Source organism: Magnolia sinica, chromosome 1, assembly GCF_029962835.1.
Source record: "Magnolia sinica isolate HGM2019 chromosome 1, MsV1, whole genome shotgun sequence".
Lineage (NCBI taxonomy): Eukaryota > Viridiplantae > Streptophyta > Magnoliopsida > Magnoliales > Magnoliaceae > Magnolia > Magnolia sinica.
Genome location: NC_080573.1, coordinates 25,877,452 through 25,949,540, shown reverse-complemented (window position 1 = coordinate 25,949,540; position 72,089 = coordinate 25,877,452). Strand labels below are relative to the sequence as shown.

Here is a 72,089-nt window from a genome sequence, read left to right as displayed (position 1 = left end):
TCAAGCATCACAAGTATTAGAATTTAAGTAAAACATCAACTGATAATTCATGCTTTCAAAGATTCAATAGTCTTTATTGGTACTCAAAGTTCAAGGTGAAATACAACTCAAGTACCTCAAGCTCAAGATTCAAGATATTTTAAGCTCAAGCTTCTTAAGGTTACAAATTCAAGTTTCAAAATACGTTCAAGTTGAAGCTTTAAAATGTATCAAGTTCAAGCTTCATCATTTGTCAAGATAACAAGCTTCGTGATCTTCAAAGAACAACATTCAACCGAAGCAAAAGATGTTTCAATGTTCAAACATCGCTTATAAGGTATAAATGACCCTAGGTTGACCATAGGATAGGTCATTTTGAATACATAATTTAATTAGGTCACTTTATAAGTGCATAGTCTATTTTTCGACTAGTGTTAGACTATGTTCAACTAGTCCTAGCACTGGCTTGACCAGTCCAAGAAATTCCTCGACCAGTTCTAAGTTTGTTTATAATTTTTAGAATTTTTTGTTAAAGCCTCGACCAGTCTTGGAGACTGCTCGACCGGTCGTGTGAATAGTGCTCAACCAGTCCTGCAAGCTCGATTCAAAGTCCAGAAACTAAAATGAATCCCACACGACCAGTCCTGGACAGGACTCGACCGGTCGAGCAGGTCCTACGATCGGTCGTGGAACGGTCTGATCTTATCGTGCTCAAAATTTCAAAATTCTGTTGGTCTTACGACCAGTCGAGCCAACCCCTGGGCCAGTCGAGTGGACGATTTCTTCACTTATAAATAGAGCACGATTTTCAGAGTTCAGTATCCAATTCAAGCAAAATCAATACACCACTCTAAGAGATAAGTTTGTGTTATTCTTTAGCTCTTTAGTGCTCATTTAATATTCTCTTTATTTAGCTTTTTGCATTTGATTTTGTATTCTATATTCCAATCTTATTTGAAGAAGGGATTGAAATCTTTCCCTTTCTTGGAATCAAAATCAAATCAAATCAAGCTAGCCCAAGGTGATTTAATCTAAAATCCATTTAGAACTTAGAACCATTTCAATAGTGAGTGTGAACATTGAACATCTACGATTAAACTTCTACTCTGAATTGGTTCACCAGGCTACAACAAAGGAGAATATCTAGATAAGTATTTTACTATTTTGTAAATCTTATTCTTTTGGTTTCTTTGAGATTATGCCAGAAAAATCTCTTTCTTTTGATTTATCTGAGGCGATCCAGAAAACTCAGAGTGTGGAGTTTTTAAATTGTGTAAGCCCACTTGAAAGACACAATTGTAAGGGTTTTAGATAAACCTTGAAAAACTTATTTCATAGTGAACGTTAATATCCACTGTGTGAGAATATTATGAGTGGAGTAGTTTTGTGGTTGTTGTTTAACAGTTGGTGTACACATAAGTGAACCACTATAATTCTTCGTGTTTGGTGGATGTGTGATTTATTTCTTTATCTTTTATGATTTAAGATTGTGGGATGTATTTGTAGATGTGAATGTTGTAATCTTTACATTTCAGCATTGTGTGGTGAATGTTGTAATAGATTAGTTTCTATTTCCTTCATATCATCTTCAGTTTGAGTTTTTGGTACTCACCCACATTCTAGTAAGGTTGTCCTGTCATAAACCATTGGTTTTTGGTGTCAGGTTCTCCTTAGAACCAAGTTTGTATCAACCTCTCAATACTAGATTTTTGAGGTTGTTATTTTCTTTGGTTATTTGCAATTCATTTGGCTATCATATTGCTTATATTCCGCTTATTAATTTTTACTTGGCATAGTCCTACCCCCCCCTCTAGGACATATAGTTAGGCCTTTTAATTTAGTATATCGATCTCAAATATGCTATGATTGGAGATAAGCATGTCATCAACATACAATACCAAGATAATGAATTTCTCATCACTCAGTATCTTGTAATAAAAACAATGATCGTACTCACTCCTAGTAAACTTCTGACTCACCATGAAAGAATCAAACTTTTTATACCACTGCCTAGGCGACTATTTCAGGTCGTACAACGACATCTTCAACCTATAAACCTTGTTCTTTGCCTCTTCTATTTCATAACCTTCTACTTGCTTTATGTAAATTTGCTCTTCTAATTCCCCATGTAGGAAGGTAGTCTTCATATCCATCTGCTCCAGCTCGAGATTGTATTGGGCAACTAGCGCCAATATGAATCTGATAGATACTTGCTTCACAACTGGCGCGAATATCTCAGTGAAGTCGACACCGTCTCTTTGAGTATATCCCTTCGTTACTAACCTTACTTTGTATCTATCATGTTTCTTCTTGAAGATCTACTTGTAAGATCGTTTTTCGCTCGATGGGAAGCTCTACCAGCTCTCGCGTCTCGTTCTTGTACAAAAAGTCCATCTCATCATCCATCATTACTTTTCACTTTTTGACATTTGACTCATCAAGAGCCTCCTGTAAAGTACTCGGATCCCCCTCATCTATAAAGAAGGAAAATATGACATTTGAGTCATCCATGTATCTCGCCGATACCGTGATCCTGTGGCGAATTCCTTCTCATAGATGGCTGCTCCACCTGCTCATGTACTTGTGTCTGCATCTCTATATCAGTTTATGTCTCATCTCTGTTTACCTGAACGTCGACAATTAACTTTTTTGCTTCCTTGTGATCATCCTTACGAAATAAGGATCTTTCGTCAAATTTAACATATTGACTAAGGATGATTTTGTGTGACCCAGTCATACAACCTGTACCTCTTTACACCACCACCATAACTGACAAAGATGTATTTCTTAGCTATTTGGTCTATCTTATCTTTCTCAACTGATGGTACATGAGAATAAGCATCGCAACCAAATATACACAGTCTTGAGTAGTCTACCTGCTGACCACTCTACACTTCCTCTGGAATTTTATATTTAACGGCCTTAAAAGGGGACCGATTCACCAAGTAACAAGGCATGTTAACGGCCTCAGTCCACAATTTCTTATCCAACCCAGCATTACTGATCATGCATCGAGCCCTCTCTAAGAGAGTCTGATTCATCCACTCAGTCATACCATTCTGCTCAGATGTGCGGTGCACTATATTATGCATCTCGATCCCTTCATCTTTGCAATACCTATTGAATTCCACAGAAGTGAATTCCCCACCGTAATATGTCCTTAACACTTTCACCTTTTGCCATGTCTGTTTTTCCATTATCGCCTTCCACTGCTTGAAGTTGATGAAAATATAGGATTTATTTTTCATAAAATAAACCCAAAGTTTTTTTAAAATAGTCGTCAATGAAAGTGACAAACCATGATAACCCTCCACCAGAAACTATGAGCGTTGACCCTCATACATCAGAATGCACATAATCAAGAATACCCTTACAAACATGTTTACCAAACTTAAAAGATAACCATGACTTTTTACCATATATACAATACTCGCATATACTAAAATCAATACTTGTAAAAATTAGAATTAAACAATAGCCAGAAAGTACCTATATGCCCCACTCACTCGTGTGGCCTAAGCATGCATGCCACATACGCGCAGACATGGAATCCACTACAGACGTTGCAGCTCCACCCAATGAAATAGTCATAATCAACCTGTAAAGGTTTCCGTTCCTCTATGCCTTCATAACTATGAGTGCCCCATTTGAAACTTTAAGGACATGATCGAACTCGATAAATCTGCACCCAAGTGCCTCTTGTGCTCCTAGAGATATCATACTCTTCCTCAAATCAGGAACATGACTCACTTCGGTCAAGATACGCTTCATGCCATCAAACTTCTTGATGTGCACTAATCCAATACCCACTACTTTATAGGCATTATCATTACCCATAAACACTTAGCCAGCATCGCACTCACTGTAACTGGTGAACCAACTCCGATGAGGAGTCATGTGGTTTGAAGCCCCCGTATCCAAAATCCATTCTTCGTCAAAGTACTCAAATTTTGATGTGGTTAACATGTCACTACTATTTGTTTCATCACTGGATTTTGCAGTGTTGGCTTCCCTGGAAGAACTATCAGAATTCTCTTTTCTTAATTTAGGATTCTATCAATCCTTCTTTATGTGCCCAGTCATCCCACAATTCCAGCACTTCAACTTGCCTTTGCCCTTCCATTTGGATTTAGACCTCATCATGAAGATTCATTGTCCCAATCGAGAATTGCACCCCCTTGTAACATCTGCATCTTTAGATGTACCCACGTCACCGTTTTTTTCTCATCACCTTCGATTGAAGGGATGAGATAATGGTCTTGATACTAATGGTATTTCTACCGGTGCACAACGAGTCCTTAAATGACTCATACGAAGCTAGGAGAGAATTTGGCAGAATTCATGCCTAATCCTCATCTTTCATTGCTTCAAGTACAAATGATTCTTAAGAGATTTCTTCACATAAACATTCTCTAGTTTCATCCATGTACTTGCTGCAGTTTTCTCTCCGAGAACATTTAGAGAACCTCATCCATTAAGCACAATTGGATAGAGGTTCTCACTTTCTTATCCATCTTGTTCCATTCATCATTTGTCATAGATTCCGATCGCTTTTCAAGGATAATATCATCTAATTCTTACTGAATTAAGACATCGGTCATCTTGACCTTCCATAATTTAAAATTCTTTTTACCAGAATATTTTTCAACATCGAACTTCGGGTTAAATGTCATTGATATGTTGCTTTCATATTCGATTTACTTCTCAATGTTAGTTTTGATATTACTTATTGGGGAATTGCAAAAGCACACAGAGATGAATCAAGCAAAGTACTACCAATTGCACAACCAAGTCCAAACACAAACAATCCAATTTTTATGTGAAAAATTTTTTGGAAAAAAAGCATGACACAAAGCGATGAATAATGTACTATGAAATCAGAAATTATAAGAGAGAGATTACCGATCTAAACAAGCCTCAAATCTACTCCACAAGCCCAAGTTATGTCCTTAAAACCCTTAGGAACTAATTTAGAAAGCCTAGAATTCATCTTCTTCTCCCCAAACCCCAATTACACACGATATATATAGCCCCATATAGTATAACAATCGAAATATGAAACAAACCCCGCACTTATGCAATTCTGCAGGCGCTCTTGACGGCACATTCGATGAGACTTTTATTGTATCAATGATCTGTCGATGGCATCAAAGAGCTTCGATGTTATTGAGTAAAATACCAAAACATTACAATAACAAAACATAGATTTTCTGAATTTTTTCGATGTCATTGAGTCTCTGTCGATGCCATTGAGTGGTTTGTTGATGGCAATGATAGATCCTGCTATTTACAAATTTAAAAAGTCAACAATAATGACATAGCATTGCTCAGTGTGCATGGCTGTATTAACGTAAAATTCTCTCTATACATCTAAAAAAGAATCTTCAAATACACTGTGCAAATCTATCATGATTACACAACCTATTCTAATTGACTTTAAGGGCCTATTTGGTTTTCCATAATACAAGTAAATTGCTGTAAATCATTGTAAAAAAGTAATTATTACATTCTTTCGCCTGGGAAACCGGTCCAAAAATGTTGACTTAAATTCGTGGGCCCCACCATAATGTATATAATATATCCGTGCTGTCCATCTATTTTATTAAAATATTTTAAGGCTTTATCCGAAAAAATTAGGAAGATATAATGTTCAATGGCCCACATGAAAGGAAACAATAGACTTAATTTATCCACCGTTGAAAGTTGATTCTTTTACTAAGCCCACGTTGAGGTTTATTCACCAACTAACCCGTTCATAGGGTTACATGGATATGGATAAGTGAAAAATATAAATATAAGCATGTTCTAAAATTTCTGAATGCCTCAACAAGTTTTTAATGGTAGGCATTTAATTCTCATAATTTCGTGTGGTATGGTCCGCTTGACCTTTGGATTTGCCTAATTTTTGCACTCATGCCTTAAATTTATTTGGCATAATGAATGGGTGGTATGGATAAGCCACACACATTACAGTGGGCCTCATATTTATTTTACAAATTTCTCAATTTGAGTGCTTAAAAAGTAATCAGTCAAGTCACCATTGGGAAAGATGAAGGTAGATGAAGGTAAATTACATTGGTAAATAATGATTACTCATATACAACGTAATTATACTTGAGCCAGAAAACCAAACAAGCCTAATAGGAATTGGCAACAACAGTAACGAACAACACTGTTGGGAATGGTGTGGCCCACCTGATTTTTTCGATCTGGCTAGTATGGGCACCCATTATCAGAAAGATTGCCCTATCAATGTGTTCCCTATCGAGGGCCAACCACCGATGGGTCCATGCAAAATGGATAAAGCAGTAGGGTCCACGTCTGCCAAAAAAATGCACAGCTATAAAAAAGGAGAGCCAACGGTCCACTTTTAGGCTATCACAAGTTCAAGGAAAAGGCCCATTATGGACGTTCCGGATCTCGCACAAGTATATACCATTTCTGGCAGCTGTTTGTCACGTGGCTACAGTCGCGATAGACCACCTTAGGCACATCGCGACGAACCAAGTATGCATTTTATTATCCTCTGTATAAAACCACACGCTAGAGAGAGAAACTGTCGGCAGCAAATGCCCTAGATTTTTTTCCTTCCCTCCAGGAGGAAGAATCAGAGAGAGAGAGAGGGAGAGAGAGAGAGGCCTGAAAATATCGCGACATTTGAGATATTACGGCGAGATTTTGAGATGATGAAGAGATCGAGCTTCCAGAGCGAAGGATCGACGAAAGACGGAGAAGCGGTGGAGTGGGAGATGCGGCCCGGTGGAATGCTCGTGCAGAAGCGTGATGGGAAGCCCGATATTCCCGTGCCGGACCTCCGCCTACGTATCGCTTACGGAACGCTCCGTTACGACATCTCCATCAATTCTCAGGCGACTTTCGGTAATCCATCCATTTTCATTTTCTTCTTCTTCCTGAAATGCCCCTGGCTTTCGAAAGCTCGGAGGGTGTTTTGGTCATTAGAAAAAAAAAGATCTAGGCCTTTCGTTTTATTAAAATCCGCAGAATGGTCCTTGTTATGCATTCGAGTCAATCAAGACCGTCCAATATATGGGCCTCATCATAGATTGAACATCATCGCTAATGACCGAACCATCTGACTGTTCAGTTTGTGGACGTCAAATGGACGGTTGAAATGGAAATGAACGTCAGGAGTACGGCAATTCAGATTTCGTACCGTCCTCTGCTGGCATTTTTGAATTGACCAAAATACCCTTACGGGGATTATATAATAAGCTCAATAATTGCATGTTAATGCCCTTCTGGCAGCGGCGTTTCACGCAAGTGGGGCTTGACTTCAGCTTCAGTCAAAAGCTTAAAAAGTAAAAAAGCTATTCAGGGTAATTTTGTAATTATTAGTGGGTATTTTGGTCAATTTGGTTATTTCATGCACCTTCTTTCCATGACCCTTCATCAGGTGTTTTTAATCTTTATTGAGAAATGCTCCCGTGCATCCGAGAGTACTATAAATTGTAGTGCTCCCAGTTGGTGTCGGGTCATTTGGACAGTCCAACCGTCGATCTGAACCGTCCATTAGGTCTGGAGATGATCCAGTTCATCAATTTTTGGATTTAATTTTTATAACCGTCCGTTTTCTAAGCCATGGATGGGATGTTAGGATTAATCTAACGAAAGTGGTCCTTTGGGCCCGTTCAAATAGATGGATCAAATGGTTGATTGAACCTATTTTCGTGTAAACGATCCTGACCGTAAATATTAAATGCTATTGACCAGATGGTTAACGATAGATGATGTGATGCTGGTATGGAATACCGCTTAGAAGCTAATGAACGGTCTAGATCAGTGGATTGGATTGTCTTATTATCCCGATGTCCATAGGAGCACTATAACTTAGATACTCTCTCAGAGTACTGGAGCATTTCTCCCTTTTATATATTTCAATTTGCAAATGCAGAGATTTTTATATAGTAGAAAGAACGCTGGCATTGATTTTTGTGGAAAACACCTGTTGTAGGAGGAACGTGCAACACCCGCTCTATGTGGACCCATTGTGATGTTTGTGTGACATCCACTCCGTCCATTAGTTGAGAGGCATCATATTACGACTTTTAATAAATAGTAGGACAGATCCGAAAATCAGGTGGGCCACACCACAGGGAACAGTCAGGATAGAGATGCCCACCAAAGAAACCTTCCTGGTTGATTATATCCCATCCAACCTGTCCATCAGGCGAGACCCGCTTGGATGAAGAGATATCCATGAATTTGACCCGATCCAAAATTCATGTGAGCCACACATCATGAATTTTATATCGTTTCCGTCGGCCCACATTAATTTTGGAGCGATTTGATTTTCGTTATATATGGTGAACACGAGGTGGCTCAATGGATAGACGGAGTGGATGTGATACATACATCATGGTGGGCCCACACAAAGCTCGGGTATTTCACGCGCTTGTGTTGTAGGGACTTCGGGTCCATTCGGATATATGGTGAACATCGTCCACCATACACGTGGCCTACTGTCAAATCTGAACCGTCCAAATAGTCGAACAGGTTGTATGTGGATTATTGCCCAAAAATTACAAAGGGAGTGTAATGCATTGGTGTACACGTGGATGTACAAATGAAATGAAGTGAACGGTCCAAACTCGACAAAATGAAAGTCCCTTAATCGGAGGTCAGAACCGTCCAATCAATCTGAGTTTTAAAGCAGGACGTACCACTACAGTGGGTCTCAATAATTATTCCCGGTTAATATTTAAGGAACATGCCACGTGTACGGCAGGCAGCCTCACCTGTCTCCCAGCGACGGTTGCCGTTGGCTGCACCACATGTCAAATCCCATGGCTGGCGGCCTCAACAGGGAGTTCTGTGATAGTTAACCACCATCTACGAAGCTGTGAGTCTGTGACTGTTCATGCATTTTCGTAATTGTACGGCAATGCAGATGACCGGATCAGATGGAGAATAACCCAGAAATTACAGGGAGAAGATGATAATAGCCATCTGACTCTTCATTGGAATTTGGACCGCTCATTTTTTAATTTTAGCTATTCATTTAATAGACATCAATAGGGCGGTTACAATGGCTTGATCAGTATCATTTTAGACATAAGATTCAACTACAATATGCCCTACAATTTGGACGGTCTGGATAGCGTTACATGAGTTAATGAATTAGGAGAAAGAGTCGGAGCTATTTCAAAATGGTGGTAAACTATCACAGCTCGTGAGAGATAGGAGCCGTTCATCAGCTGGGTCCCTGCTATGCATTACTTGATGGCCTAAAACTCATCCTGGTGTTCAATTTTCTTGACCATCCTTCATTTTCATGCAACGTGGCCCAGCTGATGACCACACAGTTATGATTTTTGGGCCATGGCACATTATCAAGGTGGGGCCCACATGGCGAACGGTCCTGATTTCTCTTGGTCACTTTAGAAAATTCAAAACTGACATCCATTTTCTCTCATTTCTCCAGGTGAAGTGAAAAAGCTTCTATCTGTAGAGGCCGGACTGCAACCTGGCGAACAACGGCTAATTTTCCGCGGTAAAGAGAAAGAGAACGGCGACTATCTCGATATGTCCGGCGTCAAGGACCGGTCGAAAATCGTCCTGACAGAGGACCCATCGAGCCGTGAGAAGAGATTCATTGAGATGCGTCGGAATGCTAAGATTCAGAGCGCCCACCGGGCCATTTCTGACGTTTCCATGGAAGTCGATAAGCTAGCTGATCAGGTCAGTAGGACATGTCATATTTCAAATTGCAACGATTGGTATTTTCCTCTCTTAGATAGTTGAATTATGGTCAATTTCATATTTCAAATTGTAACGACCGTCCATTAAAACAGCCACCTCTTGAATGGCCCCAAACCACCCAATCCATTTGCAACGATTGGTATTTTCCTCTCTTAGATAGTTGGATTATGGTTAATTTCATATTTCAATTTGTAGCGACCGTCCATTAGAAAAGCCACCTCTTGAATGTCCCACTCCCCCATGACCCAAATGGATTGAATGATCCAAACCATTCAAAATGTAGCCTAAAATGTCCATTGATTGATTTTGAATATCATTGTTTATGGATGTGGATTTCTTCCAGGTATCCGCCATTGAGAAATCGATATCGAACGGGACCAAGGTAGCAGAAGTTCAGATCACGACATTGATCGAGATGCTCATGCGACAAGCGATCAAGCTTGACAGTGTGTCCACGGAAGGAGACGCCTCTGCGCAGAAGAATTTACAGGTCTGCCATTTGATTCTCCATTTTCACAGTAACTAGTAGGCATGTGGACAACACTCATTGCATGTGCTATGGTTGATGCAAGGAAGAGAAGTTATTACAGTTGAATGTGAGATTAAATAGATTTGAAACACTATATATGGCAGCATCTGAGCTGTACAGATAGGTGGGGCCCACCATGAAAACTGCCCGCTGAAAAATCAGGCGGATTGATTCAATCGGTCGATCATTGGCATAAGTTCAGCATCGAAGTTCAGCATGTGAACCATTTTTTCCTATTTAATTCATGTACATGCTCATTCAACCAAACCATCTGATCCTGGCATTTATTAGATGGGCCATAGCTCAAAAACCAATCTGATTAAATGCTCCCAACCGTTTATTAATTGAACTTTCTACTGCCAGAAACTTTGTTGTTGACCCACCAAAAATCAGGCAAATTTGAGTAAAAATCGGACGGTTACCAACATCCCAAGGTGGAATATGTTCAAGCTATGGCCCATCCAATTGGTGTCCACTCGATTCAATGGCCCACATTGATTCGCGGGATTATATACTGAGTTAGATTTATAATCAATCCACAATCAGATATTATTTCATGGTGATGGAAATGGGATGAAGCCCACTTTGGGAATCCTTTTAAGGGGTGGGGCCATGTTTTCGGCTGATATATATCAGCCATTAACTGAAGCTTTTGGATGCTGTTTTTGTGCAGTCTAAAAGAGTGCAGAAGTGTGTGGAGACATTGGATGTGCTAAAGGTCTCAAATGCAAGAATAAAGCCGGTGGTCGTCACCACAAAGTGGGAGAAGTTCGAGCCGCGGGCCTCGACCCAATGGGAATTTTTTGATTGATCTTCTCTTCTTATTTCTTCTCTGCTTCCATTCATTTTCTGCTGTACTCGAGAGCCTGTATAAGACTAGAACAACATCTCCTTGTATCCATAGCCCCCTCTATTAATACACTTGCTAAATAAGCGATAGATTCGCTTCTATTGTTCAAGAGTTCAATGATCAATTTCAGTGGATGGTTGCGATCTGTTTGTGATGAAAATGCGGGTATTCTGGCCATGAATTGTATGTGGGGGCCATCCCATATGACCGGATTTTTCGTTTGCTGGGACTGGTGATGGCCTGAAAGCTCACCAAATGATATTAACTACCTGGACCGGATCTCAGCTCATTTGTTGTTAGCCTGGTGGTTCGGTATAACCACTAAAACTTATTCATGTCTAGAGCTGTACACGAGTTGAACCAAGTCGAGATTGGCTTGGCGGCTCGGCTCGATTTGGTCAACAGCTCAGGCCAATTCGAGCCTGTGCAACATTTTCTGTGTTTCTCAAACACAGAAAATGCCTCTTTGATTTCTCACAAAATGCAAAACAGTAACAACTCTTTGTAGGTATTTCATCAAACACTCGGCGAGCAAAATCAAAATAAGAGGACAGATTTATAAAGAGAAGTTTTTTGGTATTTGTATTCATTCTTTCCTCATCACCAGTTGATCCTGTGGAGAATGTACGCACCCTGAAACAATACTTCGTTGAGTCATTTCATTAAACTCTCGGCAAGCTGCATCAATATCAAAATAATTGAGTTACTAAGTCGATTTGAGTTGAGGTTCAATCTGAGTAGAGTCGAGCTCAATCAAGCTCAAGCTCGACCTAAAATTTTTTCAAGCTCCAAAAACCAGCTTAACTCAGACTGAATTCAATTTCAAGCTGAGGGGAATCAAGCTTTTACAAGTCGAGTTGAGTGAGCTGACCCAGCTAACTCGACTCATGTACGCTCTACATGTCTTGGTGGTCATCTATTATTTTCTGAGGGCGGACCCTGACTGGGGGCCCACCATGATGTATATGATTACATCACACCGTCCATCTTTATTGAAAGCTCATTTTAGGGCATGATCTGGAAAATGAAGCGGATTCAAATCTTAGATGGACCATAGTACAGGAAACAGGGTTAATTGACTATTAAAAACTTTTTGTGAGCCACAACAGCGTTGGATCAAGATGATATTTTTATGGTCTCTTCTTATAGGTCTTTAAGACCTTATCAACAGGTTCGATGGCAAATAAACATTCCAGTGGAATCCATGATGTTTTCAATGATGAGGATTCAATATCGACTGTTTCCTGTGGTGTGGTCTATTTAAGATTTGGGTCAGCTTCATTTTTGGGACCATGCCCTAAAATGAGCTGTCAAAACTATTGGATGGTGTGGATTTAGGGGTCGTACATCACTGTGAGCCCCACAGTGAGGGATCCCACGATCCACTGAAGCCCGGCCCTTATTTTCTACACTGTGGGGCACCTGATGATCAAATCAGCCAATTATTAGGAATGGAAAATTGAACGTATGGGGTTCAAAAAACAGAGTGGTCCCTTGTGTTATTGAGCTGGCATCTTTAAATAGGTGCTCTTGCCCCCAGCACGCGTAATAACTGCAGGTTCCTCCAATTAGCATTATTGTACCAGTTTCTCTGTTTTCAAGTCAATCATACGGGTTTCGCGAGTAGCAGTCATGTACGGTTGCAATCTAGATGGGCCAAGCCAAAGCACATTTAGGTCCATTGCATTGGAGATATAAGGACCCTCGTCTAGGACTACCTCAGGCAATGGTCTGGTGGATTGGGCACGGATTGAGTTGTGCCCACAAATGGACACGTTGGGCCCGTCCATCAGGCCAGGCAAGCACGTGTCAAATCAGTTAATTTTGGGCCTAAATGTCATGCCCAGATTAACCATTGGGCCTTGAGGGTCAGTTCAATCCTGGCTTGAAGTTGGTCAGACACGGGCAGGGTTGTCCACAGAATAGCCTTGGGGTCTGTTTATGCCTGGCCGACAGCCCGATGGGTCTTGGGTTCTATGGTGGGTGTGCCAGTCGAATCAGGATCGAGTCTTGCCAGGTCCAGGTCCTAGTGTAGATTATTGAGTTTGGGTACCCCAGGGATCAAGTCTAATTGGTTGGACCATTAGGGGCATTTGGATTGTAAGTTACTCTAGATAAGCTACTTAGCTTATCCCGGTTTCTACTTAATCTGTACATAAAATATGATTGGTAAACAACATACTTATCATCTAAAAAGTACAAAAGCATATTTGGTTTTCAACATCACAAGTAATTATCTCGAAAGTTTGTTTGGTCCCCTCACATGCATCATCCAACATGTGGGGCCAACATTTGATGTGGATAGTTCATTGTGTGGGCCCTACTTTGATGTGGGCCATCCATCATGCAGGGCTCACCTTGATTTGGATCATCCATCATGGGGATCCCACCTTTAATATGAGTTGCCCATCATGTTGTGGATGTTGGAGAATAGATTTCTTAAGGTACGAAAAATTTACTCTCTTCTTTCCATTGGTTACCTTGCTCAAGAGCTTTTGTTAAAGGAGATAAAGGGTGTTATATTCAACCAGAGTTGCTGCTGAGACTTAAATATTGCATATTTAATCCTTCAATTACATTAGCTTTCTTAGCATTTAATTGATCATTCTATTTAATTATATATGTTTTTGTCATGCAAGGTAATTCGGAAGCCTATGATGAATACATGCTTAAAATAATGGATTTAAAACTTAAAAAAAATAATGATGAATTGGAGATTTGGAAGTCATTAACGAAGAATTTACATGTCAAAGATTCAAGGAAATCAAGTGAGGAATAAAGAGAATTGAATGTTTAAAGTAAAGAAAATAAATCCTGAAAATTGGTCAGAAAAATGATATTCTAGAATTCCGAGTCTAAAACAGAGAAGTCCTGAAACAGACTTCAGTCCGACCGAAATCGCGCAAAACAATCCAGTAAGAAAGTGAAATTTTCAGCCTTAATTCGATTCGATCAAAGTCAACTTTTGTCCAACCAAAATTAACTTCGGTTCCACCTAAATTTAATAGATTCTGCATAAAATTTAACAGATTCTGCATAGATTTTTCATACGCGACTTCGATCCGACTGAAGCGTGACAGAAGTGCTTAAATCCAAAGTCGATTTACAAAATTTCCAAGTCGATACAAAAGTTGGAGTTCCATAACTATAAATAGGAGTCCTTATTTCGTTCCAAAGCGTCTTATAGGGTTTCGAAAGGGAGAGAAGGCCAAGATGGAGCGCCGACAACGTTCTTCCACTTCGATTTCTTCACGGGTTCTAGTAGATTATTTTGTTTTTTTCTAGGATGTTAATCTTCTTAGGCTAATCTCTTAACTAATATTAAGGGATGAAACCTGTAGTTTATTTTGATGTTTAGTTTGCTTTGATTCAAGTATATGTTAAACTTCCATTAAGTTTTAGTTTAAATAAAGATATATTTCCAGTTTTCTATGATTTATTGTGACTGAAATTACAATAGATGTTATGAAATCTTTTGATATGATCGTATTGGTTTTGGAATTGTGTGATCTATAAAATTCATTGTTCACCATCGTTTATGGGCATGGTGAATGATTGAATTCCCTACAATCATTGCAATTTGACGAATATTTGGGAACTAAACTAATAAAAAGTTTAGATTTTGTTGTAACCGCTCCATCATCTGATTGGATGGGATATGATTTCGATTCCAATCGAGTTATCATTGAATCAAGTAAATTAATATTGAGATTACTATAGGTGGATTCCTTGATCATTAGTCTTTTATTTTTATTATTTCAAAACATTTTTTAAATCGTTGGATTAAAAATCCAGACCAACCAAGTTAGACTTAGATTAGTTCTAGACCGTGTTCTCCATTCCCCGTGAATTCGACCTCATTATTACCGAGTTATCATTACATCATGACCTTACACTTGGGGTTGTAAACAGTCACCATTAACCAATTATTACAATTCTACAGTTAGTTAGACACCATAGAAATGCTTAAGATTGAAAACTCAAAGATCTTTAATCGTATGATGACTCATGAGTTTACTTTTCAGAGATTTAAAGTAAGGGATCGCAGTTACAGAGAGGGAAGGTGTTAGGCACCCACTCTACCTCATATAGATATATGATCTTTACTTCACAATATTTGACTAATATTTGAAGAATAAGGGCAGTTCTCGTGTGCAAAAAATATAATGCAGTGCAATAGCGGCAGTGATTGATCGATCTGAATTTCCAATGAGCAAGATCTAACTGTATCGGCAAGCCAAAGAGCATGCGTTCGAAATGATCAAGTGTAGATGTATGTGTGGGGTGCTCGATGTTGTATTGATGCTTATGATGAAATGATGGTTAACTAGCTAAATTTTCTGGTGGACTTATTGTGATTATATTGCCATATCTTAGAGCATATGCTCACCAGTCAGATACAAAAAAAAAAAAAATTTGCATGTAACGTATATGCTAAAACGACGGCTAATTGGATAAGATTTCTTGTGAGCAAGATCCGATTATATCAATAAGCCTCAAAGCATACGCCAGTCAAATGTATGAAAACGATGAAAATGCACTATGATGTTGATGTATATGAGGAGCATAGGGTGGTGAGAAGGGAACGAATGATGCGTGATATTAATGATTGTGTTTGATGAAACTGATAGAAGCTTGAATGGTTGTATGAACAGCAGTGTTGCAAGGCTAGATTAAGTGGTTCACGTTTGAACTTGAGTAGCTTAAGAGGCTTAAACTTTGGCTAGGCTAGACTAGAATAGATTAAGATTGGGTTCCCTCTCTTAGTCTCACTCTCCTTGGTAGAAGGATGATTACTTGGATTTCCTCTTGATGCTTCTGGATAGGAGTGGATGCCTTTAAGTTTTCTGGATGCTTGAAATGAGAATGAGAGGAGCTATTTATAGTCTCCCAACCTAATTTTTTGGTAAATCCTGGTGATCTTAAGAACAAAAAGTGGTTAAAGGGTTGGGATTTGAAATTACAATATAGCATCATCTCATGAATTGGATGAAGTGGTAAAAAAGTAATTTTGGGCAAGGAGATGGACATCAGAGTAAATGCACTTCAACCGCACACTTATGGTTCAAAAAAGGAGTGTTTCACATGCTTGAAGGACGTTGCTCCACTTGGACTCCGTGCTTTAGCAGGCAACATCCTCCAAGCATGTAAAGGCTTTGCTACGAAGATTGTAGTTTTTAAGTTCTGCATATTTCTCCGATTAGGCTTGGTTGTAGGCTTAAATAAGTGAGTTGACTATGTTGTGGGGTTAGGTATGTTGACTGGGTGAGTTGACTCAAGTCTCTAGAGTTTTAGGTTTCTATGGTTTAGGGGCTAGCGGGGTTGAATGTGTTGAATGGGTTGAGTTTAGGATTTAGGATTGGGGGGTTTAGGCTTTTAAGGTTAGGGTTTAGGAAAAGGGTTCGGTTGTCCATCTATCAATTAAAACTCAATTAGCTTATCAGCCTTAGGTGGGGTGTCTACACATATGGGCCCCACATTCACTATGGGTTGCCCATCATGTAGGGCTGGGTCGTTCATCATTAGGGTCGGACCTTTGATGTGGATCGTCCATCATGCGCGGCCACCTTGATATGGGCCATCATCACGTGGGCCCCACTAGATCATCTGCCCATTCATTGGGTAATTTTTCTATCTCATGAACTTAGAAGGGGTTAATGGCTATAAAGAACATATTTTCTTAAATAATTTCTTAAGTTGTTGTCTCACCGATAAAATAAAGTAAATAAGTTATTTTAGGAAGTTGAAAAGTAATAAAAAATAAATAGATAAAAATAACTTTTTTTAAAAAAAAAGACCCATTTATTTAAGTTTTTTTTTTTTTTTTTTTACACACGCACATATACCCCCACACAATCACGCCGTAGTAGGATTTCACCACCTATGGGTACACAAACCCTTGACTAGGTATTGAAACTCCTTAAGAGTCTATCACCGGAGCAACAGTAAAGATCCCTTTATTTAAGTTTAATAACAAAATTAACTTATTTAAGAAAAAAAACTTATTATTAACTTACCTAAGTTAAAAAAGCTACTTATTTAATAATTCTCCAAATGGGCCTTAGTCTGATCAAGCCAAGCCTATTGGGCAAACCATAAACAAAAACTTTTTTCTCACATATAGTGGGCTCATTTATAGCCATGGGCATGGACCAGCCTTGCCTAATAGGGTAGGCGCGAGCTAGCCATGAGCCTTGAGCCTGAGCCTGATTGTTAATCAGGCTGAAAGATCATGCCCAAAATTTGCCTATTATTGGGCTTGCTTTGTAAAACCTATCCCTGCCCTGACTCGTATATTTCGACATCAAAACCAGGCCCATATCAACCCATTGACCTCTATTAAAGGCTTGAACCCAACCACAACCAGCATCATGCCAGGCTCAAATTACGATGGGCCAGTTTGACCCGTTGCTAATGCTACGACATGGGTTGTGCTACAAAAATATTCTCCATTGGGCATTAAAAAATCAGATCCTTGACTGATAAATGGATGGCTTAGCCAACTGTCGGAAAAAATAAAAATAAATTCTCTTTCACCATCTATGATGTGGCCCACTTGATGATTGGATCAGCCTAATTTTTTAAGCATTTCACTTTCATAGTGGGGTAACCCTATGGAACAAGTTGGAATCATGTATACACAATGGTGTCCCTTCAAGTTCCATGAATTATAGTACTTGTAGGGGATTCAGCCTCTTCTTCTCCAAACAATAAGTAGGTATTACATGTGCAATGCAAGTGGAGCGGATTGATAGTCAGTAAGAGCATGAGGGTTCATACTGATGACATATGTTTGGCTCAATCAAACCATTCAAATTATGGGAATTACATTGTATGGGTTCCCAGTTGTTTTATAATCTCTAATTAGTAAGCATTCACTTATTGAATTTGAATTATTAACTATTTTCATTAGAATGTTAATTAAATATACGCCAATCAAACCGTTAGAAAATTATATCAATATATTTTGTTGATTTAAATCCACATAAATCTAAGTTTACAATCTATTCCTACTATGCTTGTATTAAAAATTAGGTATTGTTTGGGAGCTTATACATTAAGGTAAGTGGGAAATAAATCGGGGATGAATGAAATGAGAGTATTGGTTTACTCAGTTGTATTTGGATGGAAGTAAATGAAATACATTTGAAATCTAAATATCCTGTTTGATTGGAGGTAAATGAGAGGATTTATAATGGGTTGGAACTTTTCCATATATTCATAAGAATACATATGATATTCTAAATAAACTTTAATATCTTAAATTAGTGTACATTTATAATACACCCACCAAAAATGAAGAAATTTTGAACCTTTGGGTGAGCTACAAATGTAAGAACTACCAACAAGTAACTTGCCAACATTTTTAACTGTCCATTTAAATGATCAATCATTGGATAGTTTAGATAATTTGTTTTGGTGTTATTTTATTTTTGTATCCAATAATTGGATTGTTTTGAAGTATTATCAATGTGCAATGTGTATGGCAGACGTACATATCGACACATTTGTTTACTTGTGCAACTCTCCATAAAACCTCAAAATGCATTTCATCCATTTAATTATAGATATTCTCTCAAAGAGACAATTTCATTTACAAGCTTATTTAGTCTCATTTTATTTTATTTCCATGCATTTATTCCTATCCGGATATATCTTTAGTGCATCTATATCAACTACATTATTCTCTTAAAGCATCGAACTCGTTCATGGGTAGACTTAATTACTCGAACAGGTGCTGAATCAAACATACCATTCTAAACCCCTGAATACTCTCTCTCTCTCTCTCAAAACCCACTTGAATAAAGGAAAGCTTTATCAAAAAACTAATTGTGTGAGTAAAATTGTTCATACTTGGCATATATACTAAAGATTTAAAATAGGTCCAGTATTTCAATGGTTTTACTTTGTTTTATTTGAGTTACAAATGTCTATACGAGTGCCTGCATACCAGCCATCCCATTCTTCTTATGTGCTAGTAGCTGTTGTTCTCATGGTGTGACCAATCTCATTGTCAGCAATATTTCGGCATGAGAATTCTCAAGAGATTTTTAGACTAGAGATGTTAAAATCTCACTGGAGATAAAGTATATCAATATTTATTATAAATGAATAAATAATCTTAATAATTTAAAATATTAGTAAAAATGATTGAATTTAGATTTTAATTGGGATTTCATTGAAGTTCAGCTACTTGATTCAAGAGTAGTGTTTTTATGATCCTGGGTGAGGTGTCTACATTCACATTCTTCCTACTTGCGTGGTCTGCATTAGAATCAAAGCTGCATGAACTTCAGGCAGCTCCAGAGCACATAAGATTTGGTAATGGCATGATAAACGGTCCGGATCTCGCACAATTATATCTCATTGGTAGGTGTGGACTGCGGAGCGAGTCACTTTGGCACTACCCTCTGGCACGTGTATTATGAGAGACTTGTGTATGATCCAACGCGCTCATCAGGAAGATCAATTCAAAAGTTACTATTTTCTAAAAATAAAGATTATATTCCGATAATCAGATGGGCCATAAGACTATGTTGAATTTAGACTGTTGTTCAATTTCTATAAAGGTTCCATTTATCTTTCACACGTGCACATCATCGTGAGGATCAAAGCCACTTGATTATCGATATAAAGGATCCACCACCTTGATAAGCATGATGAACGGTTGGGATCTTACAAAATCTCACAGTTTTCCCACGTGTAAGAGGCGAGTGTAAAAAAATTCTACTCGCTCGAGTTCACCTTACCATTATCTCTCTCAAGGGTTAGACTCCTATGTTAGTTCACAACCATTTAGAAAAGGTGGTGATTCTTAAACTTTAAACATGGCACTATCGTACGTCAATCCAGACCGTTCAAATCTGACCCGACTGCCGGGGGAGTATCAAGGAAAATTACACCATAATATAATGCTAAACAACGGACTGTTTCCTTCGAATTTAAACCGCTCACTATTTTTACTATCAACCATCCAGTTTATAACTACTAAATGGACGGTTAAGATTCCTTGATCAGTATGATCTTAGAGATGCGCTCCATCCACAATGGGACCCACAATTTGGACGGTCTGTAGTGTTTTACGTTAGTGCCACACGTAAGAAGGATGAGTCACCACCATTTTCAAAATGAGGCTTAAACTGACCATTCAAAGTTCCAAAACATAAGGCGCAGAGAATTTGGCGGGTAAAAATGAAATAATTCGAAGTTTTCCGATTTAAATCCAAAATCTCCCGCGTCTCTCTCTCTCTCTCTCTCTCTCTCTCTCTCTCTCTCTCTCTATTCCGCTTCGAACCCATTCCAATATCCGCTTCTTTCCTTTATCCAATCTCTCATTCGATTTCTCCACTTCTGAGATTTCTCTAACCAAACAGCCAGAAGCAGCAGCAGCAGAAGAAGAAGATCTGCAGAGGAATAAGGATGGCGGATTCCGCACATTTAGAGAAGATGGGTAGAGAGCTCAAATGCCCCATCTGGTAATATCCATAGCAACGATCTTAGCCTTTGAAATTACTCTTTATCTTTGTTGGGTTTGGTGGATTTCATTTCAACGAGTATATCTGAAGAGCCTTGCTAAGGTTACTATGAAAGATCTGAGCCGTTCATCAGTCGGGCACTGTCATGGATGTGCCCTAGTCTAAAATCCAGGAGGTTGCAGCCATTGGGTGGGCCACACTCGTATGGAAGAACTGAATGGTTAAAAGACATTAACTGATTTTTCGCATTCGATCTACAAGTGTGGCCCATCTGATTAGTGTGCTGGCCTTATTTTGGGCAGGGCCACATATACCATATGATCTGTTTGATAAATGGCCTCAATCTCGTATGCATGCCGTGCTGGCTTGGTGCCTAGGAGTTGGATTCTGGATTGCGTATTTTCAATTTTAGAATTTTGGGTGCTGAAATTTTGATATCTATACGTGTGTGCCTGTGCAGAGCCATTGATTTCTGTTTGAAAAACGATATCTGAATCTTCAGAATTCTGTTTGTCTGTTCTGGGTTTCTAAAATTTTATTTTAAAAGCAGCAATGGAATTCTGAAATTCCCTCGTCTTTCTGAGTTCATCAACTTATAATTCCTGATTTTATTATTTTTGGCTTCATTTATTTTGCCTTAAAAACCAAATTTCAATCCCTTTTTTTTTCCCTTTCATTTACATTGTTGGGTTTGTAGATATTATTTTGATTTTGTTTTTTCTTGTCTCTTGTCTTCCTCTTTCATATCTGTCCAACGCTGAGATTCTCATTTATTTGCTTTTGGGTCTGCCACTTACTGTCACAGATGCTACATCTTAATGCCAAAATCTAAAAAAAAAAAAAAGAACTGCAAGAAGATTGATTGGAACAGAATTCTAATATCCGTGATTGCTCTTTTTGTCTCTGCAGTTTGAGCCTACTGAATTCAGCTATTTCGCTCACATGCAATCATGTGTTTTGCAAGTATGATGACATTCCTTCCATTTATGTTCTTCCATTTTCTAGGAGAAAATTCCAGGCTGATTCATTTTTTTTTCCTTCCAGCTTGTGCATTCTAAAATCCATGAAATCTGTGTCGAACTGTCCTGTTTGTAAAGTGCCGTATCGCCGGAGAGGTATGATGTTTGTTTTTGTTTGAACATATGAAGAAATGTTGGCAGGTTGATGTTGCATGGAAATACTCTACTTCAAAAACTTCTCAAAGAAATAGTCTATGAGGTTTCATGTTGTAAAAAAATCCTGTAATTTCTTTTGATTTCATATTTGACTCTTTGGAAACATTTGATATTTTTAAAATGAAATCTCATGTTTAGGCGTGTTTGGTTAGTTTTGCCAAGACATGTTGGTGCCTGATATGCATGCGAGTCTCTACGGACACATCAGACAAGTTTCATCGCATAGTAGAAGAAAGTCCTGAAAACCACAGTGAAAAAAATAATCTTAATATTGTCACAACAAGAAAATGGATTGATGAAAACTAAAATGCTGTTGTGGCTTGTAATCATTGTGGTTTTTGGCTACTGTCTTTTAGAGTGGTATTATTACATTTTAGTGACGAAGAGGCACTTACCAATCTAGGAATTTATTTTGCCCATACTAATTTGCTAAGGAAGATGTTCAAAGACTTGGTATCTACTCAAGATTTGGCATTTTCATTTTTGGGTTTGACTCGGCAGAGTCAATGGAGAGGCTGGCTTACTAGACTAGGCTGGTTTCTGGGTCAGTTGGTGAGATGCTAAATGCAGCTTTATATACTTAGGGCCTGTTTGGATGTAACCCGGAATAAGAATGGAATGGAATGTGATTTGGTCCATGCCTATTTTGGCAGAGGCAAAACTATCTACAACAGTCTGCAAATGTGGATGGTGGCATGTACTAAATACTCCACCTGCAAAATCTGTCTGTGAGAATGTACTGACAGCATATCAGACATGCTAAGATGACATTCTGATTCTGTATTATCTTTGTTATCAGACATATCTCCTGATGAAAAGAAAGCAAATTTGATGTCTAGTAGGAATATTGTAGCTGATAGAGGTGCAGGGATGTTGGATCAAAGGCCACGAGGCCCTCTTGATCCTGACCATTTGTAGTGTAGACCCGCGTAATCCCCACAATGGTCTACTAATCCAGATCTTTAAACTTGTTTTAACGTAATTTAATATTATAAATGATATTTATTTTGTAAAATCCATTTTCAACTGTTCAAATCAAAGCTCAATGTGGATTAGTGTTTCCAAATCATGAGTGGGTCGTTTCTCCTTGGGGTATTGAGGACTCTACCATTAGAATTGTGGATCTGAGTCTATAAAAAGGGGATTAGCAACCCCATACCAAAACATTGGAGAAAATAGAAGAAAACTCCAAGAAAATCCTATGGTTAGGAAGAGAATACCACTAACGTGATTCCCAGTCTCACGACACTTCTCTCCTCATTTTTGGATGCTGACGACAGTTCTGATTGTAGAAGATTTCATGGGCTATGAAGGCTTTCTTTCTTGGAATTGTGCTTCTTAGTTCTTGATGCTGCGGACCTTGTGACTTGTAATTTCTTTGTGGTGTAAATGAATTTTATTTCTTTGGCCATAAAAAAAATAAAAATAAAAAACTGATTTTGGTCACAGAGGTCCGAGCTGCTCCTCACATGGACAACTTGGTAAGCATTTACAAGAGCATGGAAGCTGCTTCAGGAATCAATATCTTTGTCACTCAGGCTGCACCTCCAACCAAAAAATCAGGTACCTTATGTAAAAATATTAAAATGCAAAATATGAGCCAGGTTTGCTAATGCCATATCTGGGTAAATTGTAGTCCATGTGCTGCCATGTGTACCAATCTGGCATGTATTTGGAACATCTATGCCATCCATCAGGTGGGTCCAAAAGAATAGGCTGGTCCACTCATCTAGTAATTCACAGCGAAAGGCAAATTGATAGCAAAAGACAGAGCTGAGATTTCTCTAGCTGTTGTTTCATGCATTTTTCCCCATCTGAAGAGTGGACTGGACTGATTCTTGCGTGACAGTGCATACATAGTGGGGCCCACCTGATCATGATTTGGATCTTGAAACTCATTAAAGCACCATTTCATTGCCATGTACCAGTTTGTTTTTTGAGGTAACATAGCTTGGCATTCTATTACAATTTTAGTTGCATTTCTGATCTATCCTGCCAATAGAAGGACAAAGCCAAGGTGAAGGTGGCAGCAGTCCTTGTGGAGCAGAAACTGATGAACCTCGGCCACAAAAGTCAAAGAAGCGAAAAGCATTGAAAGAATTGGATAAAGCCAATGTGAGAATCTCTAGTTCTGGTCCATCAGCAAAACCTTCGTTTCCAGCTAAGAAAAGGGTTCAGGTTCCACTCAGTCCTCTGTCCGAGACGCCAATGAGGCCTGACAAAGTTTCAAGTATGGGAGATCAAAGTACTAAGCATGAAGTCAAAAGAGAATGTGGTATGTCTGCAGGAAACGGATGTAAGCAAGGCAGTTCATTTGTATTAAAGGAGAAGCCTGCTTTTAATGAAATGGGAGAGCCTATGTTTAAGCCTTTCTTCTGGTTGAGAGAGGCTGATGAGGATGAAGCCATGGAGAACCTGACTCCAACGCAAACAGATGGTGATCATCTCACGTACACACCACCACGTAATGCTCCTACGTTTAGTGATATCAAGGATTCAGATGATGAGAGTCCGATTACAATGACACCAACTGTAAGTATGTATGATTTGTCTGGATGAACTATTCAACTACGATGCTTAGTTCAATGAAGAGAAAATGGCCTAATTGCAGTTACCAGTTTTAGCATTGGTACTGGGAATAGCCCCTGAATTAAAGTTAAGACTCCTTTCAAGTTTGACGTGAAAGTAACATTATGGTGATTTGGAGCGTACTCCCTCAAAATGAATATGAAGCTAATTGCAATTTGATTGTTGCCTCTCTGATGGACTAATTATTTTAATTGCAGTTCAATTGAACAATGCATCCAAACATCCATAATTTCAATTGAATTCAGGGTTCTTATATCTTTTATTTACTTTGTGAAGGGGGAAGCTGGCAGTAAATCCAAAGCCGCAGATGTTTTCGACAGTGAGATGTTTGAATGGACACAAAGAGCTTGCTCTCCTGAACTTTGTTCTACACCCATGAAAACACAGGTATTGTTATTTTCAGAGGAATGTAATGATCCTTGATCTGAGACCATAACATGTATAATATGCTTTATCTCTCAGTTTCTACATGTGAGGCTCATGGTTCAGTTGTCCAGACCATCGATCTAATTGGTCTCACTTGGATGACTGAGACCCAAAAATCTTCCAGATTGGAAGATTGTAGACATTCAATCTCTGGCCTTTCTTTGTTGAATGTGGGCTGTTGCTGTACTTCTCTCCTAAATGTCCATTTGCATGCTGCCTAATAAATGGTTAGAATCTTATAGTTTTTGGAGGTTTTGGGGCATGTTCTGTCTGTGGTGGGGTCCATCAGATCATTTTTTTGGTTGAAAAAAAATGCGCCCCACTTGTATAAACTGAGGACCACAGGATTCTATAGATATATACTTGGGACAAGGATAAATAATTGCTCTCCACCATACTATAAATTCTTTTCTCACTGCCTGTATTCTCTGCAAACTGCAAACTAATGTGTTTGGTTGTCTTCATTTTAGAGTTATTTATATGAAATTAAATGAAATGCAGAGTGCAGATAAACATACATTGGATGGAATTCAAGAGAAGGAACATGAGGCAGCCTCACAGATTGAGACTGCAGTTACTAATGACGAAATACTGACTTCTGATAAAGTGAAAAGCGCGAATCTTGAGCAAGGAAATCCGAACATGGATATGCAGTTGCCTGTGTTATCATCCCAGAAAAATGGAAGTGGAAATGCTAAACATGCTAGAAAGAAAAGCATCAAGAAGGGAAAAAGACCAAGCAGAAAAATCAAAAGGAAGAATGTAACTACAACAACAGACAGGACTGATATTGTTCCAGATGCAATCCTTGGAGAACTTCCTACAAGTTGTGGAAAAATACCAGGAGATCCAAATCAAAAGAACGAGAACAAGTGTAGTGAAAATGGTAAGAGTCTAAATACAGGAAGAGAAGCTGGCAAGAGCAGTAAAAAAGGCAGCAGCCATTCAAAGAGAAAGCGTGTGAGCATATTGATGACCCAAGTCAATGATGCTGCCACAGGTGAAGCACTTGAAGAGGCTTCTATAAAATCTTGCGAAGAAAGTGGCCATGATAAAGGAAACATAGAGCTGTATATTGAATTGCCTGTTTTGTCATGCCGCCAAACTGAAAATGACAAAGCTGTGGATGTAGGAAACAAACCTGAAAGAAGTGATAAGAAAATTATCCGCGAATTCAAGAGAAAGCATGTGAGAAGATCAGTAAACCGAATTGTCAACACTACTGCAGTGAAAGTACTCAAAGAAGTTCCTATTAATGATCTTGAAGGAACCAAAAATCGAAATCACGACAACATGGAGATGGGGTTGCCTGTTTTATCATGCCAGGAAATTGAAAATGACAAAGCTCTAGATTTGGGGGGGAAAACTGTAAAAAGTATTAAGAATATAGAAGCCAAAGTTGAGAGAAATGGTGTTAGAAAATCAACCAAGGTGAAGAGATTGAAAAGTTGCACAAGTGAAGTTTCCAAGAGAGTTCCACTCATTTCCAACATGGATGAGGAAAAGGAAAACCGTATCATCATAGAACAACAAGAAAATGTTGAGATTGGAGGGGGAGGCATCACAAAAACTGCCAAGGTTCTTCCCATTGCTAAGGTCCATTTGCTCCAAAAATGCAAAACCATTAGCAGTCACATTCAGTGTGCTTTTTGTCAGTCTTGCGATGACTCAGAGGTAATGCCATTGATATTGTCTTCTTCTTACCTGTCAAGTATCTTATTTTGACTTCACTTCTGTTGTTGAATGAGAATTCCAATCTTCAATGCAAAACTGCAGGCTTCAGGAAAGATGTTGCATTATTTCAATGGGAAGTTGGTGGCAGCAGATTACAATGGAGGGTCCAATGTCATACACTCACACAGAAACTGCACCGAATGGTTTGTATTCCCAGAAAAGTAAAACCCTTTTGCTGTTGATATTAGGCTGCTTTCTGATGTCCCAGAAAGTCAGCTGGGTGGATAGCTTTTCTGCAGAAATCAATATCCAACACCTCAGCTCAGGGAAGGCTGAAAAATGGCATAGCTCTAAAAACTTGCCGACTCGACGGCCGAGTTTTGAGTTGAGTTGCTGTGAAACTGGGATCTGGGTGTGACTTGGTTACAACTCTGGTAGACTCATCGAGTCGACTCAATGACTCAGTTGACTTGATGTGACTCGCTGTGATTCAAACCTTGTCACTTGCCTTGTGAAACTGTTTTTTGAAAACAAAATGGTGATAGTGAACTGAGGTTCATACAAATCATACCCCAAACTTCTTTGAAGAGGAGCAGTGCTCTTTACTAGCAGGGCAATTGCTGAATTGTTGGTCAATTTTCTGCACTAAATTATTTATTTGGATATAACTATTTTAAATGTTTATTGCATTTTTATTGTTTTTTATAATAGTACTCAAATATCATTTTGAGTCGAATTGTGTTGAGTCTTTGAGTCAACCCAACCTGGCTGAACATCGAGTCGATTCGAATTATCAGGTTTTTGAACTACGAAAATGCTATCTAACATAATGTTATTCCTTGCACTGATCACAATCTGACTGCTAAAAATATCTGTTCCATTTGTGATTTTGGTATATCCAACAGGACTCAGATGCAATGAATGTGTAGTGTTTGAACTGTCTTTCTTTATATGGAGTGTTACGTAGATGCAATATTTCTGTAAATACAGGGCTCCTAATGTGTTCTTTGAAGATGATACTGCAATCAATCTTGAAGCTGAATTAGCAAGAAGTAGAAGGATCAAATGTAGCTGCTGTGGAATCAAGGGAGCCTCGCTTGGTTGCTATGAGAAGAGTTGCCGCAAGAGCTTTCACGTTCCTTGTGCGAAGTTGACACGGGAATGTCGGTGGGATACTGTAAGTGATTACAAATCGTTGGTTTTGGACTCAACATTTGAAATTTTGATTAGTAGAGTTCTGGTGGGGATGAAATGTTTTCATATTTTCTTTTTCATTTTATGGCAGGAGAACTTTGTGATGCTATGCCCACTTCATTTGTCATTGAGATTGCCAAATGAAATTTCTGGGAATCAAAGGGAAAGAAAAAAGAGGTTTGTTCTGGAATTGTGTGTTTGAATTATTCTCTTTGATTTTAATGCTATTGCATTAAATGTGGAAATACATGGTGCTTAATTGAAAGAAACAATGTTTATTGGTTTGACCCAGCAGTGGTACACATGGAGCCTGCCTTGGGCAACCTAAGCTGTTGATCTGACTGGCCCCATCATTTGATGGACCATGCTCTCACGTCTCCACTGTCGAATGATCCTAGCCATCAAATGAATATGAACAAGTATAACCAATGCATGACATTTACCAGAGCTCCAATTGGACAACTGGGGATCACTTGATTGGTGGGTTTTTGGGATCTCTGATCCAGCACTGTAGGAATGATTTGTATTATCAGGTGGGGCACACCTGTACAGGCTGTTGGGCGTAGCAATGCTCAACTGAACGTTATATGTTTTCTCTTGTATGGTATTATGCCTTGTTTGTAACTAATCTGAAACTTTCAGAGGATCTCGAGCAAGGGAGATAGTTCATCCAGGTCTGAAAATGAACAGGCCGTGGAAATGGCCTTCTGGGTCACCTAGCAAATGGGTTATCTGTTGCTCAGCTCTTACAGTAGCAGAGAAGGTAAAATGAATCTTTTTGAGTAGAGCAGTTAACAAAATGCAAATCATTCAAACCTGAATTTTCTCAAACCAAAAAGTATGGAACTGCAGGAAATTATTTCGAAGTTCGTGAAGTTGGCAGGTGTCTCACTGTCAAAGACATGGAACTCTACGGTCACCCACATCATTGCATCAACGGATGAGAATGGAGCATGCAGAAGGACCATCAAATTTTTTATGGGTATCTTGGAAGGAAAATGGATATTGAGGATTGACTGTAAGCAGCGATGATCCAAAATGCTTCACTGATGAATTGATTCATTTGTTAGCAATATTTGTCTATCCTTGAACATAGATCCTACTCTCAGCACGTGGAAATGTGGCACATGTATGAAATTTTTATGTTGATCGGGTGTCCTCGAAATTAGACCGATCCAATGATCAAGTAGGTTGCATGTGTGCAAGAAAATGGATAAAGAGTTGGCTATCATCCATGTGACATTTACACAGGCCTACCTGATGTGTGGATCAGCTTGTTTTTTGGTCCATGGTATGTAACTAGTGGACCCCACATGACTAGCTGCACAGATCTCTCACATGTCATATTCGATTGTGTGGGGGTAATCCTACTTTAGTGAGTGTCCACAGAACGGCATGGTTGAGAGTTTTGCTTAATAACATATTCAAACGGTTTGTTTCTGTGGTGCAGGGATTAAAGCCTGCATGATGGCCATGGAACCTGTGCCTGAGGAACAATATGAGATCCATGTTGATGTCCATGGAGTCCAGGATGGCCCGAAACGTGGAAGACAACGAGTCATGAACAAGGTCACGTTCTCTTCTTTTAAGATCTAAACAGGGTTTGAAAAACAGCAGTTTGACCTTGTAATGGTAGTAGAACGGCATCAGCATTATGTAATGATAATGGCTGTTATAAAATGGAAAAGTCAAGTCCACGAGAAAATAATGGCTGTTTCTACTGAGGCGCTATTAAAGCGTCTGGTGTGTAGAACAGCTCTTTTTGAGAATATAGTGGCTATTTAGAAAGTGTGGCTGTTATTTAATTGAAAGTTTAGTAATACTTTAATCTTTCAGAAATGAACTGAACACATTCAGCTGCAAAACCATTTAGTTTTGTTTAGGGCGTTTTGGTTGCACCAAATATCATGATATTTCATGATTAATCAATCTAATTTGGTGCAACCAAATGCACCCTAAAAAATCTTAGGAAATAATTAGTTTGTGATCATTAACAACTGTGAAGATAAACACACAAACATGAATGTGATATGTGAAATTTGCTTTTCTAGCTGAGAAAATGGTTGATGCAACTAAAGCTGCATTCAGGGACCTGGACACTCCAATCATTGATCTGGACTGTTCGCTCAGACCAGCACACTTGATAGGCCACCATACAAAAATCATCACTGATTGCACAATTTTAGCTACTCTATCAATAACCTGCACATTGAACAGTTAAGATTACTCATTCAGTGGACCCTTTACTGGATTCCTATGAGTCTCAAGATTCATTGGGCAATAATAACAATCAAACCATGGCTTGGAAAGTGCATGTTTTCAACAGAAAGGCTGACATTGATATGATTAAGATTATCCAGCTGGTGTGATTGTGCATGGTGGCATCTAACGATTGGGCTGGATCAATGATTGGACCATTCACATCCAAAGAAGCAACAATGTATCTAGTTGAATTCGATCTTCTCTTGATGTATAAACTCTTTATCTTTTCTTGAACATGTACTCTTTTTCGCTTACAGGAGCCAAAGCTTTTCAATGCCTTCAAGTTCTATTTTGCTGGAGAATTTGTGCCATCCTACAAAGGCTATTTGCAGGATCTTGTTGTCGCGGGAGGAGGAACCGTTCTACAAAGGAAACCCATTTCAAGAGATCAAGAGAGATTGCTGAATGAATCCCCCACATCGACAACCTTCATAATCTATAGCCTTGAGCACCTCGAAAATGGTGATTCCAGCAAAAATGCTATGGTTTTCAGCTGCAGAAGGGCCGAAGCACAGACTCTTGCGAATGTGATGGGAGCCAAAGTAGCTGGTCATTCATGGATACTGGACTCCATTGCTGCCTGCAGACTCCAGAGCCTTGACTCGTAAAGAGCACAGCATGGTTGTGAAGGCTTTCTTAGGAGAGTTTATCTGAATATAATGTATATGTGCAAGGATGGTATCTCATGATTCATGCTGAGATCTTGGATCTTTTTTCTGAGTTTGAAACTTATATCATGCACTAATATTCTTGGGGTGAAAAACTCAAAGTTCATAAGCTATCTCCTTGGGCTGAGGTTGTGTTTCCTCCCTTACCAAGTGCAAATGGGGTGCATAGCTTGCTAATCTGAACCGTTGATCTGACTGGCCTCTCCATGTATGAATTGTACCCCAAAAATCTACCTGAATGGGGGATTCCAAACCCTTGGATCCATGGTCTGCAAATTGATAGATTGAGAAGATAAAAATAAAGGAATGGCTATAGGGCCGGGAAAGGGATTTGTTCTAGGACAAATCTCAGTAGGGATGCAAATTGGGTTGGGTGGGCGTAACAATAAGTGAGCGCCCCAAAATTTGGACAGATGGAGCAGCTCTTGGTCTAGAACTTTGACCGGAATTCCTATATGGTCTAATATGGGCCACCCTAAAATGGATCTGACTTAGATTCAAATCAGGCCTGGACCCAATGCAAACCTTGTAAGAGTAGTTAATAAATGTATAGGAAAGTCTAAATATTTGGTTAATAATTAAGGGGTCATTTGGGAGCTTGTAAATGTAATTCATTTCACATTTACTCTCATTTCAAGTGAAATCCAAATACTCTCATTGGATGGGAGTAAATGGGAGGAATTGGAATGCATTAGAATTTTTTAATATATTCACAAAAGCATATTTGATATTCTAAATCAGTTTAATATTCAAAATTAGTATATATATATATGTGATATTTGATAAAATGATTGTAACTTGTCTACAAAAGTAAGGTTCACAAACAGAACTTGCCAATGTTTGAATAATTTGGATCAATCTATTGGTGTTATTTTAGTGATTTAGCCAATAATTAGATTGTTTTGGAGCATCATCAATATGCCATATGTGTGGTAGACATGTGACTGGCAACACCTTTATTTACTTGTGTGACTCTCTTGGGGAGCCCAAAAATTCATTTCACCTCATGTACTTTCCGTCTCTCTTGTGATTATAAATTAGCCCCATTTACTCCCAATTCCTTTTACCTCCATTTACTCCCATCCAAACAGCTCTTACCCCAATTCCTCCCAACTCCCACCCAAATGACTACTAACATTACCTACAGCAATTAAAGGTTAGGAACTCTTGAATGAGATCCAATGGATGATGGTAAAACCCATCCTAAGTTGAAAATTCAATTAGGACCTCTTGGGTTCTGTAGGAAATTGCGTTGTGAAGTTACCTTAGAGAGCATTGATTGCAAATGACCTCTCAAACAAGCATGCTCTTGAATCTCATTTCATTTAATCCTTGATACAACTAACATATTTGGTACATTACATGTGAAAACTTGCAATTTTTGTACCTGAACCAAACTTGATCCATGAGATAATAGGTTAGGTTAGCTCTTTATATATATATATATACACCTTTACCAAGAACTATCCTGAATTTTCATGGGTTGGGTTTGGGGCGAAAATTCTAACAGTCATTTCTCAATCAAATGGGTCGGGTCAGGGAACCCCTTGACCTGACCCAATCCATTTGTACAATAAAATGACAGGATATAAGGTTTGATCCCAATTTCTAGGGGGCCACGGCCTTGAATTTCAGGCCTGTTTAATAAACATGCCTATTGCCAACCAGCTTGACCTGGACAAACAACAGCCCTAAACAATCCACATTCAACGGAACAGAACTGATCACCTACAGCCAGTTGGCTGTATGATAACCGAGCTTGCAGCCTTGTATGATAACATCTAATTCTATGCAATTTTTGGGTGCTCATGCATCCATGGTGGTGCAAATAAGAATGGACTGTATAACAGAACTATGGGTCCCACATAAGGGGGATGTAAAATTCAACTCCACAAGCAAGCAACAATGCAAACAACAAATGGATCAAGACCGCGCGGTATACATTTTTACTTTTACAGGGTGGCTGGAATTGCAGTCGAACTTGGAAATTGGCAATGATCCGCAGCCGTGATTGATACACCGCTCTGAATACAAGACGCTCTTCCATCTTCTGATTTCCAAAATTGGCATTGAATGTTACAATGCTACAGAGAAATGAGAATGGCCAAAGAAAAGAGAAAAAGAAAAAAAACTCTGGCCTGATTGCTGGAACACATGCTGTCATCTAAAGTTGCAGCAGTGGGCCCGACCTCTCGCCAGCTTGTCCCACAAACAAATCATCTGTATCGGAGATTGGTAATGAGCGGTGTAATAGTCCTCCATGCATCCATACTGACAGAATTTCCAGCTGTGGGAGTACTGAACGTTGTTTGTGCTGTTGAACTGCTCCACCCACATTCCCATGCTCACATCCTCCATCTTGAACAACTGCATCAACCAACACATTCCAACCTCAAAAGGGGAGAAACAAACAACGTTTCACATGATAAATAAGACAGCAACGCCAAAGGGACACAACTCACGTGTGCCAACATGTGAGATCCAAGCTGCTCATTGGGCAGGCCCCTCACAATTGTTCTGACCCCAATCCAATTGGCCACACATGAATGCTGAATTTGGGCCACTCATCAGTTATTTTAACCATTGGGCCCAGGGTTAAATCATAGGGGCACTCCGATGAGTGGCTTGGATCGAGCAAGCGCAGCAAATTGGCAGTGCATACAAGGTCCTGAGTCCTTGGAAGGATTAGTGCGAGTGTCATTATAGCAGGGCTCCTAAACGAAATGGGTTTATTATAGAAACAAACCCTTAGGCTATGGTTGACATGTTGAGAGAGAACAAATGTTGCAATGTCGCTTGAAATAATGTATCCAGGTCCATTCGCATAAGGTGGATAAATTTCTTCTGGCCATTCCTGTTTCAAGCATGCAATGATGCTTTAGAATAACAAAATCTGATAATCTCTGAAGACCAAGGAAATAGTCTCTCACACTGTATTCTTACTTCACAGCTGGAAAAAAAAAAACAAAAAAAAAACCAACAGATGATGTTTCTTAGGAAAATGAGGTGTACTCCATTCTTAGATATACACGCCTATTTTCTACTTTTGGATATTGGCCCAATAGAAACAGTTCACTTTCTTGTTTTTACCAAAAGTAGAAAAAGATGTATTCATTAATAAGAGAGGAGGTAAACTCTTTTTCAAGCATTTCTGAGAACAGAAGAGAACATCACACTATTCAGGTTAATTTCCAAAACCCGCTACAAAAGCAGTGACTTGCCTCGTATGTGACTGCCCATTTTCCATTTCTGAGTGGCCGATGCAAGAGATTAAGATTACCCATATAAAGCGATCTCTTGGGAGAGATACCTTCAATTTCTTTCAATACAGTATCCACCCTAACAAATGTGTCATCATCACATTTCATAATGTATGCAGCACTCAAGTTGTGAACCTGCAGAAGGTAGGATTAGCAAGTATACAACAGGTACCAAGGGAGGTGCCAACCCCATGTTTGGATCAAGAGCGCTGCTAAGGTTACTCATGGGATTAGGATATTCCTAACTTCCCCGCACATCCCAACATGGCATATGCCTGCTAGTTGAGCGAGGCTTTACAGCGGGTGAACCCAGCATATGTGACAAGGCAAGAATTTCAGGTTGGTCCAGTCACCAGGTGGGGCACACCTGTATAATTCAAATGTGGATGGTAAGTCATTCTCTTTAAAAGTCCAATTTTTCATACACAAGTCCCACACCTGATGGGCCATAGCCATGGGCACTGGGGTCCACCCTTAGCTCCAGGATCCTTCTAATTAGGTGCGCGCTCCCGCCTCATAGCAGTTTAGACTTGATAACATTTTGAGACAGACGCTTCCCTGCTCCCATACCTGAATCTGTTGCCACATAGCTTCACATTTCATGCAACTATAGGTCCACTTGATGAATGTCCCAGATCTTGAACAAGGTGCCACATTGGGAATGAGCAGCCCACTCTCACGAGTAGCCTTCGCATCTCTTGGATGAAATAAACATCTTAACAAGTAAAATGCACCGAACATGTAAGAAACATAAAGTGAACTCACCCCATACTCACAGATGGCAATTGTTTTAAGAACCACGAGCTCATAATGGTCCATGAAGGGCAAAATCACAATATCACCGAAATAATTTGCTTCCTTCTTCAACATTGCATTGACCTCCTTCCTTGGATTCTACATGTCGATCTTACGAATAAGTAGAAACGCAGGCTAACAGAAAAACAAAAGGACATTTTTTTTGGAGAAAAAAAAAAGGATATGAAAACTGGTTCACAGGAATGAGAAAATAAACTACAAGTTCCAGTCATATAAGCAGTTAAGCAGAAGTTTTATCGTGGAAACTGCGCTCCTCAGGAAAGGCACATTTCATGCTTCTCAATTGCAACAGAGCAATGAAATACTTTTTCTTTTCTTCTGAAACAGTGGCTGAAGTATTTATTGAGCCAAGGTGAAAAAAGCATGCAACATAACAGATAACAAGTGACCTATCGTCAATACACATTTTTTTCTGCCTAAATCACCAATACCCCTACATTTTCAGATCTGAATCATGCGATCCAGATTATGGGTCATTTGCATTCTGGACCTATTTTTAGCTACCCAATTCTTAGTATCCTCACTCTTAATACCCATTAATTTGCAGTGCAAATTTATATGTAGAATGCCAATTTATAAATTTGACTTATCCAATAGAAAATGCAAAATGAATTCATAAATAAAACTACATTGCATACACTTAATGTAGGTATGCAACCCACATGATCCTACCCCTAGCATACCATGTACTCATTCCTGTACCATGGCAATAATCAATCCAGTCAACAATGATGACAAGACAAGGTCCATGGTCTGTTGCATACATAATGGAAGAGATACTCGATCTTTGTGCTGGCAGACCCATTTCATTCTCTGATGTACTCAAGGATGCAAATGAAGATGTGGATACCTAAGCTAAGGAAGTCCTCTCAAGGGAGAATTTATCTATTGCTATCTGATTGTAATGCGGGCACACATTTGATGTGTGGTGCTGTTTTCTTTGTTGCTTTCATTTGATTTTGCTTCTGCTGTATTTACTGTTGTGTCCTTTTTAGTGCTTCTTCTCAATGTTTTAAATATCGACGATATTGGCTGATATATCCCACGATATATCTTGTATCCCACCGGTGCGATATGAAACGCATAGGTAGTGCCGATGTATCCCACATGTTCGATGTGGTGAGCATTTTCAATTTCCGATCCTTTTTTTTTGTTGTTGAAATTATATTAAATCAGTGTCAAATGGTTACAAATCTATTGGTTCTTCATGTTTTGCATGAAAAATCATGGAGTTGGAGCTTTGATTCGATATCCATTGGTTCTTCATGTTCTCCATATTTATTTATTTTCTGAAATTTTCCTTCAACCAGCTATCAATTGAGACTAATTTTGAAGTGTTGGGAGTATTTGATGAAATGCTCATCACGTACACTCTAATTTTGAAATATGAGTGTGGGTGGTCCAATTTGAGGAAAATTGAGGAAATTTCTAACTTTCCCCAATTTCTCCCAAATTGCTTGCAAAGTTGCACTCCAAACATGAAATCAAGCATGTATGAGGCTGATATACTGATTTGTTAAGTTCTTATCAATTTTCAAAAAATAAAAATAATTTTTAATTAAAATTTAATAAAATATTATTATTATTATTATTTTGAAGACACAGGGTGTCCCCACCTCATTTTGGAAGCAAGACTAATCCCTGCGGAAACACGCAACACCCACATATTAATATATATATATATATATATATAGAGAGAGAGAGAGAGAAATTTCCCTTCTACCAGCCGTCAATTGAGAGACTAATTTCGAAGTATTTAGGAGTGTTTGATGAAATAATCATAACGTACACTCTTTATGCATTCAATTTGCGTATGGTTGCATAGTTCAGTTAAACAACACATAGCTTAGGACCCTCTACGAAAGAAACCTATTATGTGCACTTCTTTTTTGACACGTTATGATTTAAAAGTGTGTATCAAGGTCTTTTTTTAACAATCCATGAAGTTTTATCGAAAAATTCAACTATTTTCCCAATGTTTCCCCACGTTTCCCAAAAAATGAGATAAATTAGCCGATAGAAACGATATATCCCATGCGATAACCGATACACATCTGTATCCCAAGGATGCGATATATAAAGCGATATCGATATTTCGAACATTGCTTCTTTGTATCTTTGTCCTTTTACGCTAATAAAATCTTGTGATAATCATAAAATAACAATGATCACTCGACAAAAGGTGAAACTGACAATCCAAAGACCCAGGAAGGGCAAAAGCAGTTGAATTAATGTTAACGGAGTAATGGGCAAACTAAGGAATAGGGAAGAGACATTGACTGGAAGAAAGAAATGCACATTTGGATTTTGAATCTCTTGAGGCCAACTACAGTAGCAATCATGTAGTTAAAATCCTGACGGGGCACAAGAACGGTGTCTAGAGAAAGTCTGAGAGACATCAAAGACGTAGAAAAGGCCAACCATGCGCACTCTACACACCTCATGTTTGGTTCTCGTATGACCGCTAAAATTGACTTATGATACTAAGAAGAAGAACAAACCCTAAGGTCTAGGGGGGTGGATTAGGTGAGACTGTAGATCCACCGAGGTGGGTGGTACCCCTGATTGTGGGGTCCACTGTGATGTATGTGACTACATCCACTCCGTCCATCCGTATTGAAAGCTCATTTTAGGGCATGGTCCAAAAAAGGAATTAGTTCCAAATCCCAGATGTACCATAGTACAGGAAGCAGTGGTGATTGACCATTAAAAACTTCCTGTGGGCCACAAAAGCTTTGGATCAAGATGATATTTGTGTGGTCTCTTCATCTAGGTGTTTGTGACCTTATCAACAGGTTGGATGGAAAATAAACATTCCGGTGGAATCCATGAAGTTTTTAATGGAGGGGATTCAATCATCACTGTTTCTTGTGGTGTGGTCCGCCTAAGATTTGAGTCAGCTTCATTTCTAGGATCATGCCCTAAAATGAGCTTTCAAAATGGTTGGACGGTGTGGATTTAAGGCACATACATCACTGTGAGCCCCACAGTCAAGGATCCCACCCAACTCGATAGATCCAGGGTCTCACCTAATTCGCTCCCAAGATCTAGACACTTAAACAAACCAAAATCATTAATTGGACCAAACATGAGAAGGGCTCATGGATGGATACAATTGTCCACTGCTGATCGAACCCATCTTGGCTGCATCACGACCTCATTTGAGGGTTATTTGTAGAGACCAACTAATTAAGTAAAGGGGTTAGAGCGAGGTGGAGTCAAAAGGTTCCTTTCCCAGTGTTTCGAGGGATTCCAACTCAAATGGAGTATGCACTTTCTCGAGAGGTGGTGACCAGCATTTGCAATATCGATAGTATCGGCCGATATATTGGCTGATACTATGGTATCAAGTTACACTGATACGAAACAGCCAGGAAGTCTATAGACTTCTGGATATTGTACGAAATATCACATCATATCAGCAACATGTTGAAACAATGCGATATTATCAAAATATCGCATGTTATATACTACATGGTATCGATGATACATTATAATTTCATTGATACTTTCCCGACCGATAGTCCGCTTCTGTTTTTCTCAAAAAAAACAAAATCCCCCAAAATCCTAAAAATTTCCGTTCTTCCTCAAATCTTTTGCTTGTAATCCATTCTTGAGGCAATTCCGATCAACCCCCTTCCATTTTTTGAAGAAACAACCAGATTTTCATACGGAAATTGAGATCAGACAGTGGGCGGACCCAAATTTCAAACTGTTAGATTTTGTTTATTTATTTATTTTAACTGTAATCCTGGAATCAGCAAAATGAAGATGGAATTCCATAATTTAACATGTTTTGTATGCTCAATCATGGATTTCAACATTTGATTTGGAGATTTGAAGACAACGGGGAAAATTTCCCGCATTTCACCCTTTTAAAATTGCAATTAGAGTATGAAAAAATCTAATTGGACATGTTGGAAGTTGATCTGCAAATTGACAGAGGGTTTTGAATTTATAGAACAAAATGTTTTAATTAAAAATATAATAAAATAATAAAATATATTTTTTCCCCTAAAATCCAAATTAATCGACGGTTATTTAGCCTTCATTTGCAGGTGTGTTACGAGTTTTGGTTGATTATAATATCAATTAAACTCTAATTTGCGAATTTGGGGGAAAATGAGGAAAATTGAAAACAAAATCAGAAAAATTTCAATTTCACTCATTTAAATTGCAGTTAGAGAAGGGAAAAGTCACACAATGAAAAATCAATAGAACCCCTAAAAATCCCTTTTTCTTCTAGAAACAACTCTATGAGGAGTTGAACAAAGTGAATCCAATCCAACATATAAGAAGAATCTCAAGAATCAGTTACTAATTTGGGAAAAATCGACAAAAATCAGAAATTTAGGGCTTTTCGGTTGAAAGAGAAAGATGGTCCAAACATACTTCAAATGAGCTTTATAAACCTTGTAAAAATCACCATAATCTTCTAAATTTGAGATCTATCAAACCATGTTCTTGCCAATAAAAAAGAAGTCGTACGGTTCATACACTTGCTAACATCAGTCGTACGACTGTTGACGTCAGTAAATTATTGTAGCATCGATCAACGTGAAGGACCCGCTCTGATACCAAGTTGACTTTAGGAGATTTAGAATGAGGAAGGAAGAGAAAAAGATGAAGGGAAGAGAAGAGGTATTAAGAGAGAGAGAGAGAGAGAGAGAGAGAGAGAGAGAGAGGCTTGTCTTGTGTGTTACAACAACAAGCCCTAACACACCTTTATTATATCACTAGAGACAAATATACTTGCTCTAAGAGAGCACACAACACTGTGCACTCACACCCAAATAAATACACTTAAGTACTCTGTAGTTTTCACATACTCCCTCTCAAGTTGGAGCATAGATGTCAATCATGCCCAACTTGTTAGTAAGTTGGAGAACAACATCTCAATTGAGAGACTTAGTAAGGACATCAGCCAGCTGTTCCCTAGAGAAAACAAAGGGCATAGCAATCTCCTTGTTAGCGACCTTCTCCCGAATGAAGTGACAATTAATCTCAATGTGCTTCATACGTTCATGAAATACCGGATTGCTTGCAATGTGAATGACAACCTGATTATCGCATTACAAAGGAATAAGACTCGGAGGATTATAGCTACATTATTGTAGGAGGATTCAAAGCTACACAAGTTCACATGTTGCATGAGCCATTACCCCATATTCAACTTCAATGGAATATCGTGCAACAACGGAATGCTTCTTGTTCTTCCATGTAACAAGATTTTCACCTACAAACGTACAATTCCCGAAGGTAGACTGTCAATCATGTAAACTTCCAGCATAGTCAGCATCGAAGCAGCTAGAGAGGCGAAGATAATCATGTTGCTGAAACAACAATCCTTTACCAGGTGCGAACTTGAGATACCAAAGTAATCGATACACTGCTGTCAAATATGTGGTACGAGGGATATGGATGAATTGATTAATAACACCCATGACATTAGAGAGGTCCGACTAGATAGTAGTAAAATAAATTAGTCAGCCAAACTAACCGACAAGACATCCCTTGGATCAAAGAGTGCCATCATCGGGACCGCGTTTCACAATAGTATCCATAGGCATAGAGATAGGTTTGTATCCCAACATCCATGTCTCTGAGAGCAGATCAATGGGATATTTCCTCTGAGAGAGCACAACTCCTGACTTCGATCGAGCAACCTCAACCCCTAGGAAGTATTGAAGAGTTCCAAGATCTTTGATCTCAAATTGAATTGGGAGGAAAGATTAAAACGCCACCATTCCTTTAGTATCATCTCCATACAACACAATATCATCGACATAAACAATCAATACCATAATCCCTGTTGGTCAACGACAAATAAATAGAGAATGATTGGCCTAGTTGCGAATAAATCCAAAGTCCAAAAGAGCATGACTAAACTTATCGAACCAGGAATGTGGAGACTGCTTGAGATCATAAATTGATTTCTTTAAGCAACACACCAAGGGTGAATCATGGGAGCCATGAGGCATAAAGAATCTAGGGGGTTAATCCATGTAGACTTCCTCAACAAGATCACCATGTAAGAACGGATGTTTTACATCTAGCTAAAATGGAGGCCAGGACAAATTGACTGCCAAAGAGATAACCACACGAATAGAGTTGATTTTGGCCACTGGTGAGAATGTCTCGAAGTAGTCCACGCCATATGTTTGATTAAAACCCTTAACGACCAACTGTGCCTCATAATGGCCAACAAAACCATTTGGACGATACTTGGTAGTGTAAACCCATCGACATCCAACTGTCTATTTTTCCTCGAGTAAGGAAACCAACTCACAGATATTGTTCTTCTCTAGCACCTGCATTTCTTCCATCATACCTTTAGTCTAATTAGGGCTATGCACGGCTTCACTTACATCGCATGGGGTAGCAGAGGAGAATATGGAGGTTGCAAAAGATTGGAGGGAAGGTAATGCAAGGGCATTTTCACACCGGGCTCGAGTGGGGTTGCCCGTGGGATACAGGGGCACACTCGGGGTGGGTGGCCCGTGTGAGGCGGGTGGCTCCTATGAGGCGGTACCCATGTGATTTGGGGCCCATGAGGGGGGTTCGACCGAGGTCCTAACCCATGAGATGTGGGGCCTGGGCTATGAGATAAAGGGATTGATTCACCATACTCTAACAGTTTGAGCTTTTAGAGCAAATGGTTAATTGTCCTGCATCAAATTGGTATCAGAGCGGGAGGTCTCATATTCGAGACTCCTCACGATGGATGATTAATGCAGGGGCATTTTCCCACCGGGCTCGAGTGGGGTTGCTTGTGGGATGCAGGGGCACACTTGGGGTGGGCGGCCCGTGTGAGGTGAGTGGCTCGTGTGAGGTGGGCCCCACTTGTGTGAGGCGGGTGGCTCGTGTGAGGCCGAGGTCCTAACCCTTGAGATGTGGGGCCTGAGCTATAAGATAAATGGATTGATTCGCCATGCTCTAACAGTTCGAGCTTTTAGTGTAAATGGTTAATTGTCCTGCATTAAAAGGTGAAAGATGTTGATATGAAACAAAATTATTAATGAGATGCCTTGTGCATAAGTGGGAAGATTTACGTAAGACAATAGGAAGGTTGTCATGAGGTTGAAAGAGAGAGGATATACTTGAGCCTTCAGCCGAGGCAGATGAGATGGTAGGTGGGTGACTAGTTGAGGCTTTAGTTCATCGATGATACACAAAAATAGGCTTTAAAACTAGAGGAAGAGGTGGAGCATCATTATCATCATCAGGGCAAGAGACTAGAAGAGGCATGGAGTTAGAATTAGACTGTATAATCTCCCCCTCATTAGCATGAGGATGGTCAAGAGATTTCCTTTCAGCAGAGAAACATGGAATTTCTTCAAAAAAGGTAACATTTGCTGACACATACCACTTACAAGTCAAGGGATTATAACAATTATACCTTTTTTGAGATAGAGAGTTACTTAAGAAAACACACTTTATGGCTTGAAGACTCAACTTGTCACTATTCCCATCAATAATCTGAACAACGCATGTATACCCAAAAACTTTAGGAAGTAACAGAAATGGTTTGTCATGTGGATACAAGATTTCAAATGAGGACTTATGTGATAATATTCGAGAGGGAAGGCGATTTATTAGGAAAACAACAATAAGGCGTCATCCCGGAATCGTTTTGGGAGATTCAAACCAAGTAAAAGAGCACGGGTAACTTCAAGAGGGTGATGGTTCTTCCACTTGGCCACACCATTTTGTTTAAGGGTATGTGGACACGATGTACATGATAAGATGCCATGCTCATGCAAAAGGGATAAAAAGCATTCGACACATACTCGCCCCCATTGTCAGAATGTAAAACTTTGATACGGCCAATGTTTAAATTATTAGCGACAATATTGAAATGTCGCCGATAATATCAGTATCGGTGGGTAATCAAAACATATAACCCATTTTTTCGTCTCCCTGCTGGATATCCCTGAAATCTCGCCAATAATATCATTTTTTCGATATTTTCTAAAAATCACCGATAATTCCTTGTTCCCACCAACCATGGGTGGGAACTGTAGCCAACTACCTCCATTTTTTCCAATAAAAAGGCAACATTTTCGGTGGTAAAAATGTCGAAATCCAAGAAAAAAAGTACCTTTTTTTTTTCCCTCTCTCGAATCTATTTAAGGATGCCAATTTCAGAGCTTGACAATTATTGATTGTAGATCGACAACTATTCTTCAAGAGGTACGAATGAAACCCCCAAAAAAATTGGATTTTCTGTAAAAAAATCCTCCGATGGCGACTTCTTTGGAAAGAATCGGCTCACCAGCCTCGAAATGTGCTGGCAGGGCTACGAAAATCCGAAGATCTGTTGGGAAAACGGAGGATATTTCAAAATTTTGGATTGAGGGAGAGGGATTTTGGGGTTGCAGAGGAAAATGGGGATGGGTTTCGTTTTTAACCCTCATTAAGGGACTCGATTTAAATCGGGTTGCGTACGTAATACCCTTAGCGTACCGAGTAGACTTTGTGGAGCCCACCATCATGTATGTGTCATATCCATGTCGTCCATCTGTTTTTCCATATCATTTTAGGGCATGGTCCCAAAATTCAAGAATATCTAGAGCTCGTGGACTACACTACAGGAAATAGTGTGAATTGAACGTATACCTTTGAAAACTTATGGGGTCCACAAAACTTTTGGATGAAGCTAATATTTATGTTTTCCCTTCATCCATATCTTTGAAACCTTATGAACGAGTTGGATGACAATTAAACATTACCTTGGGCGCCAGGAATGTTTCAATGGGGGACATTAACCCCCATTGTTTCCTGTGGTGTGGTCCACTTAAGTTTTGTCTACACTTCAATTTTGGGTTGAACCCCTAAAATTAGTGGAAAAAATGGATGGACATCGTGGATAAGCCACATACATCCATATTGTCCATCCCTGTGAGCCCCATAGTCACAGGTCCCACCCGCCTCAGTGGATTTGGGGTCTCACCTAATCCGCTCTACGAAAGTGCTCTACGAAAGGCTTTCGTAGGAAGTTCTTGTGTTGGGATGCTAGGTGGGGTCCACCGTGATCTTTCTAAAAAATCCACCATATCCATCTGTTTTTCTAGATCATTTCAGGACATGAGCCCCAAAACCAAGTGGATCCAAAACTCAAGTGGGCCACACGAGAGGAAACTGTGGAGATTTACGAACCACCGTTTAAACATTCGTATGGCCACAAAAGTTTCGTATCAGGGGAATCTTTGTGTTTTCACTTCATCCCAATGGGAATGAACTTGTAAACAATTTGGATGGCATATAAACATCAAGGTGGAGCCCAAGAAGGTTTCAAGGGTAGGAAACTCTTTCTCCAGTTTTTCTTCTCGTATGGCCACTTGAGTTTTAGATTCACTTGATGCTTGGTGACATGTCCTAAAATGATCTAGAAAAATGGATGGACGAAGGGGATTTTTCAGAAAGATCATGGTGGACCCCACCTAGCATCTCGGCACAGGAAATTCCTGCGAAAGCCTTTGGCCGGAAACGGAAGGAAGCAGATTAGCTTGTGTACCACGCACAACCGACCTGGCTGGTGTGTTGATGCCACCAAGTTCTGTGGGTCTCATCATGAGGTATGTGTTATATCCCAACTAAGGTGTTCCGTATCCGTTACGATACACCCGTAAAGGCCGATACGTATAGGTAACAACCATGACCGTTATGCGATACAGGGGTGAAATGGGGCAGTTGGTTTTTTTAGACTGTATCAGCCAGTACGGTGGTCGTAAAGGCCGTTACGGGGCATAACAACCGTTACTCCCGTAAAGGTTGAAAAATGACTAGTTTTTTTTTTCTATTTAAATAAAAATTTCTCATTTTTTCACTTTTCTCATTCCAAAAACTCTCCTAGGTCATTTTACAACTGATTTTGATCACTCTTACTATAGTTTTTAATATTAAAACCGTAGATTGAAGTGATTTGAGCAAATAGAACCTCGAAGGGCCATTTTTTTTTAAAAAAAAAATTGAAATGTAGTATTTATGCCTTTTTCTGGTTTCTAGTTCTAGTGCTTGATTGTGATGTGTAAACATTAGAGACTTATAATCATGTTCACAAATTCACTAGACAGCCCAATACAACACTCTCACCAAAGAGTGGACTGTTACACTACCATAAACATGTTCGAAACAAAAAATGAATACATATTTGGAATATTTACATTATTCTGAATTTTTTTTATTTATTTTTCAGAATTTTTCGAACAAATCTAAATTTTCAACCTTTACGGGGTCGTAACGGCCGTTATGCTCCCGTATCGGTAATGGTGGTGACTGTTACAGCCACCATTACTGATACACAATACCTTGATCCCAACCGTCCTTCTATTTGGCGAGCTCATCCTAGGGCTTGAACCAAAAAATAAGACAGATCCAAAGATCAAGTAGACCACACTGCAAAAAGCTGTGGGGGATTGAACGTCTATCGTTGAAACCCTTTTTGGGGTCACAGAAGTTTTGGATCAATATGATATTTGTTTTTCCTCTTCATCCAGGTCCATGTGATCTAATGAACAGATTGGATGAAAAAAATGTTATGGTGGGCCCTATGAATGTTTTAATGTTGAGAATCATTGTCCCCACCGCTATTTGTGGTGTGGTTCACTTGAGCTTTGGATATGAATCATTTTTGGGATCATGCTCTACAATGATCTTGTAAAATGGATGAACGATGTGGATATAATAAATAAATCATTTTGGGGGCCATGTAACTTTGATCTCCTTTGAACCGTTCGTACAACTAGGAGCTCAAGGAGCGGCAACGCTTGTCTTCACACGACACATACCCACACTAGTCAGATCGGTGGTGTGGTACACCAGCATTTTATCCACTCCTTATTGAGCAAACTCTATGGGGCCAACCGTGATGAGGGAATTAAAAAACAAATATCATCTTGATCCAAAACGTTTGTGGCCCCCGAGAAGTTTTTAATGGTGGGTGTTCAATCAACATTGTTTCCTGTGATGTGGTCCATTTGAGATTTCCATCTACCTCATTTTTGGGATCATATCATAAAATGATTTGGGAAAATTGATGGACGACATGGATGAAACAAATACATCTTGGTGGGGCCCACAGAGCAGTGACCAGTAGTCGCCAATTGTTATCGGCAGCGTCACCAGCCAAACTGCGTCCCTTTCATGGGAGCGATTAGGTGAGACCTCAGACTCTCTCAAGACGGTACAACCTTATTATGGGGCCCACTTTGATGTATTTATTCTGTATCCACACCGTCCATCCATTTTTCTAGATCATTTTACGACATATCCCAAAAATGAAGCAAAATATTTTGACGATCTGATCCGTCCCTCGTTATGGAGTTATATGCAATTTGTTTCATTGTATCTGCATGTAGTACCAATCGGGAGAAAAATGTCGTCTGGATTGGGAAATGAGCAAGGGACATTGGGTGGAAACATGTATGGCTAGTGTAGGGGAATAAATATGAAGTCATATGCAACTACTGTGGCTAAGTGATACGGAGTGGAGGAGTGTCTAGGCTAAAGAAGCATTTGGTAGAAGTGTACAAGAATGTGAAAGATTGCCCAAGTGTAACAAAGCCAGTGAGAGAGGTGATGAGAAGAGTGTTGGCTGAAGCAAAGTTACACAAGCAGCAGCAGAAGGATTGGGAGAGGGATCTGAGGGAGGAGCTACAATGTGTTGGACAGGGCCTAGGTGCTATCGACAAGCAAGATGACGATGACGACAACGACGAGAGAATCGCATATCCCGATGACTGTGTTACGACTCGGGATAGGAGGGAGTTTAGACAAGTGATTCGTGAGTCTCGGGCATCGGGGTGGGAGGGGGAGCAAATGAGACGACTTAATGAGAGTAGGCCGTTGTTTGAGAAGTCCTAACATGAGGCTGGTGGGAGTAGCAGGTGGTTTGGGGGAGGCAGTATGGGTGGTGGTGGTTCTGGCGTGCATGGCCTACAACGCACACAAAGCGCTTGTGTCACAGATGCACCCATTGCAGGTGTTAATCAAATGAGATTAAAAAATATGTGGAACAATGGGCTTAGGGAGAAAGTGGGAGGTGTTATATCTAGGTAGTTCATCTCGAGCCATGTACCAGCAAATGTAGCAGCCAGTCCTCACTTAAAAAATATGATTGAGGAGGTGCAACGTGCTGGGCTCGGCATGAAGCATCCGATGCCACAGAAGATTCTTGGGGTCTACCTCAATCAGAAGTACAAGGAGATGCAAGCTTGAGTACGGGGTGACGATCACATGTGATAGGTGAACGAGACCCACGAAATTATCCATTATCAATTTCATAGCGTACTGTAGAGGGCAACTTGTTTTCCTCAATTCTATTGATGCATCCGTCAAAATAAAAGATTACAAATACATATATGATCTCTTGAAAGAAGTGATTAAAGATGTTGGGTCCGAGAATAGGGTCCGAGTTGTGATGGACAATGGTAGTGCATTCATTAAGGCAGGGAAGAAATTGATGAGGAAGTACAATCTTTATTGGACCCTATGTGTGACACATTGCATTGATTTAATGCTCGAAGGGATAAGCCAGAGGGATTCTGTCAAGAAGACCATCGAGGATGCGAGGAGAGTGACGAACTTTATATACAATCACTCATGGTTGTTGGCTGCAATGCGTGAGTGTTGTGGAGGGGACATCGTTAGATCATGTACGACATGGTTCTCCACGAACTTAATCACACTCGACGACTTATACAGGCACATGTGTGGGTCTTAGGAATTTGTTCGGATATGAGAAATACTAAAAGTGGAACCAGAGGAAGATTGAGGGTGCAAAGAAGGTTTAAAGATTGTGCTTTCTGATTCCTTTTGGGATAGAGTTCACACCGTCGTTTCCATCCTGCATTCGATCTACAAGGTCCTACAAGCCGTAGATGATGAAATGTAGCCTTCGATGGGGTCAATGTACGAGCTTATGAGAATTATGAGAGTGGGGATGAAGACTACAATCCCCAATTTGCATCAGTGAGTGATCGATGTCATCGATGAACGATGGACCAGGACCCTCAAGCATCCACTCCACTACATTGGTTAGTTTGTTACGTTTACCTGTATTTTTTTATCACTTGCACTTGCACTTTAAGCATAATTTTTGTTTGCATATTAATGCAATTGAGTAAATACTATTTGGGTTTCAACGTACTGCTTGATTCCCAAATTCCATTACATACATCGGCTCCATGAGAATAATGATTTGACAATGGCCGTCCACGAGGTGTTCAAACGGTTGCTCCCAGAATCGACAACGCAAGCGGAATTCGGTAACCAAGTATTGCAATTTGAGCATATTTCGCTAATGGTAATTGATAAAATAGATTTTCTTCCTTATAGTCTCTAGAAATATTGGTGATTAAAAATAATGACCTATGAAACCGTGTTTACAGTTGTTGCAGTTTAGGGATGCTAGGGGAACTTTCTCATCTGCATTAACAAAAGCATTGGCAGAAACAATGTTGCCGTGTAAGTATGATAATATAATTCGGTAACACATAACTGCATTTTCCGTTTAAACTTCAAACTAAAACAAGCTCCTCATGGATATATAGGTGAGTGGTGGGTGATGTATGATTGCTTGCCTCCAAGTGTAGAGGTTCGTAAGTAGTATCCCGTGATACAGGGTTGATCCCACAGGGAGATGAATTGTGAGAAGAAAAAAAATCATCATTATTCCCACTGTTTTGTGTGGCATGGCCCACTTAAGCTTTGGATATGTTTCAATTTTGGTCTCAAACATTAAAATGGGATAAAAAAAGCTGATGGACGGCGTGGATAAACAACAAGAATTCCTAGTGGGCCCAACATAGTTTACTCAGTACGATAGTAAGGCGATCCGATTTCTAAGTTAGAAAACTCGGAACAGTGCTCGATGCCGGTTGAGATAACCGAGGAGGAGACGGATTGGCTACCCCCACTACTACCAGCCATGCATAGCGGTCAGTACTCTGTGGACCCCAGTATGATATATTTATTTCATCCATGCCGTCCATCTATTTTTATAGATCATTTTATTATATTAATAAATTAAAAACTATATATACTTAGTGTAAAAATATTTAAAAAATAATAGATGCGGATCGAATCGGATCGGGTCGTATCGGATCCATTCGGTTCGGATCGGTCCGGATTGATCACGATCCGAACTCGATCCGATGAACGGTCGGCACACTGCATTGATTTAATGCTCGAGCAGATAGGGTAGAAGGATTCTATTAGGAAGACCATCGAGGATGCGAGGAGAGTGATGAACTCTATATACAATCACTCATGGTTGTTGGCTGCAATGCGTGAGTGTTGTGGAGGGGACATCGTTAGATCATGTACGACATGGTTCTCCACGAACTTAATCACACTCGACGACTTATACAGGCACATGTGTGGGTCTTAGGAATTTGTTTGGATATGAGAAATACTAAAAGTGGAACCAGAGGAAGATTAAGGGTGTAAAGAAGGTTTAAAGATTGTGCTTTCTGATTCCTTTTGGGATAGAGTTCACACCGTCGTTTCCATCCTGTATTCGATCTACAAGGTCCTACAAGCCGTAGATGATGAAATGTAGCCTTCGATGGGGTCAATGTACGAGCTTATGAGAATTATGAGAGTGGGGATGAAGACTACAATCCCCAATTTGCATCAGTGAGTGATCGATATCATCGATGAACGATGGACCAGGACCCTCAAGCATCCACTCCAAGCTGGTAAGTTTGTTACGTTTACCTGTATTTTTTAGCACTTGCACTTGCACTTTAAGCATCACTTCTGTTTGCATGTTAATGCAACTGAGTAAATACTATTTGGATTTCAACATAATACATGAATCCCAAATTCCATCACAAACGCCAACTCCATGAGAATAATGATTTGACAATGGCCGTCCACGAGGTGTTCAAACGGTTGCTCCCAGAATCAACAACGCAAGCGGAATTCGGTAACCAAGTATTGCAATTTGAGCATATTTCGCTAATGGTAATTGATAAAATAGATTTTCTTCCTTATAGTCTCTAGAAATATTGGTGATTAAAAATAATGACCTATGAAACCGTGTTTACAGTTGTTGCAGTTTAGGGATGCTAGGGGAACTTTCTCATCTGCATTAACAAAAGCATCGGCAGAAACAATGTTGCCGTGTAAGTATGATAATATAATTCGGTAACACATAACTGCATTTTCCGTTTAAACTTCAAACTAAAACAAGCTCCTCATGGTGGGCGATGTTCGGAGTCGACACGACCGCACTGCAGTTATTGGCAGTCCGTGTTCTCGCACGGACTATATCCTCTTCACCGTGCAAGAGAAATTGGAGCACATGGTCATTCATACACACCAGTAAGAGGAACAGGCTAGCATATGAGAAGTTGCAGAAGCTCGTTTACTGCCACTATAATATGAAGTTACGAGAGATGCAGTTGCGGGTGGACCGAGACATGGAGGAAAATCTGGACCCGCTCAACATGTTGTCTATAGGTACCATGATACAGATAGATGATGATGCTGAGGACCCACTTTATGAGTGGATCAAATCAACTGAGATGATGTGAAGGGAGGCCTTGCTCCACAGGTAGCCGAGGGAGCAACGTCTCTTGATATCGATGTCAATCAGGTAGTAAGCCAACAGAGGGTAGATATAGACTCCTTTAATCCTTTGGTGAAGAGTTTGACACGTTTCGATGAGGGTGAGAAAGCATCTCTATGGGTCCTCAAACCAGGATACGAAACGGGTAGCCGTAAGGGCGAAAATTTTTTTCCCAAAAAATATGGATTAAATCGAATATTCTAAGCATTCCAAATTTGCATTCATTTATAAATTGGAACATGTTTATGGTGGTGTAACGGTCCACTCTTTGGTGAGAAATTGTATCGGACTGTCTGATGAATTTATGAACCAGATAACTTAAATTTGACTACAAAATTCATATATTTAATTTTCTAACTATCTACTATCAATGATAGATATATTAGAATGAATGTAATATGAAAATATCTTACATTTAGGTGTTTGCAATCATTTTTGAGGGCCAAAATTCATGCGTAAATAGAAAAAAAAAAAAAAATGGCACCCCAAATATGTAAAATGCACATTAACATGTTCTACTATGATTAACACATCATATGGCATCATTATAACAGCAAAAGAATCATTAAAAATGATTTTTCGAATTTTCAAAAAAAGGGCCGAAATAAATGCGTAAATAGAAAAAAATATAAAATGGCACCCCAAATATGTAAAATGCACATTAACATGTTCTACTATGATTAACACATCATATGGCATCATTAAAACAGCAAAAGAATCATTAAAAAATGATTTTTCGAATTTTCAAAAAAGGGCCGAAATAAATGAGTAAATATAAAAATATATTAAAAAAATATAAAATGGCACCCCAAATCTGTAAAATGCACATTAACATGTTCTACTATGATTAACACATCATATGGCATCATTAAAACAGCAAAAGAATCATTAAAAAATGATTTTTCAAATTTTCAAAAAAATGGCCAAAATAAATGCGTAAATAGAAAAAAATATAAAATGGCACCCAAAATCTGTTAAATGCACATTAACATGTTCTACTATGATTAACACATCAAATGGCATGATTAAAACAGCAAAACAACCATTAAAAAATTGATTTTTGAATTTTAAAAAAAGGGGCCAAAATTCATGCGTAAATAGAAAAAATATAAAAAAATTATTTAATGGCACCCCAAATCTGTAAAATGCACATTAACATGTTCTACTATGATTAACACATCATATGGTATGATTAAAACAGCAAAACAACCAAAAAAGTATAAATACCTATTTTTGACAAATTTATGAAAAATGGCCCACCGAGCTTTGATTCAAGAAAATCCGTAATATAATGTATTTTTATCTCAAATACCTAGCCAAGGTTGGTGAAATTAGTAATAGAAGGAGTGAGAAACATTTGGAAGCAAGAGGTTTCAAAAAACAGCAAAAACAAAGCTTAAAATGAAGAAAAAAAAGTTACCGTTATTCAGGGCCGATACGGGCCAAGGTAAGGAGCAACGTCTCTTGATATCGATGTCAATCAGGTAGTGAGCCAACAGAGGGTAGATACAGACTCCTTTAATCCTTTGGTGAAGAGTTTGACACGTTTCGATGAGGGTGAGAAAGCATCTCTACAGCCCCCTCCCCATCATCAATTCATAGTGAGTGATGATGATGACTCAACCCCCACTCAACACTGGTCATGGGGCCGACGACGACGACGACGATAGCGGTGATGAGGGAGGGGATGGAGGCACCGGCAATGATGTAGGTAGTACTTGTGGGGGCAGAGGTGGCAGTGGTGGGGGGTACACAACAGGTTAGAGCCAGCGATCCGTTGGCCAATTCATTGAGGAACAATACTTTGACCATGCCCCTCAAGACGATGACCATGGATCTCATCCACCATCTAGGGTGAGAGCATTAGAGCCCACATATTTTCGAGCGTTGTTCGAAAAAGAAAGCCGGACGCACCATGGCTGATGCTCTCGCACGTGGCCTGTCATCTATGGACATCAATTCAGAGCAAGAGAGCTCCACTTCTGTCCCACCTTATGCACATGTGGGCTATCACGGGTATGGGCACGGCATCACGGACATTCATTCACACTCGTCTACCCATAGATACAGGCAACCGGTAGATAGTTCTTCATATCATGATCCTTTGACAGGAGGATATTCGAGGTGCCAGTATGATTAACATCAATACTATCAGGGAGTCGTGGTTCGACTTGATTTGTTCCCTTAGGACCCTACTCAGCAAATGTCACCGATGTATGTCAAACAGTACCCACATCTGGGCGTACTTGTAAAGTTCGGGGAGGATGACAATTAGGGGTACATAAGAGAGTTCCTCAATTGGGACGAGCAGAGGATGACTTGGGAACAATACTACCAACATATTGGGCAACAATACCATGCCCAACTGCAACAGGATCCGGATGATGACTACGAGCCACCTCGTCACTCCATGTGGTGTACTTTTTTAATTCATTTACTTTTACATGTCTTAATTATTGTAAGCTAGCTGCATTTGTATTATATAAACTTATTTTGGTTACTGTTGGAGTGATTTCTTATGCCAGCACATGCTTTTTAGACCCCATTAAATGAAAACTTAATATTAAATGCATTCTTTTTACAATTTTTTCATTCCTAATCCTGAATATACAAATGTGTATTTAGGTATGTCCTGAAGTTTCATTGAAAAATTCCACCATTTTCCTATGCTTCCACCCCTTTTCCCCATATTTTCGGTTATCGTTGATATTATTGGCTATTACGATATTATATCTTTATCTCTGCCTAGCGAAACTTGTAGCGACACCGACAACTTGAATACTGGATACAACATTAAAATTAATTAACTGCATCATTGTAGAAAAGCTTGAACATATCAAAAACTTCATGCTTGGATTTAAGAAGATAAACCTAGGTCATTCGTGTGTAATCATCAATAAATGCAACAAAATATTTATGTCCAAAAAGGAATGTAACGAGAGCAGGACTCCAAACATTGAAGTGGAATAACTCGAATGGTGTGGGGTTTCCTCTCAGATAAGATGGGAGGAAACACAACCCTGTGATGTTTGGATAACTCACAAGTTTTACAACTTATGCGTTTAGACACAGATATGGAAAGAAATAAAAAATTTAACCTAGACAAGGATAGATGTCTTAAGTGGCAATGCCATCGGAACATTGACTCCTTATCTAATGACAACACTAGATGCTATCACTGGTGCATCATCAAAAAAATAAATTCCTCCACGTTCATGCCCCACCAAATCATCCTCTTTGTTCAGAGGTCCTAAAACACGCAATGAGAGGGAAAGAAAGTTACTAAACAATTCAAGGATTTTGTAAGAGAGCTGATAGATAATAAATTATGTGGGAAGCTAGGAGCATGTAGAACTGAGGACAAGTGGAGAAAGCTTGATGGAACCAACTCTAGATACGGGAGTTTGATTTCCATTAGCAATAGTGACAAAGTGTGATTGAATAAAAGGAGAATAAGAGCTAAATAAATGAGGCTTACTAGTCATGTGTGAGGTAGCTCCAGAGTCAATTACCCAGGAAGTAGAGGGAGAGGATGCAGGGAGAGCAATAGAGGATTTGGAAGTATCAGGGACCTCACGTACATGCAGTCGCATTAAGGTATCGTAGGCCTCACATGACAAGAGAACGGAATCACCTGTGGTAGACTTTTCTGCAGAAGAATTTTCTTGGAACTAGTGGAAACACTGCTAGCCACTGAGACACTCACCCAAGATGGGCAACCAACAAGATCCCAGCAATGATCGACAGTGTAGTTGGAACCCCTACAGTGAGTACAAATGCGAGGTCCATCACATCCTCGTCCACCACGGCCACAACTGTTATGTCCTCCCCGATCGATATCATAGCCCTTGTCTTGGGTACTTGAACCAAAATCTAGTCCACGTCCTTGAGTACCCCATGCTGGGGCTCTAGGTCCATGGCTAAATGAAGACCGGTCTCCAACTATATATGCAAACTGATCTGGCAAAACAAAGGGAGGGGCGAATGATGTGGTGACCCTTTGACAGATGGCGTAAATGGCGGAAAGGGAAGAGAGAGGCTCCATGACAATGATTTGTCTTCGAACACCATGATACTCAGGGTTGAGGCCATAAAGGAATTACATGATTTTAGTTTCTTCACGTTGCTTCTAGACATGCTCATAGTCTTCTTACAGTTGGAAGGAAGAGGATGATAGAAGCCCAACTCATTCCACATTCCCCGGAGACCTGAAAAGTACTTCAAGGACTTCAAATCTTGTTGAAATCTTCCAACGTTTGAGATCAATGTGAATACTCTGGATATATTATGAGCTTCTGAATACATATTATAAGGAGTGTTCTATATCTTTTTCACGGATGTTAGAAACACGACAAAATTGCTCATAGTTGGTTCCATGCTATTAAGTGGCCAAGCAATGCCTTGGTAGGTTTCATTGGTCCAAGTCTTGAAGTTCCCATCTGTTGAATCTAGAGCTTCATTCAATATACACGAGTCTATCTCTTCACCTAGAAACAGTTTCACGGATTGGGTCCACTGCAAATAATTGTTGCCATTCAACTTAACGGTTGTGATTAACGAGGGGTGAGCTTCCGAAGATCCCACACCAGATCCCGAAGAAATATTTTCCTCTATAAGGGTCTGCACACACGAAAGCCCAAGAGCAAACAACTCAATGACAGAAAACAGGGCGGTGACAATCACAGATTTGGCAACTAGGTTCCGGATAATGACTTGGGGGTGCATAAACAGTTGAAGAGAAGAAAACACATAACAGAGACCATAAAAAGCTTGATCTAGCTATAATCAATGCCTTACATAAGAAAATCAAGCCTCAAGACATACACGAAGGGTTTCAGTGTATTGTCAGACCCCCTAGGACCCAAAAACGTCATTGTCGGTCCGTTGCATGGCTCAATAGAAACCCTAAAAATCCCTTTTTCTTCTAGAAACAACTCAATGAGGAGTTGAACAAAGTGAATCCGATCCAACATATGAGAAGAATCTCAAGAATCAGCTACTAATTTAGGAAAAATCGACAAAAATTAGAAATTTGGGGCTTTTCGGCTGAAAGAGAAAGATGGTCCAAACATACCTTAGATGAGCTCTATAAACCTTGTAAAAATCACCATAATCTTCTAAATTTGAGATCTATCAAACCATGTTCTTGCCAATAAAAAAGAAGTCGTACGGTTCATACACTTGCTAACGTCAGTCGTACGACTGTTGACGTCAGTAAATTATTGTAGCATCGATCAACGTGAAGAACCCGCTCTGATACCAAGTTGACTTTAGGAGATTTAGAATGAGGAAGGAAGAGAAAAGATGGAAGGAAAGAGAAGAGGTATTAAGAGAGAGAGAGAGAGAGAGAGGCTTGTCTTGTGTGTGTTAAAGCAACAAGCCCTAACACACCTTTATTATATCACTAGAAACAAATATACTTGCTCTAAGAGAGCACACAACACTGTGCACTCATGTCAAAAAGTAAGCAGTCAAATCAGGTATGCTGTAAATGCATGGGGGAAATAATTATTACTTTTTTACACGGTATTTACCACTTCACCGGAAAATCAAACACGCCCTCAATGTTTCCCAAAAAAAAAAAAAGCGATGTATTACGCGATACATCCGATATTTCCTATGCGATACCCAATATGTTTTCGTATCCCAAGGGTGAGAGACATCCATCGAAATCCACACTGAAAACATTGGTAACGACAAGGACTTTTATGATAAAAAGGAACCTGTCCCTATGCTGCATATTTGGTATTTTATCTTCATTTATAATCAAGTTTCATGGCTATCAATCCCAAAATGATATGTTTATGCATGACCTGAAACCACAAAAAGTTAACATGAGCAAATGCTTACCAGGGCAACAAAGAATCGGGCCACAGCTTCTGATGACTTGATGGGGCCAGATTGCATCCAGGTTTTTCTAACCGCCATTCGTTCTGCAAAGTGATTTGTAGAAGAGAGAATTCCAATAAAAAGGTGGATTGGATTTGTTGGCAAAGGACGAGACTTCCATTTTTCTGACATTTCCAAGACTTGCTTGGTTGAAAAACTTCTATGAGAGAGTGGAAGAGAAGTAGCATATATTGAATGCACATCCACATTGCCTTTAATTGCTAAGCCAGTTGCATCTTCAAGAGTAAACCCCTGAAATAACATAATTTACGGTAAGAAAAGTATAATATCTCTAGCCCACTACAGCATAAAATACCAGTAGGTAGACAAGAAGTTATATTGATGTCCAACTCCCAAAGATTTGAAAAGCACCCAAAAAGTATCAGCAGAAAACATGCCCCATTGTCATTGAGGCACTTGGGAAATATCAAGGAGCTGGCGGCACAGTCTGATCTCTGTCCTGTTAAATGCTTCAAACTGTTTATACAGCTCAGCTTTCATAAAAGCTAGGCAGTTTAGCCACTTTGGCATGCATCAACTAGTTCAGAATATTCTTGCTTGCTTTGTTTCCATCTTAAAAACCAGCACTATGCAAGGACTAAAAATTGGATCCAGTACTGTACCGATAAGCACTGAAACCAATTCGTATTGTCCATATCGGCCAACATGGGACAATAGAGGCTGATACACACGTGTGTGGCACAGTCAACGCAGGACAGATTAGAACAATGGGCCTGGACTACCCTATTTCTCCCTTTGCATGATTTGTACAATTTAGTATCAGGGTGTAAATTATCAATTGATGAAAGGGAATTATTTGATACTATGGAAACCTAATATGCAGGCATTCAGAAATTGTACATAGTACCCAGCATATGTTAACTCAAACTGAACCAACTAAAATGTGGAAACCACTCTGAGAGTCTGAGTCAGTTGCACAATCAGATTGGTTGAGCAATTGCAACATCTGATATGTGGACACTTGTTTGTTGAAATAAGACCATTGGATATTTTCCATTTTTAACTGTCTAATAAATGTCCACCAATCCACCAACCAGATAATCAGACAATTTTTGGTACATTATATATCTACATTGGTACCATAGTTTGGACTGTTTAGATCGAATTACTGGTATGCTTTGTATGCAATTTCTAAGTGCCTATATATCATCCATCACACTTTGACAGCGTATCAAAGTTTCTCATTTAAAAAAACAAAAAAGAACAAAACATAGAGTTGATTGTTACAATCAAGGTGTTCCGTAATGGTAACGGTGGCCATAACGGCCACCACCATTACCTTTACAATACGGGGCATAACGGTTGTTACAGCCCCGTAACGGCCGTTACGGTCTCTCTTTTTTATTTTTTTATTTATTGAAAAAACCCCTGAAAAACCTGTATCTGCCCCGTAATGTTGATTAAAAAGTATGAAAAACCTATATATGTCCTATAATAGACCATTATTGGGTTATTATGGCCTTTATAGGGGATGTAACATGTCGTTAACGGCAATTACGGGTCATTTTTTTTCCATAACGGCTGTTATGTATGTTAGGACCCCGTAACGTGTAACGGTTACCACTGTTACCTTTACGTAATGGCCTTTACGGCACACCATGATTACAATCAAGGTGTAGCTCTTAGTAGGCTACCACATGTTTGAGTCGCTTGGGGGCCTCAGGTGGCCCCGCCGTGAAGATGAGACACCACAAAAATCAGGTTGATCCAAAACTCAGGTGAGCCATACCATAGGAAACAATGTAAAAGTGTGCCCAGGCCTCCAAATTCAAGTGGTGTAGCTCACCTGTATTTTAGATCTACTTGATTTTTGGGGTATCCCTTGTTGGGGTGCACCTTAAGAGCGGGTTGGATGGCATATCAAAATCATGGTAAGCCCCACGCACAATCTCATTGTTATTATTATTATTTTTTCTCTATGGCAGGCATCCTTCCTCATCATTACCTATGTTTTGGCCGATCTGATTTCTGGATTCACCTGATTCTTTGCCTCAAGTACAAAAATTGAGGGGCAGACCCGATGGATAAGGAAGATTTCATATGGAAACCACTGTGGACCTCACATGGTAAGCCATTCAACTAGCTGAGTCACATGGGGGCGACTCCGTCTGAATCGCCCCTCGTCTGACTTGCCCTGATATGAATGAGTTGGGGTGATTCGAACCGAGTCAGTCTCTACTATTTTGTACAAGTGGGTTGTACTGGATTGCTTGGGACAGAAGCTGGTACATATACTTGAAACCTTGGGACAACAGATGACACAACCTAGCCATTGCATTATGCAGTGCATCTTGAATTAAATGGATTTTCATAAAACAAAATGACACATTTTAGTGTATTTACCTTATAAGAACCAAGTATTGTGTTACCATGGAAATTCATCTTGACTACATGCATGCACAGTGATTCAATGTTGACACAGTGGGCCACCATATGGCTGATCCATTACCTAGCCCAAACATCACAATGATGGTGCCATTTAGTCACTTTTTTATTATTTTTTAATCAAGAAAAGCTAAAACTCTATTCAGGGAGAAGAGTTTCAAGAAGTGAATTGTGGCATACGGTTATGAGGTTGGGCTATGTACCAGGTGGGGCTCAAAATGAATATGCCCTTATCCCAAAAGCTAGGCCTGTCCATTACTTAGGTTGGCCACATACATAAGTTGAATATAGGCTGTTTTTGGTGATTTTCTAACTGTCTATTTTCCTTATATAAGTGTGCACCACATCAATGAGAGGATTTGCATGATTTATAGGCTCAAGCATGTTCACAGTCAGCTCCACTTAATGACTGAACTGGATCTCACATGCATATGCCACCATGATGGCACATGTGCTCTATTTCATTTCTCAATCTCTCCTCACATGAAGTACCTAGGCATTTCTCCTTTCGATCACTGTAAAAAGAAAAGAAAGAAAAAATAATAAAAATCTCCTCTCTATTACTGTGACTTTTGAGCTACATGTTGTCCCACTGGATGAATAGCACTAATCACCGTATTAATAGATTGTTATCAGTTCAAAATGTTAATTCAAAATGTATTTATGTTTTACTAGTAAATTTTAATCTTTATTTTATCCATTTTACATACATTTCTTTTTAATAAATTCCTGGTACATTAAAGAGAAGTTGAACAGAACCGATCAAGTATGGTCCAGGCCAGTCCAGTCCAACCAAACAATTGACCTCATCGGTTAGATGAGGTCCAATTTTCAAAACATTGGATTAGTTAGCAACATACCGTCCGATAAGCAAATGAAGTCACATGTCGACCCCCAACATTGATATGGTATCCTTCCACCCCAGCTCGTATAGTTAGGATAAACAGTCTACCCTCCGCAAAAGGAAAAGGCCAGGTCATTTCCGGCTTCTTTGCACGCCCTATGAACCGTCTGAGCCATGAAGTAGTCTTGGATTCTTTTGAATCTACTATATCATCGCGCATCCATTTCTCACATTTGCCAAATCCATCCACTGTCAAGCAAAATAAAAGTTTTTAAGTCAAGACAATATATTGGCTTGGATTGGAGATAAGAGGATAACAAAAGGATAAAAAGAATTAACACATTTTATTATGAATGAACTCTAGTTCAATGACATGAAATGAGTAGCTTACCTACAAGAGTCATCCATAGGAAATGAATGAACCACAGACCCTTTAAAAATAGCAATTCCTGATCAGACGTTAACGAATATGATTTTGGAACCCCCCCCCCCCACAAAAAAAAAAAAAAAAAAACACCATATTAAAGGGCAGCAAGGAAGAGCCAGCTCTGAGTGATCCACGCATCAGAGCTGTTTCTTTTCTCTTGTGAGAGCATTCTGATAGAAGAGAAAACATTTTTAACCACATATAGTGCCTTTAAGCCTTAGCTAAAGAATTGTTCCTTTAGTTTGCCTCACATCAGATGTGTAAATAGACTTTTGTCTCCTTAAGAGAAATCCATAACTATCATCATCATCATAGCTAATTGGGGCCTTTACGGATCTTGTTTTGCCAATGGTTCCTAAGGCATTGTCTTCAGAGTCTATCCCTCCCCATTACCTCAATTCAAATCTTTTTAGGTATTCCCCTCACCCTCCTTTCAGGTCATGTCAACCCTAACAAAAAAATTACCTTTGCATCAATACTCATAGGTCAAGCCATCTCAACTGTCACTCCGTTTATTTCATTTTGAGGCAACTCTCTGGCTACTCCATATGACCATGTTCCTGAATCTATCCTTTCTATTCTTCCCGCACATTCATCCTGCAACACATCCTATGCTCCTTCTGGCTCCTAATCGCACAAACTTTCGCCCGTATAGCATATAGTTGGTTAATTGTCTTGTAAGTCATCCACTGTCGTGTGGCAAACAAACAATCCTCTTCTTAAAAGCCACCGTTTAAAATATTGATAGTATTGACTGATGCGATCAGTATCATACCTCAGTGATACAAAATAATGGGAGATTTGTACAAATCCCCCATATTGACGATAATATCTCATACTACTGGTGATATTTCGCGATACTTTGATATATCGCAGTATATTGCATGCGGCCATTTATAAATTCTATAGGATTACAACGGCATGTGAAGGAAGAAAAACTGAGGGGAAAAAAAAAAAAAACACAAAAATCCATTTTCCCCTTCTTTTTTTTTTTTTTTTTTTGTTTTGTTTTTGTTTTTTGTTTTTTGTTTTGGGGGTGTTGGAAATCTATTTGTGGGTGGATTTAGGCAACACAATTTGAGTTGTTTCAGGAGAAATTATGGGTTGGGTGTGAAGCAATCACGATCCAAGAGTGGAACGGGTCAGAACCCATTTCGTGAGATTTCTTTTGTTTTTTTGGTTGTTCATGGTTGATTCTTTTGTTTAGCACCCTAGAACTGAACCAGAACCGGACCGTGAAGAACGGTTTGGTCCTAGATCGGATCCATGGTTCTGGGCTTTTAAAATTTTAAGCTTTTAATCATTGTATTTCATCATCTGTAATTACAGGGTTTCTTCAGTGCATATCCTCTGACAATGGAGGCCAAGACCTATAAATTCCTGTAAATATACCTAGGGCTTTGCTTTTCCTTGATTAGTTTCTAGCAGCTTTAGATTTACATATGGAAACCGTTAATTCAGTTAAAGTTTCTGGATTGAAGAAGCGGAAGCGAACAATCCACTACAATGGTTATGTCACCGATGTACGGTCTAAGTTTCAGCGCGTTGGTGCGAAGAATGGACACTCGTCTTGTCCCTTTGATTCAAAATCCGTTATCAAGAACTACTTGAACTTTGTCAAGAGTGGATCGCCCCAATGTGTGATGTTCTTCAATTATGGAGAATGGATTGATTTTCCAGAAAAATGTAATTGCTTTGATTGTTGATGCTTTTAGGTTTAAGAGATCAACTGTTGAGATTTCAATGAGAAATATGAACTATCTTGTTGATTTTGTCAACATGGTTATGACTGAACTGAAAACCAGTTCACAGCGATCAGTTGCTTGGATCAATGAAATGGGGAAATGCTTCTTCCCAGGTGTTTACGTGGAGGATGATGATATGTGGAGTGATGGTGATACGATTGTGGTTGAGGTTGATGTTGGGATTGGTGGGGCTTGCAGTTCTAGGCCTGAAGAATGCAATTCTCAGTTAGAGGAGACCGAGGTGAGTTCGCAAGTCAAAGAAGTGATTGGCGACAATGGAGTTCCGTGTCGGGATGATTCCGGTTTTGATAGGTTGGATTCTATTTGTGGGTGGATTTAGGCAACACAATTTGAGTTGTTTCAGGAGAAATTATGGGTTGGGTGTGAAGCAATCACGATCCAAGAGTGGAATGGGTCAGAACCCATTTCGTGAGATTTCTTTTGTTTTTTTGGTTGTTCATGGTTGATTCTTTTGTATAGATTCGGTAGAAACAATTTAAAAAGGGGTTGGAAATCTATTTGTGGGTGGATTTAGGCAACACAATTTGAGTTGTTTCAAGAGAAATTATGCGTTGGGTGTGGAGCAATCACGATCCAAGAATGGAACGGGTCAGAACCCATTTCGTGAGATTTCTTTCGTTTTTTTGGTTGTTCATGGTTGATTCTTTTGTATAGATTCGGTAGAAACAATTTAAAAATCCATTTCTATGCATGTTTTGCATGCATAATTATGGGTTTTATTCTTCTATTTTTGAATTTGAGAAGATGGAAGAATTTGGGGAAATCTGAAAATCTTTTGCTTTCACTCATTTAAATTGCAGCGTTAAATTATAAGACACTACTTGTAGGGTAGTGTAGTCAAAAGGCGTTCTAGGCGCACACCTAGGCATTTTGACCATGATGTGCCTTGCTTGGACCCTTAGCTGAAGATGGCAAGGGCGAGCTAGGGCGTGGGCCTTTTGTCCATGTTGGACCTGGCTTGGTCCTAGTCCCCTAAGCCCTAGCTGTAGCCCCAACCTGGCCCTAATCGGGCTAGAAAGGTCTCAGCCCTAGCCCTAGCTCTACAGGGTCAGGTTAGAGTCGACCCCATAAGGAAAAGAGTCACATGATTAAAGGTTTGAAAAAATTTGAATTTAAGGAATTCTTTTAGTGTCCCCTCCATCCATGATTAGTCCCATAATATAAAATGTTTTTTTTTTTTTAACTTTTTTGAATGATAACAATTTTATTGGCAGAACGGCCAAAAGGCCAATGAGTTGAAACAAATTATAATGCAGCCCAATCGTTACATGAGAGAGAGCATCCTCTCAAGGCAGAGACACTTACGCCCATTCAATTACATCACTTTTAGCCCTACTAAAAATAAAAATTGAACTAACCCATGGTTCAGTAGCAGACAAAGTATGTTTCAACATTGAGGTCATGGGTTCGAGCCCATGTTACCTTAAAAAAAATTATATATAAATAAAAAACCAAAATATTCCCTGAAAATTTGTTAAAGCATCTGTGATTCCTTTCCTGCCAAATCACCCACAAACTGGCAACCAAAGCCAATCTCCAAATACCCCTACCTACCTACCCCTCCTCCATGCCAAGCACAAAAAAGGTCCGAAAAAGACTTTGGCATCACCCAAGCACCCCCCTTGCAAACCCTTACAAATGAGCAATGAACAAAAAGGTGATCGATCTACTAACTCATTAGCCTTCCAGCATAGTGAGCAAATAAAGAAGGGCCGCGTCATTGTAATCAACTTGTTGATTTAATCTACCTATGTAATAGACTATTAGATAGCACTTGATTGTAATCCATAAAAACTTATTTCATTTTATACCTTAAAATAAATAAATAATTTTATTTTATTTTTAAAAAAAACCTATCTAATAGTCTATTACATTGTGCACATGGGGAGTTTTATGCTCTCATTGCTAGTCCCCAGCCTGAATAAAGGAGAAGGGTTGCATCAGGTTGGCAGCTGGGGTCAAAATTATGCCATAACTTCCCATATGAATCTAATGGAAAAGGATTCATGGAGCCAACCCCAATTAGTTGGGATAAGGCTTAGACGATGACGATGATGATGTAAATGGTTTCGATCATAGAAACACGACCCTAGATCCAAAAGTGCTTTTAAGCCACACATGTACATTAAATGGGACCACTCACAAGCATGGTATTCAAAAACAGTTATGTAAGAGTAACGGTGGGACACATTACATGACACGGGGCTGTAACGCCATTCTGGAAAAAAAGAAAAAAAAAAGAAAAAAAAAGAGAAGAAGATCCGTAATGGACCTAGATTTCAAGCCTAGGCCCAATTTATGGGCCCAAGCCTTGGCCCTACAGGGGTGGGCAGCTCGGCCCATTGCCACCCCTATATTGGGTGAGGCAATTACCTCAAGCATGCACCAAGTGCCTAGTTGCAATTGTGCACCTATGGCTTTTTACTACCTTGTGTGTGTAGTTTTTGGGGTATTTTACCACCTAATAAAGGTTTAAATAGATAAGAAATGGCTTCTTAAGCCCTATTTCAACAATTTTCTCATTTCAACAAAAGCCCCCTGATTGTCAGCAATAACCTTAGACAACACCCCCCGAAAACGCAATGCGAGGATCTTAGCTAAAATCTTGTAAGGGTTGTCTATTAAGCTGATTGGCCGAAAATCTTTAAGTTGCTCCGCTCCTTCAATCTTGGGGAGATGCATAATAAAAGAAGCAGTTCCCAAATCAATCGGAAGCCTACCACGCTCATAGAACTCATGGACAAAGTCCATTACGTCATTTATAGGATGGGCCAAAACATCTAGAGAAAGGCAATTGGATAGCCCTCAGGGCCTAGAGCTTTATCACCACACATGGAGTCAGTGGCTTCTTTGACCTCTTCCAAGGAAAATGGTGATTCAAGAGAAGCCGCATCCTTGTTGGACAATTTGTCAAAAGATAAATAATCTCACGACCTGTTCTAAAGATCCTCGGCAAGCAACTTACTGTAATAGCCAACAATGGTGTCGCATATCCTTCCTATTTTCGAAGTCCTTTCTCTGTCAATAAACTAGTTGCTAACATGATTGCACATGGTCCGAGCGCTTGTAATACTGTGAAAGTAGCAAGTGTTTTTATCTCATTCCTTAAGCCAAACCACTCTCGAACGTTGCTACCATTTGATTTCTTCCTCTTTGGATTGGTTAGCATAATTACTTAGAAGCCTCCCTCTTGACCTTATCTTCTTCCAATAAAGATCCACCCTCCTCCGCAACGTCCAGCTCGTGAATTTCCTTAGCCATGTTATCAAGCTTAGCTTCCCTAGCCCCCAAAACCTCCTTCCAACCTTTGATTTTTTTCTTTTAGAAGTCTTGCATATTCGGAATTCAACATAGCCAACAACCTCCATAGAATTCCACCACCCAGTTATAAGATCTCTAAAACCTTCCAATTCTACCCATGCAAGTTCAAATTTAAACGGCTTAGGGCCCCAATCATTGGTGGGCAACTCGAGGATCATAGGGTGGTGGTCCAAAGTTAATCTCGACAGCCCCCGTTGATTAACTAGCGGATATTTGGCAAGCCAATAAGAAGAAACGAAAAACCTATCAAGGTGAGATAAAATTGTGTTTTGCCGACCATTCGTCCATGTAAATTTGGCCCCCTGTAATGGTAAATCGACAATTTTATGCTTTGCCACCCAATCTGCAAACTTCTTGATATTGTTGTTAATGCAACCACCATTAGACTTTTCGCAAAGAAATCGCACTACATTAAAGCCTCCTCCAACGCACCAAGGCGCATCCCACTTTAACCTAACAAGATCTAGTTTGTTCCAAAAATGATCCCAAATGCTGTTGGAAGATGGACAGTACACCACAGTGAAGACCCACTAGTTCCCAGAGGAGATTTCTCACAACAGGATAGAAAAGGAAAAAAAAAAAAGACCCACATACGCATCAAGCTTCCTCCAGAGGACACCCATTCCATATTGCTAATGCCCCAAATGGAGTCGATCATACATCTGTCAATGGACTCAAGCTTCGTCTTGATGCGGGATAATTAACCACTTGCTCTAAAAGCTCAAACTGTTACAGCATGGCAAATTAATCCATTTATCTCATAGCCCAGGCCCCACATCGCATGGGTTAGGACCTCGGTCGAACCCCCCTCATGGGCCCCAAATCACATGGGTACCGCCTCACACGAGCCACCCGTCTCACACGGGCCGCCCACCCCGTGTGTGTCCCTGCATCCCACAGGCTACCCCACTCGAGCCCGGTGTGAAAATGCCCCTGCATTAATCACCCCCGGTGAGGAGTCTCGAACCCGAGACCTCCCGCTTTGATACCAATTTGATGCAGGACAATTAACCATTTGCTCTAAAAACTCAAACTGTTAGAGCATGGCGAATTAATCCTTTTATCTCATAGCCCAGGCCCCATATCACATGAATTAGGACATCGGTCGAACCCCCCTCGTGGGCCCCAAATCACATGGGTACTGCCTCACACGGGTAAGGCCCACCTCTCACGAGCTACCCGCCTCAAACGAGCTGCCCCCCCCAAGTGTGTCCTTGCATCCCATAGGCTACCCCACTCGAGCCCGATGTGAAAATGCCCCTGCATTGCGTCTCCTGTAGAGATATGATTTTCACTTTCGCCTTTTTACAGACCTTCCTTACCCGGGCCCTTTTGATATTGCAGACGTTCCAGGAGAGAACTAACATTGCGGAACGACTTTACCTGATCTTCCCCGCTTACCTTCGCCAGGTTTCCATGCGAAGTCGTAGTTGATTGAACATTCCAAGATAAGGAGTTCCCTCCAGCCCCTTGGAGATTTTCTACTCCTTAATTGTTGAGCTTCTTTTTGGCTCTAAGCTGCCTCGTTTTTTACAAAATGGAAGAAATCAGCTATGTCTTCATCTCGCACTCCGAAAGACATTCCTACCATACCCTTGCCCGCCTGAGCACGTCTTTGGACCATTGAAACAACTCGGCTGTGATTGCATCGTTAGTCGAAGGAAGGAAATGTTGATAAACTGTCTCCATTTCCCTCCTGTCCGAAGGTTTAGCAGCCTTGAGAGGTGTGATAACAATGGCCTTATCCAATGAAACCTCTGGAACCAAATCTCTAGTGATGATCCTCTGATGGTAACAACTCTCCTTAATGGTCTTCCTCTATCATTAACCCCTTTGCATGTTCTTCCTCTGATGCCTCTATGACTTCCCGCTGCTCGTCGGACAGAAAACTGCAATTGCTTGTTGTTTCCACCACACTGATGTCCTCATAAAGCATATATTCAAGTACATATGCTACTTATGTTGAAGTGGTCCAAAGTTACAACTTATAAGCAATAGCGGTCCAATGAAAGACCAGCACCTGTGGTGGCAACAACACTCCCTAAACAAAGGAGCACCTAGGCACACCAAGATTTTCTAAAGAGAATGAAAAAAAATTAAAAAAATACATAAAATATTTTCACTTGTGGTTCACTTACATGCACAACAATCTTCTCCACATAGGACCCAACTCTAGCCTCTAAAAGGCCCATCCTAGATGTTATGTTTGACACCACCATCAAGCCAGAAACCTTGCAACTGAAGGTTGTCCAGGGCTCCAGGCCAACCCCACATCCTTCCAAAATCTCCTCCTTTCTCACTTCTCAATCTTACACCTAGTACCTTCTTAAAAAAACATAACCCACCTTTTGGACATCTTGAATCTTACTAATGTTTTCCCTCCTTTGCAAAAACACTCCCTAAACAAAAGGGCACATGGGCACGCCAAGATTTTCTGAAGAGAATGAAAAAAAATACATAAAATATAGTCACTAGCAGTCCACTTACATACACAACAATCTTCTCCACGTGGACCCAATTTTGGCCTCTGAAAGGTCCATCCTAGATGTTATGTTCGACACCACCTTCGTGCCAGAAACCTTGTAACTGAAGGTTGTCCAGGCCAACCCCAACCTAGTACCTTCTTCAAAAACAGAACCCACCTTTTGGACATCTTGAATCTCACTAATGTTTTCCCCAGTTACATTGGTTCCACTTCCAACACACATTTCGTGGACTACCATGCTCCTGGTTAGTTACAATAGTCCAACACACATTCCGTGGACAACCGTGCTCGTGGTTAGTTACAATGGTCCAACACACATTTCGTGGACTACCATGCTCCTAGTTATAACATTGGTCCAACACACATTTGGTGGCCTACCAAGAAAACATCACAGCAATTTGACACATAATAACCATTTGAGAAATGGCTTTTAATATGGATGGTCTTGATTGTTTATCGCTTTTGTTAGGCAATCATATTTATCCCATCCCTTGCTTGGAAGAAGGATGGTTATAGAAAATAAGGCCAAATCAAGGATGGGTTGGCTCATCCAATTAGTGTGATTTTTCATGGTAGTCCACAAAATATGTTCTAGACTTGATAGACACTACAAATCAATCAATGAATTTCCAAGTAAGCCGATGCAACTAGGAGCATTAGAACTTATAGTGCTCTGAGAGCACTGTAGAATTTCTCTAAACTAAATTCTACAATTCCCTACACACTTAATGAACAACCATTTGCAGCCATTTGATCCAATGACCTATTCATAATTTGTACAGTAAACAAGCATTTACTTCACCATTTTCTCCCACATTCTTTGATTATTTACCAGTACAACCTGTCAATTAACAATTCATTCAAGGAAATTATAAAACAATGAAGAAAAATAAGGCTTACCCAGGTCATCATCCTCCTTGGATGGTATCCCATCACATCTCTGAGCTGTCCCCCAGTGCATCCTATAGCAGGTATTATGCTCGATGACTGGCCTCTGGCTCCAATCTCCCTTCAGCCGGGGGTTCAAATGCAGAATTCTTGGTGGGTCCTCACCATCCACTGCCTTCAGCCCCTGCAACTCAACCTGAAACTGTGAAACCAAAACCAGTCCATCCCCACGTCGCAGCTTCACGAGCTGAGGCACATACTCACGGTGGGCGAAATGTGGCGTCCCGATCACTGTTATCGATGAACCGGCTGCGAGCCCACATGGGAGAAACATGATATGGTCCGCCCTCACCAACTCTTCACCACTCAATGACACTGAAGAAGGGCATGGGTCAGGCTTCGCCTTGACCACAGCAGTCTGGTTGATCTCCTGGAACTCAGAACCCTCCACCTCTTCCCATGCCTTCAACCCCAATGTCCATGCTTCGTGCGCCATCTTCTCCAATTCTGTGAGACTGCTCGTCTTGTTCCTCCTCCTGAATATCGCACCTGTTACCTGCCCGTAATGATGCTGAACAGGCATGATGTGCTCCATCTGTGGCATCGGTGGGGCATTCTGGTTCCTGCTGTCTTCCAATTTGCGGTGGAAGGTGTCCTGGTACACCGAACCAGACAAGTGCTTAGTCATGTCCAAATCATCATGATCGTCCCCATCCGATCCATCAAGGCCAACGAAGCTGTCGTCGCCACTCAGCATTGCAGCAATCTCTAGGAACCGAGGGAACTTCAGTGTGATGAAAATAAGATATAATGCTGCCACGCCGACCAGAACGTGGGACAATCTCAATCGTCGCCCACTTGGGGCATCAATCTTCGGCCTCTTCATCATTAGAGACTTAGAAAACCCCTAATTCCAAACAGATATTCGAAATCCCTCCGACCTGTATTCTCCGAGCATCATTTCAAAATACTGATGAAATTGACGGAAACAATGGAAATGCAGAAAACCCCACAAACTGACTACGTATTCAATCACATAAAAAAATAAAAAATAAAAAATAAAACTAACTGATGTTGATCACAGAATCCATTGATATCAATCCAAACCCATCAGCATTTTATGCAGAATCAATGAAAACAAGATAAAAAACAAATGTGCAAAATGTCAAATCGATCTCACTCACCAAAACACAAAAGTACCTTAAAGAAAAATAATTCCAAGTCAAAATCAAAACCCTAGAAATAAAGATTTAAAAAGAGAAGTAAAAATAAAAAATAAAAATCTAAAAGGATTCAAACCCTAGAAATGAAGAATTTTAGAAAACAAAGAATCCCTAGAAAGTTCTAAAACATAATATTTCTAAAAATTCCACCCAAATGTTTTGAAACTTGTCGATATTTCCAAAAGAAAATTCCTAATTTCGGTAAAAGAAAGAAAAGCGGAAAGACAAACCCTAAATTTTCGTCGTCGAGAGAGAGAGAGAGAGATATGAGAAAATATAGAAATGCAAAAGAGAGGGGGCGCGTTGGGCGTTTGCTGTGGAGAAGAAGAGGCATTGCAGGATCCCGAGGTGGTAACGAAGTGCTAAAGCGAATCGCGCGAATGGATATTAAATAGGTGAATCGCAGTGTACGTGCTAATTGACACATGTGAGAAAGATCTGAACCATGCACTGGTGGGGTTTAATGTTTAAATATCCTCTACCAAATCCATTCTTGTTTCCATTGGTGATTTTTGGTTCTAAACATTCATATTCTCGTACGAATGTAGCCCTCCTGATCATTGGAGTGGCCATATTTAGTAGACAAAACATTCTAACGGTCGGATCCATCTAACTGTTGGATCAGATCTCATACATGTGCTCGAAGTGGGCCCTTGCATTAGATTAACGTCTTCAATTTCTCCTCGCATCAATCGACGGAGTATTTCTTCGCGACAGCAGTATCAGCGAATTGCGCATTTACACGCGCCACATAGCTTGACATACGTGGCACAATTATACAAGATCTATGGCGTTCATCTGTTTTGGCCCTTTTTAAGATTTACTTTAATTCAAAATTAGTTTGGCACGTATGAACTTTAAACGTAGACAGTTTGATTTACATTTTCAACCGTGTTATCTTTACACACGTGTGATTCAGTGATGAATGGAAATGGCTACTTTTGATCAGAAAATTAATTGGACCTTCTTCATGAATGGTCTGGATCTATAATAGGTTTTCAGTGTATGTATTTGCAGGGCGCTTGTTTTTAGCAGGCGCAGATGTAGGGATTTGATTTAGATTCCCCTCACCAGGAGTTATGTTGTTGTCCAAACTGAGTTCGTTGTGCGTCTTGTCGCCAACGCAAGAACGAGGGAAACGGATCGGCTACTCCCCTGCCATCAGCCCTGATGGTCGGTGCTCTGTGGGCCTATCATGATGTGTGTGTTTCATCCATTCCGTTCATCCAATTTTACATATCATTTTAGGGATTGATCCCAAAAATTAGATGTATATAAATCTCATTTTGGCCACACCACAGGAAAACAATAGTGACTTGATATCCACCATTAAAATCCTCCTAAGGCCCACTGTACTGTTTATTTCACATCCAATCTGTTGATTAGGTCATAAAGACCCATATTTAGGGAAAAAACTAATATCAGCTGGATCCAAAACTTTTATGCCCCGAACAGCTTTTAATGGTCAAAGTTTGTTCAATATTGTTTCCCGTAATGTGGTCTACTTGAGATTGGGATTTACTCATTTTTGGTCCTCCACCATAAAATGTTCTAGAAAAATAGATGGATGGCATGGATGAAACACATACATCATGGTGGGGCCCACGGAGCACCAACCACCAGCCATTGGCTGGTGGCAGGGGAGTAGCCAATCCGTTTCGAAGATGGAGTGTGTGCAGCTGCCCACTGGGGCCACGCACAGAGTTTTCTGATGATCGGAACCGTCCAAATTGTGGAATTTAAACTATAAGAGTTATTAATAGAAATTAATCTGAAGCTATTATTGTGACCATCATTATCTTCGGATGAATTCATAGCAATGAAAAGAAGATTTTTGTCAATGGGTCTCGTTTAACTATAAAATCAAAGGCTTCGATCATCTATGAAAGTGATTATAAAATAAGAATTTATTTATGATATCAAAGAGAGAATAATGGACGGTTCAGATCAAAAGATGATCTCAGATGTGGGCCCCAGTGGGTACCGATGCACGATGTATTATAGATGCATGGACGAACCCAAGGGTTAAGAACGTGCGCGGTTATGGACCACACAGGAAACGGATTGGCTACTCCTGACACCAGCCCCGTGGCTGATGGTCGGTGCTCTGTGGGCCCCACCATACTGTACCATAATACCAAAATTTAGAGGGATATAAATCTCAGGCGGACCACACCATATGAAAATAATAGCGATTGGATATCCACCATTAAAATCTTTCTAAGGCCCACTGTACTGTTTGTTTGACATCCAACATGTTGATTAGGTCATAGAGGCTCAGATGTAGGTAAAAAAACAAAAATCAGCTTCATCCAAAGCTTTTATGGCCCCAAAATGTTTTTAATGCTTGACGCTCATTCAACACCGTTTCCTAAAATGTGGTCCATTTGATATTGGGATATACCTTAGTTTTGGTCTCATACCTTAAAATGATATGTAAAAATAAATGGGCAGCATGGATGAAATACATACATCATGGTAGGGCCCACAGAGCACTGACCACCAGTCATTGGCTGGCCTCAGGGAAGTAGCCGATCCGTTTCCGACCAGGCAGCTGACGGATTGCCTGAACGTTACATATCCCTAGTGATGACGTGTGTTTTATCTCTTATTTTAAGTAAAGCTCAAGTTGACCACATTACATA

General features: G+C 39.8%; 3 protein-coding genes across 4 annotated transcripts; 2 read left to right on the top strand and 1 right to left on the bottom strand.

Moving 5' to 3' along the window:
* Positions 1-6,529: 6,529 nt before the first annotated feature.
* On the top strand, positions 6,530-11,187 carry LOC131243402 (BAG family molecular chaperone regulator 3-like). Its single transcript, XM_058242742.1, has 4 exons — positions 6,530-6,858; positions 9,422-9,678; positions 10,043-10,189; positions 10,902-11,187. The coding sequence occupies exons 1-4, from the start codon at positions 6,663-6,665 to the stop codon at positions 11,037-11,039; spliced, it is 738 nt and encodes a 245-aa protein (XP_058098725.1). The 5' UTR covers positions 6,530-6,662; the 3' UTR covers positions 11,040-11,187.
* Positions 11,188-20,345: 9,158 nt separating this feature from the next.
* On the top strand, positions 20,346-30,655 carry LOC131243392 (protein BREAST CANCER SUSCEPTIBILITY 1 homolog). Its single transcript, XM_058242732.1, has 14 exons — positions 20,346-20,554; positions 21,464-21,517; positions 21,599-21,669; positions 23,179-23,292; positions 23,732-24,261; positions 24,595-24,705; positions 25,246-26,418; positions 26,521-26,621; positions 27,409-27,595; positions 27,704-27,789; positions 28,255-28,375; positions 28,465-28,630; positions 29,063-29,181; positions 30,132-30,655. Exons 1-14 carry the CDS (start codon positions 20,499-20,501, stop codon positions 30,480-30,482), a joined length of 3,240 nt encoding a protein of 1,079 aa, XP_058098715.1. The 5' UTR covers positions 20,346-20,498; the 3' UTR covers positions 30,483-30,655.
* A 1,599-nt stretch (positions 30,656-32,254) lies between these two features.
* Positions 32,255-69,768, bottom strand: LOC131243385 (hydroxyproline O-galactosyltransferase GALT2-like). 2 transcript variants are annotated; one of them, XM_058242718.1, is made up of 7 exons: positions 68,234-69,767; positions 59,351-59,583; positions 56,046-56,336; positions 34,568-34,696; positions 33,764-33,937; positions 33,289-33,396; positions 32,255-32,909 (listed from the first exon to the last, which is right to left on the bottom strand). In XM_058242718.1, the coding sequence occupies exons 1-7, from the start codon at positions 69,108-69,110 to the stop codon at positions 32,703-32,705; spliced, it is 2,019 nt and encodes a 672-aa protein (XP_058098701.1). In that variant the 5' UTR covers positions 69,111-69,767; the 3' UTR covers positions 32,255-32,702. The 2 variants fall into 2 exon arrangements, with proteins under 2 accessions (XP_058098701.1, XP_058098703.1); XM_058242720.1 differs by lacking the exon at positions 33,764-33,937 and having other exon boundaries at positions 68,234-69,768.
* Positions 69,769-72,089: the final 2,321 nt, after the last annotated feature.

What these genes read in the sequence shown, in the direction of transcription:
- LOC131243402 (XM_058242742.1), top strand. Translation starts at nt 6,663, where the DNA reads ATGATGAAGAGATCGAGCTTCCAGAGCGAAGGATCGACGAAAGACGGA. An exon ending in CAATTCTCAGGCGACTTTCG is followed by an intron (nt 6,859 to 9,421) that starts GTAATCCATCCA and finishes TCATTTCTCCAG; the next exon opens with GTGAAGTGAAAAAGCTTCTA. An exon ending in TCGATAAGCTAGCTGATCAG is followed by an intron (nt 9,679 to 10,042) that starts GTCAGTAGGACA and finishes GATTTCTTCCAG; the next exon opens with GTATCCGCCATTGAGAAATC.
- LOC131243392 (XM_058242732.1), top strand. Translation starts at nt 20,499, where the DNA reads ATGGCGGATTCCGCACATTTAGAGAAGATGGGTAGAGAGCTCAAATGC. An exon ending in AGTGCCGTATCGCCGGAGAG is followed by an intron (nt 21,670 to 23,178) that starts GTATGATGTTTG and finishes TTTTGGTCACAG; the next exon opens with AGGTCCGAGCTGCTCCTCAC. An exon ending in AGTCTTGCGATGACTCAGAG is followed by an intron (nt 26,419 to 26,520) that starts GTAATGCCATTG and finishes GCAAAACTGCAG; the next exon opens with GCTTCAGGAAAGATGTTGCA.
- LOC131243385 (XM_058242718.1), bottom strand. Translation starts at nt 69,110, where the DNA reads ATGATGAAGAGGCCGAAGATTGATGCCCCAAGTGGGCGACGATTGAGA. An exon ending in CAAGGAGGATGATGACCTGG is followed by an intron (nt 59,584 to 68,233) that starts GTAAGCCTTATT and finishes TTTGCTTGACAG; the next exon opens with TGGATGGATTTGGCAAATGT. An exon ending in CTTCATTTGCTTATCGGACG is followed by an intron (nt 56,337 to 59,350) that starts GTATGTTGCTAA and finishes ATGTTATTTCAG; the next exon opens with GGGTTTACTCTTGAAGATGC.